The 55,874-nt window shown below is 43.7% G+C and overlaps 1 protein-coding gene across 3 annotated transcripts; it reads left to right on the top strand.

Annotated features, from left to right (window-relative positions):
- The first annotated feature begins 12,241 nt into the window (after window positions 1-12,241).
- On the top strand, window positions 12,242-51,712 carry LOC104683777 (agouti signaling protein). 3 transcript variants are annotated; one of them, XM_010390739.4, is made up of 6 exons: window positions 12,242-12,788; window positions 16,585-16,629; window positions 39,741-39,821; window positions 44,267-44,463; window positions 47,013-47,074; window positions 48,044-49,023. In XM_010390739.4, exons 4-6 carry the CDS (start codon window positions 44,289-44,291, stop codon window positions 48,218-48,220), a joined length of 414 nt encoding a protein of 137 aa, XP_010389041.1. In that variant the 5' UTR covers window positions 12,242-12,788; window positions 16,585-16,629; window positions 39,741-39,821; window positions 44,267-44,288; the 3' UTR covers window positions 48,221-49,023. The 3 variants fall into 3 exon arrangements, with proteins under 3 accessions (XP_010389041.1, XP_039419613.1, XP_039419612.1); XM_039563679.1 differs by lacking the exons at window positions 12,242-12,788; window positions 16,585-16,629; window positions 39,741-39,821 and adding an exon at window positions 24,086-24,288 and having other exon boundaries at window positions 48,044-48,192; window positions 48,935-51,712; XM_039563678.1 differs by lacking the exons at window positions 12,242-12,788; window positions 16,585-16,629; window positions 39,741-39,821 and adding an exon at window positions 24,525-24,616 and having other exon boundaries at window positions 48,044-48,192; window positions 48,935-51,712.
- Window positions 51,713-55,874: the final 4,162 nt, after the last annotated feature.

Here is a 55,874-nt window from a genome sequence, read left to right as displayed (position 1 = left end):
TCACTGTTAACACCTGACACATCTATGATTTTACAGCATAAACCATGGAGAAGAAAACGCAGCACCCCATGCATTTGCCCCTGATTGCGATGACAACACCAAATTTTGGCCACCAGGTACTCGATGGACTGTCTCCTTCCTTTCTCCACAAGTAGCAGCTGCTAAAGCACTGGGACTGTTAAGTTAGGATGTTGGTTAGCTCGGCAGACTAACGCTACTTCCCTTGCTTTAGCCGGATTATTAACAGATGTTGGTTCAGTAAGGCACGCTACACTGCAAAATAGAGCTGCTGTTGATCTTTTTGTTATTAGCACATGGACATGGATGTGAGGATTTCAATGGAATGTCTTGTATGAATTTGTCTGATCATTCAAAATCTATTCATGCCCACATTAACAAATTACAAACAAGTGTGTCCAAATTCCATGAAGAATCAGAATCTGATTGGCTCAATAGTTTGTTTGGCAATTGGCAAATTGTGGGATGGGTCAAAAATCTGCTCAAAATTGGATGCCTGATCCTACTGGTTATTTTTTGCATCCTGCTCATTGTGCCGTGTTTATTGTCTTTTTTGCAAAGGGCCCTGCAAAAGTCAATAAACGCTGCCTTTGTAATACAAAAAAAGGGGGGACCTGAGGAGATTGACAGCTGGACTGACAATCTCCCAGAATCAGACCTGAAACCAGTCAGAATTTACCTGTGAGAATATTACAGTAAAATTTTGCAATTTTAGTGAAACCCACAGAGAAGGACAAGAAAGTAATCAATGAGAAAAGATGTTCTGGACACGAGGGGAGGATGTTCTTGTTATGGGACATTGAGAGTGTACAAGGAAGAGCTCGTGGATAATATGTAGCAACTATACTTTTGCTTGTATAGCTGATTGTTTACTGCCTGAATGGTCACTGTTTGTTAGACAGCCTTGTCATTGTTAGCTAAGCAGCCAATCTTAAATTAGGCCACAGGCACTGTGAAGAGGTATAAGAATAGAAGTAGAGAAAATAAAAAATCTTCTACCTTTCTCGATGATGGATTACAACTAGTGTGTGCTTTTATGTCCACCTCAACAACAGCCTCAGCTGAGTCCCTGCAGCAATACCAAAATACACAACTGCAGTCCCAAGGGCAGCCTCTTTGAAACAATCCAACATGGGGAAGTATCTCCAGATATTTTCAGACTCTTGCTGTCTTTGCTCTTCCTTTGGAAGCTGAAAAGAGTTGGTTTCACGCAGTCTGAGCGAAGTCAAAGACAACTTCCCTCCAAAAATAGTTAATATTTCAAATATTTTCCAGACAAAATGTATTGCACTGAACCACACGCCCAGAGCAAGTCAGAGGCGTGACTGCCCGTGGAAATCATGACCAGTGCGTGGACCCTTTAGGGAAGGAAATGTTACTGACTGGACCAGGTCATAAGAACAAATGCTGGCTTTTGTGTAGATCATCTCAAAATCCCATCTCTGGGTCTTTTAAAAATTCCAGAGCCCAGCTTTTATCTTTCTCTTCCCACCCTTAAGTCCACACAAAGACACACCAGCTTGAATCCCATGCCAGAGCTCAGGTGTTCTTTGGTGCCTGTTTTGCTCTGGACACTTCCACCTCCTTCCAAGCATCATTCAGGGATTTATCTCCGGTGAGCACCTACTGCACCTTTCCCCAGCTCTGTGAGATTTCCCCTAGTACTGCTCATTCCCTGGAGGTCTAAGCAAAGTTGATTCAAGAGATCAGTCTTCCTCTCTGACATCCATCATGACAAGTTTCAGTTATCCTTCCTGATTTCCAACTTTATCACACTTGCCTTGAGGTAGAGAACACACAGAGCAAGCAGAAGCAAAGCCAGGGCAGCCCTTGGAAAAGTTGTCCTGCTTGGATATGTCCCAGTGGCATGAGTTTAGCACAAAGGAGCTGTCAGAGGACACCTGAGGCTCAGGAGGAGGTGCCAGGTCCCCGTGGCTCCACTGGCAGCTCCACGGCTTCACCCTGAGCAGGGCTGAGCAAAGGAGGATTTACTCCTCTTATTTCCTCTAAGGGTCTTGGTATCTTGGTATCTTTGGTATCTTCTTGATACCAAAGTAATGAACCATAGCAACTTCAAAGGCACGAAGGCTGGGAAAGTATGAGTGCAAATTAAATTCCATAATCAGAGTAACTGTGACCAGAACAAACTGAAAACATATTTGAATCAGTTTCCTGGACTATTTAACAAACAGCTCCATCTAGAGAGAGGAGTGAAAGAGAGAAATGCAAAACAAACCCACTGATGTAGAAACATACACTTAACAGTTCAGCTCCTGGTCTATTTTGTTGATAATTTTTAAAGCTCTTTGAAGTATTTTTCAGCCTGCACTGCATAGAGATCTTCCTTAGGTCTGTGCTGACAGCCTCACTGGATGGCATTTCTGGCCTTCTTCTTTCTTGTTTTTCTTTTCCATTTCAAATAAGGGTTTTGTGTCTGAAGAATATCTGTTCTTGCCAGGTCAATACACTTAAGCTGGAACAGGAATTTGCAAGCCTCTTTCTCTCCCTGCATAAAGGCTACACTAGCAAAGCACACCAAGGCCTGTATGTCAGTGATGCTCCTTCATCCAGCTGAACACTGAAAACAAATTTGAGTATTGGTCTACGGTCTTTTAATTCATGTTTTACAACAGACAGAGGGAAAGGCCACAAAAATCATTATTTCCAGCAAAAGCAGAGACAAACAGAATCACAAAATCATAGAATCACAGAATGGTTTGGGTTGGAAGGGACCTTAAAGCCCATCCAGTGTCACCCCTGCCATGGGCAGGGACACCTTCCACTGTCCCAGGTTGCTCCAAGCCACGTCCAGCCTGGCCTTGGACACTTCCAGGGATCCAGGGGCAGCCACAGCTTCTCTGGGCACCCTGTGCCAGGGGCTCACACCCTCATAGGGAGGATTTCATATTCTCCACTGCAGATGCTTTTAAATAGCCAAAGCTGGCAGGATCAGAAGGGACCTTACCTGGCCACTCACTCTTGATTTGACCTGCTGGTGACCAGATCAGGGTAATATTATGTCTCAGTTTGAAAGACAGGTGTCTGCCAAGGAAGGCAGGAGTCTCCCTTGAAATGAAAAAAAAAAAAGCAACCCCTCTTCCCTCTGAATTATTATCATTTTGAAATCACGGGGCTTTTAGGCAAAGATATGGGAAATAGGAAAAACAGTTCTTTACTATTATATATGTATATGTGTATAACCAGCCAAACAAACAACAATAACTATGGCAGTAACAGCAAACAATCACAAACCCAGCCCCAGCCTTCTCGGCTGTCGGGCCCTTTCCCCTCGGGTGCAGTTCCGCTCGCAGCCGGCAGGGGCGCTGGCGGCTCCCAGTGAGCAGGGCAGGTGCGATGGTTCCCCCGCGGCTGCAGGAGGCGCTCCGGAGCGAGCTCGGGGAGCACGCGGCACTGGTGCCCTGGGATCCCGGGAAGGGATGGGACAAAGGCTCCACAAACCCCTGGGCAGCCGATCCCGGACTCTCGGGAACAGCAGGCTGGAATGGCAGGGACGAGCACAAATCCCAGGCAGCAGACAGGATGTATCAAACTCCAGAGCTGCGGTGGGAACCCCCGGAGGCCTCGGCAGGCAGGGAGAGCAGGGCTACAGAGTAGCAAAGGCTCAAAGCAATGGCGGGGGCAGGGCAGCCACAGCCCGGCTCCCAGCAGGGCAGGGAAAGGCGGGCTTGGGAATCCCGGGGTTTCTCCAGTAGAAGGAAGGCAGCCAAAAAAGCAGAAGTCTTCAGCACTGATGAATTCCTTCCAGCCTCTCTCTCTATCCAAACACTGGTAACTCACAGCTCGCAAGCCCAGGTGAAAGAGAGTAGCCAGCTGGACCCCTCGCTCTGTGGCCAGGTCTTTTGTTTTTCTTAAGCACCCAGTAATTTGTCCCCCTGGCAACATGTAGGGGGAAAATTCTCTAAGAGAAAACAGAAGGAGACCTCCTAAAACCCCAACATATTATTATGTTTTATTAATTTGATTGGATTAATTTCAGGTAGCCACACTCAGATAACTAACAGAGACTCAGGTTTGTGAAAGAGAAATCAGGAAGTCGATGTATGTGGGTAATGGAAGAGCAGAGAATACTGACTGCCACAACATCCTTGTGTCCAAGTGAGGACGTGAGAGCACAGAAGTGGGGCTGGGCCCCATGTGCCCTTTATGGTGACTCAGGATTTGCCTCAGTTCATTGGCCATCCTTGGGAAAACCTACACCCACATGGAGCAAGCAACACAACCCACACAAAACACTGCAACATTGCACGAAACCGAGCCCTTAAGGTAGGAGAAACGAGAGGGGAAAAAAGTGTCACTTATTAAAAGAACAACAATAAAGCATTGATCTCTGCAAAAAAACAAAGTAGGAGAACAAAGAACATTCTTAACATAGGAATCGCTTCTCGAGGACTCGCCAGACTTTTGCCTTAAACGTTCCCTCAGCCCCAAAGACTATCATTTCAAACTGACAATTTCAAGGAGATGCCGCCTGCCATCTCAAAGCCAACCGAAAGAAAAACTTTATGGAACATCTGGAGGGGAATGTGACCTTCCCACTGCAGGATTTCAAACACTGGAATCTATCCATCCTAGATCTAAGAGGATATCAAGGCCAGATGCTGCTATGCATAGTTAGGCTTAAGTGGTGATAGTGATTTCCTTCCATTGCCCTTTTCAAGCGCTCAGATCTTTAATCAGCCTTGATAAATGAAGCCTTTCAAAACCTGATCCAAACATGAATGAGGATTTTAAAAAATGGGGCAAATCTTACTCTGAATCCTAGAAAACCTGAAGGATCAAGAAATTGCATGGTAATTACATGCTTGTTAAATGTGTTCCAACAAACCCACTATCCTGTCACTGGAGACTCAGCCTTTGAAGTTTATCTGCAATTCACTCACTATGTACACTGTCAGACACTCAAAGTCTGAGTTACTACAAGTTTCACAGTTTTCTTAGAAAGCCCATAAGCACAGATGCCCCCCCACACAATGGATCAATTACTAGATCCATTATTGTTCTAGAGAACCAAATAAAATAGTGCAACTTCTTATTGCTCAGTATCTGCCTAACAGAAAATTCCTCCTAGTCTTGTTCATTGTTGCTTCATTAGTGAACACACATTTACTTAGGCTTCCCGAAATATTTGCTGACAAAAAAAAACTTTGTGTATCTGTTAAATTGCTTGATCACCCACTGCAAGTAGTGTTGGAAGCTCCCAATTTTCTTTGAGGAAAAGATATTCTAAATGCACCATTTTCTGTCTTTGGACAGCAAAAGTGGGATCCTTCCACTAGACCAGGTTGCTCCAAGCCTCATCCCTTGCACGCTGCCAAGGATGGGGCAGCCACTGCTTCTCTGGGCACCAGAAAAAGAACTCTATGACGTAAGTTGTATTCCTAAGAAGTCATATATTTTTTAGCCCTTTTTCACTTTTTTTGCTCTTTAGCAAACACTTTGAATACAATATAATGCTAAACATAATTGCTATAACTGCAAAAGTCATGAAATATGTGTACTCTCTGAGTAGGAAGAGACAACTGAAATTACCTGAGTGACTGGCACAGGTAAGTCACGGCGCAGTATAAAAATGCCACAGCATTTTCTAGGCATGTAACAGACAGAGCATTGCAGCCAAGAACACCAAGTTTGTGCTTTAAAGCCGCACTTAGGGAAAAACGAAACTTCTGGTGAAAATACCAGGTGCAGTGGAACTTCTGCTGAGTAATGTGTTTTTTCCAGGTCTGTGGGGCTGCACACAACCTATTCTTCCACCACAGGTTGAGTTCAGGTGGAAGATAAGGAAAAGATGTTGAAGAAATTGGGTGATTTCCATGGATTTCCCAGAGCTGGCAGTCCCCTCAGTGCAGTAGCCATGCTCCCATCTGCCCCCCCTGCAGCCAGGGAGATGCTGAGCCTGTGCCTGCGGTGGCCGGTGAACACACATTACAAGGGACAGAGAGTTTTCAGTAAGACAAGTCCCTAGTACCACAAGAACCACTTCATGTTAGGGTGACCAGAAAGGCTTCTCCTGGGATGCATTGTTCTGTTATGTTAATCTACCCCAGTTTGGATTCCCCGGTTGGCTGTCAGCCTCTACCCCTCATCACTCCCCCAGAGTTCTCCATGGGTCCCCATTCCCTGGTCCTGCCTTTTCCCCACCCCTGGATAAAACTGTGGGGTTCGGGATCATGTTGGTATTTGCCTCTGCAACCTTTGACAGTGTAGAAGCAATAAATGCTCCTGGCAGAACGCACTCAAATGCCCTTCTCGACTCCTTGCTACCAACTATAACACTGAACCCACCCGTGCTTCTGTGGGTGCACGCGGGACCCCACGGAGCTGAGCAGGGACAGTATTATGTGCCATTCATCGACGGCAAGATTATGATGTTGTGTGTTGCTTGGGAATGTGTTTGTGGTGGAGCACTGGCAAGAACAGAACATCCCAGGCACCCGCAGCTCAGCAGGAGCCAGAGCAGTGTCATGGCTCAGATGCCCAAAACCAGGCAGAGCCTTGCCCACGCCAACTCTGCTCAAACCTCCTACTCCCTCCATATTGCTCCTAGATCTCTGTGCAGGATTTCTGGACAGCAATACAGACAGCCTGTCCTAAACAAGAAGAGGCCAGTAGCTTTAATCCATCCACTCAGCAAAACTGAGAAAACCTCCCTTCAATGAAATCTATCATATTGTACTAGTTTGAAAACAAACCAGTGGGAGACACCAAGTCAGAATAACAATTTAATGGAGAAATTAAAGAAAAGGAAAAAATAAAAGAAAACACTGGTTCAAACTGACAGAGTCAGGATACAACCTGACTCCCTGTTAGACAGAGTGGTGGTAGCAGTCCAGCAGAATGGTGGCTGCAGTCCTCTGAAGCGGTGATCCTGTAGAAAAAAGGGTCTGCTCTTCCTCAGAAGGTCCAGTGGTGGCTATGTAGCTCCTGTCCTCTGGAAATGCAGTGGAAAGGTTGTCTCTGGTGTTCAGAATCTCAGATTATATCCAGGATGGGATGCTTGGTTCCTCCCTCTGGGTGGAGCATCTCACAATGGGGTCATGAGTCATGAGGCCAAGTGTTGATTGGGCTCATTAACAGTAGATAGTCCGGAGGGAGTTATCTCTGAGTCATTCGGCAGGACAATGATGGGCCATTAACAGAAAGATAGTCTGGGGGGAGGAGGCAAGGAAACACAAGGAAACATCAACAGTTCATGAGGATGGTAATAGAATACACTGCAACCCAGGACACATATTAATTGTAGCATTTCTGTCCATTCACAGAAAGGGAAACAATATGCTCCACAGCTGAGTAAAATGTCTCAGCCTCAGGTGAGGCTTTTGTTCTTCCCAGTTCCCAAATAAAGCACTAAGGGAGGACCTGCCACCAGCTATATAAGCATCATCTTAGCAATAATTAACATTTTTTCCATGGGAACAAAAGAAACCAAGCATCCATTTCTTGTATCTAAAACTTCCATTAAATGAAATTTGACTTTACAGATGACACTGGTTATAAATAAGACTAACAACCCTAGAAATTACATGGAAGTTTGGAATAGCACATCCTACTCATGGAGCACTTCTGGGAACACATCTTTTACTCAGGAGGCAAAGAGGAACATGTTTAGCTAAAGCCAGACAATGCATTTCCTGGAAGACCTCCTCTGGTGCTTGGAAGAGTTGGATGGCAAATAGGAGAGATAAATGTGGAAACACTTCACAGAGGTGTTCTGTGCCCGCTCTTTCTGGGAGACACATCTGTCTGAGGTCCTGCAGAGGTAAAGGGTGATCCCTTCTGCATGTCAGCACCATCGGGTGATGCAGAAATAGCCAAGTTTCTCGTGCTCTGCAAGCACCACCATGATCATTTCTGGACCCCCCAGCTCCATGGCCACACTGGAGTAGGGCTTCCCCAAATGTGGCTCTTCTGCTTCTGTCTTCACTGTCCCACCAGTTCCACCCCTACACAGGGGTGGGAGACAGGCAGGACAGGGTTGTCACAGGCACCCCCAGTCCAGCCCCATTTCCAGGCAGGGCTGGAGCAGACATGGGGGGACTCCCAGGGACACTGGAAGGATGGGGACCCCTCAGCACCCTGACACCACAGGGGTTTAAAAATGATGTGACAGGAGATTTGTGTAAAAAAAAAAAGAGGAAGGTTTCTTGACCACTTTTGCTAAATACCAGAAGGGCACGTCATGGACTAGAATGGGATATTTTAATTTTGAGATAAAATTGATGTAAGCAGGAGTGGAGAGTTTAAAAAAAAGCTCTTTACTCCCTGGATAAAGCAAAGAAGAACATGTTAAGTGAAGAGAGAGGAGCTGTGAGCACCAAGTCTTTGCTGCACTGGGAGCAGAGTGCTCCAAAGTGCAGATCAGTCCTGGCACCCCACCCTGCCTGTAGCACTCACACCATTACTCAACTCCTTTGCAACACTTCAGACATTGTCACTGTCCAAGATGCAGCTACTTTGTCTGGCTGGCAGTGTTGTGGTCCCATTCAGCTGCAACCATCTCTGATGGACAAATAGCAATAGTGTCTGCTAGTTGACATGATTCATTTAGGGAAAAGATTAAAACTGTGGGTCCCTGATTTATACTCTAACTTTCCACATGCTCATCTAAATTCTGTGACTTTGTTATGCTGATGGAAACAATCCATGTTCCTTTGTCTTATAACAGATTTTGGAATAAAGCAGTTATTAATCTGCCCTCTGGTCTGATGCTGCTGCAAGCATTTTCCAGATTTTTCCAAATATGCAATGCCTTGGACAGCCATATGTCCCCAGAGCAGGTCTGTGCCTTGCACACACATTAACTCCTGGCAGTGGGCTGCCAGGACTTTGTGACAGTGACTCCTGGGGCTTTGCTACATCCAAAAACAAATCACTGAACATGTTTAGTGACAAGGCACCAACATTTTTCTCTGCAATATGCTGCCTTCACTGGGCACAAAATTGTTCTGATAGATGTTTTGTTCTTAATGCAATCACTCTAATTAGAAAGGAAATCAGGCAAAGATGGTAAATACTTCAAGAAGAACTGATCAAAAAAGATAGGCAATATTGGTTATTTCCATAATTCCAGATTCCCATCCATTAAGATTTTGCCACTTAGTTCTGAAGTAAGCACAAACATAAGAGCCTTCTTGCACATCTTGATGGGGCTGTGGAGTTAACTAGGCCATCCTGAGAAAAGACATATTTTTCCTTGATTCAAAGTTAGTATTTTGTTGCAAAGTTGGTCCTTTGCGCCCATTTGCACAGGCTTCCCAAACTACTCCAGGTAGACAGAACCATGAGCCAGGATCTACAGATGGTTTAAAATGACCAACCAAACTGCACTTGGAACTGTTGACTTCAATCACTTCAAGATTAGGTTCTCAGTATGAGATATATTTACTCAGTGCTGAATTTTATTACTTCTAGGCTGACAGAAAAATTACATAATAAAATTGCATTGCTTGAAAGGGGATGGTAGAAAAAGATACAATATATAATATTATATAATTTTTTATTATCTTCTACTGCATCTTCAGTCAGAATTGTAACACTTTTAGGAAAAAGCAAAAGATGTTTTTCTTAAAATATCTTCAGTGACAAAAATATGTAATTACTTTTCTCAGGTAAATTTTCAATTACTATGCACCTGAAGAGGCATGTTTGGTGAATATACGACCAAATTCCCTGGGGGAGATTCCCTGCGTGATCACTGTCATAGGAAGATGAAATAATCCAAAGTTTTGGAAGGAAGGCTCCAGCTCATTCTGGCAAGGTTTGCTAACCATATATCAGGCCAGGCTCAGCCTGACGCAAATGAAAGAAATTGGAGCAACTGAAAAAATCCACTGAAAATACTGAAAAAGAAATTAAATTATACGGTTTCCCCTTAAAAATTGAAATAAAGATTTTCTGTGTTACATCTCAAAATGAATTAGCCTTTAAATTGTAAAGGATTAACTGTTCTTGGCTTTCTATTTTGACTGTATTCAGCAAAAATCATTACAAAACAGTTTCATAACCAGATAATATATCACCTACTGTGTAGGTTACTGGATGGCCGGACGTAGACGGAGAGATCTCTATAGGCAGGTCTTGGGACACAGTCGGTTTATTGTAAAGGCGTGGGTATAGGGGCACTGCTCAGAGCTGCCAGACTCAGCTCTGAGCAGGCCCAAGAGAGTAAGCAGGTGAGAGAGAGAGAGAGGGTGTAAGAGCAAGAGTGGAAGAAGTAGTAAGGAAGGGATGGAATAGAAGTGTCTGAAGTCCTGGTTACAATACAATAAATCATCTTCTGTACTGAATATTCTAATTGTCACTAACCAATCTAATACAAGATACAGATCCTATAGCATTTACATACAGCCTATAAGAGTTCTTATATTACCATAGAGTGTTACATCTTAACTTCTAAAAACTACTCTTTGGACCCCTTCTGCTGAGCTAGTAGGGTCTGCTCTGACCCTTGGACCGCTTGCAAGCAGAGGGTATTGTTCCATCAAGAGGGGATTATCTTCAGTGGCCATACCATTGTTTTCCAGTTGTTCAGTAACTAAGACCTGGTATTTCAAAAGTGGCTTTCATTTCGATGTTGCCTGTAGTTTTCATATTCCCAAAATCTTTTGTCAGGCAATCATATTTACAATGCTTTTCTGTTTCATCTTCCCCAACACTACTGAAAGCCCCACTCCCGGCTATAGACCATTCATCCAAGGCCCTGCATTGCCCCAAAACTTGTGAAAAAAGCCCTTGAGATTTCTTCTCACTAAAATAATGCTTGACATTATTTCACCATCTTTTCTATGGTTCCCATCTTTTATCTGCTTCAAGTGGTTCTGTGTTCTTATTGCCATCTTGGGAAAACGGGAATGAGTTGATTGCTTACATGTGCAGCTGGAGTTCCAATCCTCAGCGCTGACCAACGTGCTCTCCCAGCCTGTGTGTGGTACAGCTGGGGCTGGGAAAAGCTCTCCCTGTGCAATGCTTTCAGCCCAGCTCTGCTATCATGCCACTAGCAAAAATAAAAATCCGTAAGTGCTGTGTGCAGTAAAAAGAACAACGTTTTTAAGGCTGCACAAGGCTTATTCATGGTTAGTAATTGCTTAATAAAAATTTCCATTCAAGTAAATAGCCTTAGACTTGAGAAAGGCAGAGCTGAGAAAGGAAAATTCAAAAGAACCTATCCCAGGCCCTGGGAGCAGAGGTGATGGTCAAGTAGGTCTTGCAGGAGCAGGGCTCGCTTCACCAAAGTGCCCTGTCCAGGCATCAGGGAAGCAGGAATCGGTTTGGATGCTGTAGCTCCAGACTTCTTCCTCTCCCCTTGTCCTAATGTTGTCCCTTGAGTGTCACCAATACAAGGCCCATTTGGTGACTGTGAAGAATGGCCTCTCCTCCCAGTCCTGGACTCACAGAATGGAGAGTGATGACCAAAGGCAAGACAGAGGTAGAGAAGACTTCCTCTGGTTCTATCTGCACCTTTCTTTTCTGTGAGTGTGGTTCGTACAAGTGGAATATTGCATCATTAGAGCCCCTCTCCTATACGGAAACACTGAGAGAATTGGGATTGTTCAAACTAGAGAAGAGAAGGCTCTGGGGAGATTTTATTGCAGGCTTCCAGTGCCTGAAGGGGCTCTGAGGGGAGATTTTATTGCAGGCTTCCAGTGCCTGAAGAGGCTCTGAGAGAGCTGGAGAGGGATTTTGGACAAGGGCCTGGAGTGACAGAACAAGGGGGAATGGCTTCCCACTGGCAGAGGGATATTGGTTACATGGGACATTGGGAAGAAATCCTTCTCTGCAAGGATGGGAGGCCCTGGCACAGGGTGCCCAGAGAAGCTGTGGCTGCCCCTGGATCCCTGGCAGTGTCCAAGGCCAGGGTGGATGGGGCTTGGAGAAACATGATCTAGTGGAAGGTGTCCCTGCCCATGGCAGGGGGTGGAACTGGAAAGGTCTCTTCCAACCCAGTCCACTCTATCACTTTGCAATTCATGGAAGGAAGGTGCCAAACCAATAGACTTCCTTTTGTCATGGGGCTTTGCTTTCAACATGTGATAGCTGCCAGCACCAAAGGCACAAAACAAGTAACACAACCCACAAACCAGAACTAAGTCAGAAGTTTCTTGTTTCCCCAGGAGTGCCCGTGGGTGGGTCTCCTGGGCCCTAATAACCTGATGTGCAAATCTCTATTGCATAACTAAAGGATGGGATGAACCGACAGCAGTATTCCCAGTTGCCATCAGATCAGAGAGGGAAGAAAGAAATACAACTCTTCCAAAGTACAGCCCCTGCCAACATGTTTTGGATATCCAGTATAAGCAAGACTGCTCACATCCCTCCTTCACTTCATGTCTGGTTTATAAAAACAGGAGTCCAGACCAGGATGTTCAAAGTGCAGCCAGAGGAAGGCCTACGAGAAAGTTAATGTGCTAAATGCACTTGGAGGTTCATTTCTAATGCAGCTAAACAAGATGTACTGAGCACATCCCCTGGGCTGACACTGCAGTTCTAGGAGCCCTCACGCTCTCACAGCTCTTCCCTTCCCTCCTTTGCTCTGGTGGCTCCTTTTCAGGAAAAATAAATCTAGATAAAGGCCTTAAAAGCTGTCACCTAAGAAGCTCTAGATAAATCAAAGGATTTGGTAGGATTAGTTTCACCTGACTTGCAGTGGAATTTCTTGCTGTGAGAAAAGCCAGAACTGCCAGTCAATGTACAGCACCTTTATGACATTCCAGTCTGGCTGGAAGTAGAGTTTCCTCAGCTACATTTCCGGGGTGAGTAAATTCTTTGTGATGTAAATGGATGTTTTGCTTTTATTCATAAGTTATTAATGATTTTATATTTTTCATTATTGTTTTAAATTACAACAAAGTATTTTCAGAAGATGCAGCTCCAGTGAGAACTCTAGATGTGATATGGATTCTTTAGAAAGCTAAAACAAAAATACAGGGGCCAGAATAATCTATAGTTTAAATATTCTGCTTATATGTAGGCATAAATAGATACATATATTTTATGTTTAAAATAGCAGCAGAGTTTGGTTGAAACTTGAAGGTTATAACTACTCTCCAATTTTTGTGAAATAAAAACTAAATATATTAAAAAAGGAGAAAAGGGGTTTTTTTTAAATTGAAAATATTAATTTCTGCAAATCTCCTTTATGGGCAAGTGTCTTGGGGTGACCTTATGATGTGTATCCCATATCGCTGCCTATGCCCAGAAATTAATTTCTGTGCCTTTCTATACCTCTAAACTGAGCCTAAGAGGGGGAAGGAAAAACTGAGCACAACTTTTTCAAAGCAGTTTGCAGCTTGTTCAAGGTCACACACACATAGCAATTTGTTTCCCAGCTGCGGCAGGGGAGGGAGGAAGCACCCAGCTTGCTGTTTTCCCAAGGACAGGTTTTTTGGCCAGTTGTTCAGCTGCTTTTTCTCCGGAGAGAGAGTTGAATTATTTTATCCTTCCCTGGAATTTCGGACTTTCTCCCTTTTCCACTGGACTGCTACAATATTAGAACACATCAGGAGGACCTTCCACCGAGCGCAGAGGGCCTGGCCCTGCGCCAAGCCCCAGCTCCGAGGAGACCAACAGGAGGACTCTAACAGTTTCCCAGGTTTTTTCTCCACAGTGAGAGATTTTATTATTTAGCATTATTTCCCTTTTCCCGTGTGTTTGTTAAAGAAATAGTTTTATCTCCTTCACTTTCCTTCGAGGAAAATTTATTTTTTCCCGAACCTGGTGGGGGAGGGGCGGTTGTGCCTTCTCTCCGAGGATATATTTCTAAATTTGGCCAAACCGGAACAGCAAGATAGTGTTTTCTTTCTGCTTTTTAAATTATAAGTTTGCCTTTAGAAATTGGACAGCTTAAGTTTATAAACATCTTTTCATATGAAACATACTTCTTACAGAGTTTTGTCACGCACCAGCCTCAAATAAATTCCTTATATTATAGGGGAGAATAAGTAGTTTCTTCACTGTGGAGAGTTTAGTAGTCTGTTTAAGGAGAGATTTCATTGAAAGCTAAGTTGGGTTGTTTTAAATCACTTACAAAATGTTTTTGCTATTGTACCAGCAATTCTTATTTATTAATGTGGTACATCATCATATATTTTCAGATTTATACCAGATGTTTTTAGGACCTTCACAGAATTCTGAAACCTGTAAACACAGTGACAGCATTAACAAGGACCAGATGTCCATTGCTTTTCTGGTATAGAAAATAAGAAAGTGGAGGTTTTGAATATCTGAAGAATTCAGTGCTTCGGTCTCGAAATCAGCTGCTGGGTTTCACGCCCACGCAGTTAGTGGCACAAATGCTAAACAAGTTTTGCACTTTCAGATTAATTCTAGCAAGTTTTTCTTTCGCTCCATTTGGGGAAGGAGGATGGCAAGCTCAGATTTTTTTTCTTTTTTTTGGTAGAGCAATTAGACCACTGATCTTTGTTTCCAGTATCTTAATATTTAAATGGTAGGAAAGTAAAACCCAACATAATTTTTAAAATGAAAAATGTATTGCAATGCTGGTTTTGTAGTGGATTTTTCCCCCTGCATTTCAAACTGCATTGCAACAAAAAAAGTAGTGATTTATCTCAAAACATACAGCAGTACTACTGAGAAATGTCTGAGGCTGAAAAAATGGCAACCCTTACTGAATATTATGGGGTCCTTAAAATCCTTTTCTGTGATTAGTTAGATTATGGCTGTAGCAGAACAATTAAATTTGATTTAGGACATTCCAAGATTCCAACAGTGTAGCCTGTTTTAATGTTCAGATACATCCCTCACAGCACAGTAACTCACTAAGAGATGAAAAATGTTATGAACATAACATGAATTAACAAACCTATGAATGCTGGGTGTAAATTGGCTATTTAATTAAAATGTTGGTTTGCTTTTAATGAGGTGGTCATGACAACCATTAGAGCCTGTAACTTAAAGTGCAAAGAATGTAAGAATTTAATGTAAAATGCTGAAGCACCTAGGAAAGGTCATTTTCTATCTGTAGAATACACATACATGTTGGAGTGAAAGTTCCTCTGGACTCAGGCCCAGGGGTTGAATTAAAACTTTTGGATAAGCTGAGGTACATGAAGTCACACCAAAGTGAAATAGAAAGATAGATTTTTAAACTTTTAGTAGAAATATATGCTAAGTGCCTTAAACATTGAAAAGCTGCAGCAGAGACCTTAAACACAGTTCTTGCTGCAGCAGTGTTACCTTTTCACAGAATTCTTTACTTTAGACAAAATAGAGATAGAATTATACTGTTCACTTTTTTTAGATGGAGTGTTCACATAAACAATAAGAGCTGATAGAAACTGTATATGCAGATCTGTGTAATACCTGTGTAACACTTGTGTAAGGCTTACGACTGTTAGACCAGGATGGGTTAAGAAAAACTGGAATTGTGTTTTAATCTTATTGGTCAATTAACAAATCTAATCCACACTTCTGTAAGTTTAGAAAAAAGAAGAAGCAGTGGTTTTCTGCTTGCTGTTTGCCTGCTGCTGCTTCTGTTGCTGCTTGGCCTTATCATGTACCCCCTTCGAACTCTGCCTTCAGAAAGCTATGAGACTATGAAATAAAGAACTTAGCAGAAAAGCAGCCTCCTCTGCTCTTTCACCCTCATCTGAAAAGGAAGGATATCCCATCAAAAGCTCAACACATACATAGTGAAGATATTTGACATTTTGAGACGTAGTGATGCACCAGGTTCTGCAGTGATCAGAAATACAGCAGGTACTTCACAGAGTAATGGAAATTCCTTCCCTAAAATCATTTACAGTTTAAAGTCCTGAAAACATTACTGACAATAAAAAGTACATCTGCCACCTTTCAGCTCACGTTACCATTGTCCCTCTCTTCCCTTTATTGTTCCTAATGCTCCACTCTTGCTGCCTTTATTCTTCAGCCAAGTGAACTTAGTTTAACTAAGAACACATCCTCTAAAGTTTTTCCTTTTTTTTTAATGGAAGCAGGATCAGGTCAGACAAGTTTAGAACACAAATTTGAAACATTCAGCCTTCTGCTAAAACTCTTCCTGATTAAGTATGAAAGTGTAAAAGAAGGTTAGCATTAACTGTTCACAGGCAGTTGCCATTATTAAATTGCATAATGAAAGGCATTTTTGGATAAAGCTTTTCAGTAAATACTTTGCCTATAATTGTTCCAATGCAAAAGCTCCGACATTTTCAGTATTCCCATCATCAATATACTCCCTCTATTTCTCTTCTCAGGGATTTAAAGTATTTAAATTGCAAAACAAAATCCTATCCATATTGGCCACAAGGTTCTAAAAATGAGGGCGATGGGTAAAGAAATAAAGTCAAATCTGGCTGCAATACTTCATATCATCATTAGAGCGAAAGAAAACTAACATTATGAATTTCCAAGCAATGAAAAGGAATGAGAGAAGATCGGGAAAGAGTAACCAGAATATCAAGAGGGAGTGGGAGGTTGGGGGGTTTTATGTTGCATAAACCCAGCAGTAAATCCCGTGCCAACCTGTAGCTGCGTGGATTTCAGTCCTTTTGACTGCTTCCAGTGAAACAGCATCCTTTGATTTCACAGACTTTCAGAGCAACCATTTGGACACCAGACTTCTCGAGCCTAAAGGTAAGACATTCTCCTGAGCTATAGCATTATTACACCAAAATGCAATGCAACAACTCAGAATATTTTACTCAAAAGCATAAATCAGGTTGGTTTCACTTTCACTCCATGCATCACTTCTCCCACTGCCAGCACTGGGGTTTCTCTGAATGGTCTCCAAACATGCCTGTCTTCTCCATTATTTATCACAGAAAAAAAAATAATTTTATAGCAGTGCAGCCCTGCAGAACCAGTAGCAGGGGATGTGCCACTGAAATAATAAAGGTCTTAAACTGCTTTCCACTGACCTTTGCAAAGACAGATGTGCATAACCTGGTATTTCTGGGATATTTGTTACATCTACTCCCATTCAAAAGCAAGAACTAATCAGATATAACCTGTTTAACCAAGCTGGCTGCTTTCAGGAGGGATCAGGAGCTCAGATCAGAATCTGAGAATCAGAGACCTCACTGAGTGCTGGTAGCCCTTCTGCAAAGAAACTCTCATGACTCATTGTATTGTTCAAATCTCATCTTGTATGATGCTTCAGACATATCATTCCTATGTTTTTGCTTGTTGTTATCCATTTTCACACATATGGATAAGAATTTTCTTGATAGTGATAATTTGCTCCCTTTTTAAAACATCTGGTGTAAAATCTGCGGACTTCTATTCTGATGTTCCTTGTACTGAAATGCCTTTGCTCTTTGGCAGCTATTTCACATTTGCCTTCCCAAGTTTCTAATGAATGTCTGATTTGACATGGCACTGACTTAAATTGATTCCAGGCACTTAAACTTATTCTCAGGGCACTGAGTCCTCCTTGGTCAGTCATTCTTGTTGAAGATGGAGGCGAAGAATGGCTGATGGCGCGGTGGGGTCTCAGTGCCCTCTTCTGGAGGACCATGATTGTGAGATCGATCAAATCCCAGTTGACCCTGAGATTGTGCAGGATCTGCTGCCCCAGATGGATCCCTAAAAATCGGTGGGGCCTGATGGGATTTGTCCAAAAATCTTCAAAGAGCTGTTAATGTCATTGCAGAGCCTCTCTCAATTTTTGAGTGATTTTGGGAATCCAGAGAGGTCCCAGCCAACTGGAAATAGGCAAATGTTGTCCTGATTTTCAAGAAGGGCAAGAAGGTGGACCCTGGGAACTACAGGCCTGTCAGTGTCCCTTCAGTGCCCACTAAAATTGTGGAAAAAGGTTATTCTAGGAAGTATTGAAAAACAGCTGGAGGACAATGCAGTCATTGGGTCACAGCCAGCATGGCTTCATGAGGGGAAAGTCCTGCTTGTCCCAGCTGATTTACTTCTATGGGAGTATGGAACAACACCTGGTCAGTCTAGGAAAGCCAGTAGATGTAATTCTTTTGGACTTCAGCAAAGCTTTCCATATTGTTTCTCACAGGATGTCCATCCCACCTGTGGATAAAGACATCAGGGGATGGGTGAGCAACTGGCTCGTGGGGTGGGCACAAAGGGTGACAGTGACCGGGGTGGCATCAGACTGGCACGGGTCACTAGTGGGGTTCCACAGGGCTCAATCCTCATCCCTGTGCTCTTCAACATCTTCATAAATGAACTGGATGCAGGACTGGAAGGGAAACTGAGCAAGTTCACAGATGATGCAAAACTAGGAGGAGCTGTTGACTCCCTTAAAGAGAAGAGAGGCCCTGCAGGGGGACCACAACAAATGAGAGAAGAGGGCCATCACCAACCGTGTGAAGCTCAACAAGGGGAAGTGCCAGATTCTGCACCTGGCACGGGGTAACCCTGGGTGTATGGACAGACTGGGAAATGGGATGCTGGAAAGCAGCTGCAGGAAGAGGTCCTGGTCGATGGCAAGTTGGATGTGAGTCAGCAGTGCCCTGACAGCCAGGAGAGACATCCCTGTCCTGGGGGACATCAGGCCCAGCATCTCCAGCCAGGCAAAGGAGGGGATTGTCCTGCTCTGCTCTGCAGAGGCCTCACCTCCAGTCCTGGGGACAGTTTGGGCACCACAATGTAAAAAAAGACATTAAGCCCTTAGGGAGCATCCAAAGGAGGCCACAAGGATGGGGAAGGGTCTGGAGGAGCCATAGGAGGAGCAGCTGAGGGCACTTGGTCTGTTCAGCTGGAGAAGAAGAGCCTGAGGGGAGACCTCATTGGGGTCTTCAACACCCTCCCAAGGAGCAGCAGAGGGGCAGCTCTGATCTCTGCTCTGTGACCAGTGACAGGACCCAGGGAACAGCTGGAGCTGTGCCAGGGGAGGGTCAGGCTGGGTATCAGGGAAAGAAAGGTTCTTCCCCCAGAGGGTGCTGGGCACTGCCCAGGCTCCCCAGGGAATGGGCACGGCCCCGAGGCTGCCAGAGCTCCAGGAGCGTTTGGACAGCGCTGCCAGGGATGCCCAGGGTGGGGTTGTTGGGGTGTCTGTGCAGGGCCAGGAGTGGGACTGGGTGAGCCCTGTGGCTCCCTCCCAGGTCAGGATATTCTGTGATTGTGTTCTATGGTTCTGTACACACGTATTTTAAGTAGAGGACTGCATTGCACCTGGGTCTGGAGCACAGTGCTCTATGTGTGTATACACAGGTTTTATCTTTCTCTAGACACCTTGCATAAAATAAGATAATAATTCCTGCCCTGCTTATTTTCTTCTACCATGTGATCCCTGCCTTAGACTGAACTGTTTCAGAGATGTGTTTGATCTCCATTACAGTGGTTGGGTTTCTTGAAAGCCACCAGGACAAATTAATCTCTTAAATTTCCCACATTTCTTGTTGCTTTTGTCCTGCCTTGACTAGCAAGTTTTGACAAGTAAATTATAAGATTAATAGCCCTTCTCATATGGGACTGATTGAGAAAATGAGAAGCAGCTTCAAAGCACAAAAGACTTACTGTCTCAAGAAACATAGGTGATCTTCGGCAGTGCTGAACCCAATTATCCATATCTTCTTTGGACAATGTTTTAAGCTAATTACCCAGAGTTTACACCAATCTGGATATGAATTTCATCTTGTTCCAATCAACTAGAACTTTTGTTCTTTGGCTTTGCTTATATCAACTGCAGTGAATTTCACATCTAAGTTAATGCTGGGTTTGTTTTATTTACATCGCAGCAGACTCATTAGATGACCAGTACAAGATGCTTCATAACTTGATATTGCATATTATTCATGCTGTCATTTAATATTAGAAGATGAAAGAAAGTTATTATCAAGTACAGAGGTTTTAGAGCTTGTTCTTCCAGGAGAAGCAGCCTGGATTTAAAAAACCAAACCAAACCAAATCTCAAAGTGTGAAAATGCTGAAATTTGATTTTGCTCCGTCAGGGTTTCCCATCCTTGCACTGTTCTGCTGCCCAAAAACTCATATTCTTTTTCCTCTTAGGAGTGAGCAGCACAACCATGTGAAATCTCTAAGAGGCCCTTCAGATGGTCCTTCCATTAAATACTTTTAGATCACCTGATGATATTGGCATGTCACAGAAGCAGAGAATTTTCTGCCTACTGAAACCTGTGGCAGACTTGTAAACAACAGCAATTTTAATTTCACTTTCTTATTTATATATTAGAAAAAAAAACACCTTTTAAGCCAAGATGGGAAAGTTTTCAGAATAACAATGTTTTCCCAATAAAAGCATTAGCAACTGAGATTAAAGTTAATAAATTATTAATAAATTAAGATTCTTGCACTGTACTACAAATGCAGCAAACCAAGGAAGGCTCAGCTGCTTTTTGTCACAGGAACATGGCTCCAAAAATCAAAGAGACGTTGCTGTGAGAAGTCAGATCTCATATACCCATGCATCGTGGTTTGACACTGGTCAAACGCCAGGCACCCACAAAAGTCACTCGCTCACCCTCCCCTGCCACAGCTGGGCAGAGGAGAGAAAAGATTTAATGAAGGCTTCATGAATTAAGGACCAGGAGAAGACACTGCAAGGGCAAAACAGACTCAACTTAGAGGTACAAAGTGAATTTATTACTAACAAAATCAGAGGAGAAATAAAATAAACCCTTAAAAACCACCTTTTCTTCCCCCAGCCCCTCCCTCCTTCCCACCGACAGGGCAGGGAGACAGGGCGTGGGGGTTTCGGTCAGTTTGTCACCCAGCGTTTTCTTCCACTGCTCACGGAGAGGAGCCCCTCCCCTGCTGCACCGTGGGGTCCCTGCCACGGGAGAGTTCTCTGTGAATTTCTCCAGCGTCGGTCCACTCTCACGAGCAGCAGTCCTGCCAAACCTGCTGCACTGTCAGTCCCTCCCATGGGCACACAGTCCTCCCAAAACTGCTGCAGTCCTCCAAGGCCAGGCTGCTCCAGCCTGGAAGCAGGGCCCTCTCTCTCCACCAGGACTCCCACTGGATCCCAGCCTCCTGCAGGCATCCACCTGCTCTGGCACGGGCACCTCCCCCAGGGGCTGCGGGTGGATCTCTGCATCCCCCGGGGATCCCCAGGGGCTGCGGGTGGATCTCTGCATCCCCCATGGATGCCCAGGGGCTGCAGGGGCACAGCTGCTCCACCATGGTCTCACCATGGCCTGCAGAGGGGAATCTCAGCTCTGGCTCCTGGAGCACCTCCTCCCCCTCCTCCTCCTTCTCCACTGACCTTGGTGTTGCCATGTTGTTTCTCTCACATGTTCTCACCTTCTCCTCTTCTCCTCTTCTCTGGGTAGAAAAGACTGTGCCCCCACTTTGTTTTGATTTACTTCTTAAATGTGTTAGCGCGGAGGCGATACCAACCTCTCTCATTGGGCTCAGCTTTGGCCAGTGCCAGGTCCACCTTCAGAGCCATCAGGGATTGGCTCTGTTGGATATGGTGGAAGCTTCCAGCAGCTTCTGACAGAAGCCACCTCCGTGGCCCCCCCGCTACCAAAAACCAGGCTGTGCCAAACCAACACACCATGAAAGACTTCAAATCCTTTTATGAGACAGTACCAGGCCATTAAAACACGTGATCTGTAACAATCCACAGACTGTTCAAAGGACTTTGCAGATGATGGGTGCACGCTCACCCTGGTGTGAATGCAAACAGACCCCATGTGCACCCAGATCCTTGTGGGGACTCTTTTTGTCCCATCCCATTCCTAATGCCACTAATTGCGTCTGCAGGGAGATGCTCAAGGGGAAGGTGCAGGGAGGAGGTGGCACGAAGAACAAAGGAGGTGGTCAGAAAACAAAGAGGGATAAAGGGCATGGTGAGGGAGCCACAAGAAATTATGAGAAGATGGAGAGGTTGACAAAATGGGGAGAATTGAGAAAGATCAAAAAGCATGGATATTAGGGAAAAATGAGGTGAATAAAGGAAAGACAGATAAAGACCAGTGGATGAAGGAGAGTCTGAAAACATATCAGAGAGGAAAGGAAACTGCTGGCTGGAAAAATTGGGGAAAACAAATACCATAGAGGAAAATATTCATGTACAAAAGAGAAGGAAGAAAAGCCAAGATGTGCTAGCTATGGAATAAGTGGAATAAGAAAAGGCAAAATATGTTGATTTTGTTGTAAATGCAAAAGAACAGAAAATAAAAAGAGCCAAACGGGGAGAAGAATGAAACACTGACTGAGATAAAGCCAAAAAAGAGGGCCAAATGTGCTCACACACCAAATTTTTACAAGTCTGGTACACTGAATGGAAACCAGGCTTTCTGCATCACATCTGACAACTCAAAACACACTCCACCATGACAGTGGAGTTTCTTTACAAAGCAGCACAGAACAAATCCCGGGGATTTATTTATCTTTTAAATGAGAAAATTAACTGCATCCCATAAATGTTTGCAATATAATGACATGTAAATTCAGGGCCTTAAGACTGGAAGGAAAGCTAAGAACAGAATTTGACCCTAATTTTAATAACAGCAGTGTCTGAAACATAGTGGGTTTGTAATGGGAAATTTAGACTAAGCTTTTATTTTAAGTAGGATTTTAAAAATCATAGAATTTTCAACTTGAACTTTGAAATTGCACTTCCAAAAGAGAGGCTGCTAATGCTGTAAATTCCCCTGCAGACATCAGCACATAAAGTTTTGTAATTGAAATGCTTTCAGATGAAGGATTTGGTTGCTGTTGAAGTTTTTCATCTTATAAATGCCAGTTTTAGAAACTAACATCCCAACCCTCTGAAATTCAGCCAGTTCTACCACTGTGCCTCATTTTAAACCCATCACCCAATAAAAGTGAAGCAGAGAACGAGGGAAAGAATCTCTCAAGAGCCTCAGAAATTCCATATGTTCATGCAAGTCTGTGTCCCCCCTCCTGTTCCAGGTGTCTTCCCACAGCTCCTCTGAGAAGCTGCTCTGAGCACCACTCAGGTATTTTTCCTCATCAACTTCCTCTCCACCTGGTCCCTCAAACGTTGCTTCCCAAGCACTCACAGAAGTCCCATTTTGTCCCCCACATTTCTGGTGGCCGGACACATCTTTCCTTCACGCAGGAACTCCGTTGGTGGGTAATCCCTAAGTGTCCCAGGATCCCAGCCAACATTCTGGATGCTTTTTGGAAAAAACACAGGCTCAGCACTGTCTCCTTTAGCAGATGTTCTGCAGTCTAAAACTCTGCAACATCGCAAACTGCTAGTGCCTTCAATCAGAAGTAGTAAAAAAGAAAATAAACAACTTTAGATACTTACAAAATTTTCCAGTCTGGGGGTTGCAAGGGGTGGTTCCTGCCCCAAGGCAGCAATTCCCATGTCCTCATGGGTTTTTTGCAAATTTTTCAAGTCTTGTAAAGTCAGCTCGTGTTCCTTACTATCATTTTCTCACCTAAACTACCACAGTTTGGGATGCTGACTGAGTGAAACAAAAAAAAAATAATAAAAAGACCTCCCAAAGAGGCATTTTTCCAACCCCAGAATAGTCCTGATGAGATCCTCAGCACTAAAAATACAGCCTTGTTAATAAGACAGAGAAATGCAATGGGACTGCAGTTTTATTTCATATTAGAGCTTCAACCCCTCAGGCAACTTCTATTATACAGCCACTCTTGAGGCTGTTGAATCAAATTTGATCATTCAGCTTCTGAAAAATCCACTGCTGCTTTGTCATTCCTTCCTGTGTGAAGCTTTTGGTGCCCCAGGCTGCAAACATGAGCAGTCAGCAGCTAAAGAGCTCTCAACCATTCCTCATTTCTATCTATTGCCTTGCACAGAACTTATCCAAGTAGGCATAAAAACCCCAAAACTTCAACCCTCATGGCACTCATAACATGCACATGGCTGCAAAATGGCCAACAAAAAGTATTAGTATACATGAAGATGTGTAATGAAACCCTTGGAATTATAAAGGGACGTGTTTGATATGTTTTGAATAATTACATCCACATTTGGGTAAACTCGTCTGGTCTTTGTACATGCCTTATCAAGCTTAAGAAGAAAAATCTTTCCTCCATGCTGCTTTGACTTTTAGAGACTCCACAGAACTATCTCATTAGAATGGAGTTAATCAATGAAAAACTCCCAGTTTTCCTGCTTTGGGAATGGCTGAGGAGCTGCTCGTGCAGATGCCCAGCGTTCCCAGTGATCTTCCCAGGGAAGGAGCCTGCCGGACAGGGAGTCCTGCACCAAGGAGCCCAAAACAAGCACCAAGGAGCCCAAGTGGAGCACAGCGGATGGGGTTTATCAGCAGGTCTTTTCCTTCCCCTCCTATCTGTCCTTTTCTACCTGAGTGACAGGAAAATCTCAGCTGGAATTGCCTCTGTCTGAAGACCCAGGTCAGTCCTCGTGGGTTTCAAATGGGAGGAAAAAGGAGGGGCTGAGGCTCAACGTTCTACTGGTTTTTTTTTTTTTCCATGAGACAGCAAAGAGAGAAGGAGAGTGGGGAAAAAAGGGAGGCTGAGGTGGGGAGGGGAACTGAGAAAAAGCAGAGATTGAAGTAGAATAGACCGGCCATCCTCACAGGGACTTGGCCGACGCCGCTGCCGTGCGCCCGGGATAAGGCGGGGAGCGCCGCGGTGCCGAGGCCGCTGCCCTGCGGGACACGGGGAGCAGCGCCCGGCTGCGCGCCAGGGCCTGGGAGCGGCACAGCACCTTTCTGCTGCGGTAGGAGCAAACCCCTGAAACCCTTCTGCAGGGCATTCCCTTGCGCTCTCTGTCCCGGGCCGAACCGCTCCCGTGTTCCTGCTGCGCCGGGGAGATTTGCCTCCCCTTACCTCAGATCAGTCCTGCAGATCTCCCTCGCGGGTCTGGCAAGCAGTGAAGTTTTAAAACTCTCTTGTTATTTTACCATTTTGCTCTTCTGCATTTATTTGCTCCGCTTTTCTGTTCGACTCCAAATCTTTCTTTTCCAGGCACTGCCTGTGGTTTAGGTTGTTTGGATTCTGTTCGGTGCTTCTGCCTCTTCAGGTTTTTTTCTTGCAAATTTTGCTTTTTTTGTTTCGTCTACTTGTAAGTCTTTTTTCCTGAAATTATTTTAGATGTTATATTATCTGTGTCCACTCTTTTATTACATGATTTTAACATTAACAACGTACCTTTCCTAAGCCGTATTTTTACACTGTTCCAATTGATTAGTGACATTTTTTTATTCCCCTAAGTGCAGTAAATAAAATTATGATACAATGTTGAAATAAATATTTTCCTGACGCTTTCAGAAAGACAAGGGATTAGATTTTATCTATTTTAGGAATGATACTATTTCTCTTTTAACATCAGACTGTAATTATTTTTCTAACTTGCCCTGTCAGTTTTCTCTGTAGCACCTCATAAAAACTAATCCTACACTACACATATCCCGTTCTCCAGTCCTCTATTAGTATTCTTAATATTCTTTCATTTTGTGCGAGTTCAGCAAGCAACGGTTGCTTTACACAGTTAACAAGATACACAAAATGCAGAGATCATTTCTGATTGCTGTTTGCAGCACCAGAATTTTTCTTTCAACATCAATTTCTGCAGCAAATCTATCAATTTCATAGTTCCTGCAATCACTGGAAAATGAACAAATTTATGGGTCATTTTATTACAGTTGTTATTTTCCAAAAAGGATTAATTTCTTTCTGTTGTCCAGATTTTTGTCTATTTTTCCCTGCTTTATTTCTCCATCTATACTTTACAGCTCTCTTTCTGCTGCTTTTCAGCCACACTGCGAAGGCAGAGGAGAGCTCACTGTGTTCTAAAGTGCCTTTGCTGCTGTGCCTGGAAATTTCAGAGTTTCTGGGCATCTTCTTAATGTGAGAAACTCTGCCCGAGCCAGGGAAGGTCTTGCAGAGGCATCACTGCTCTGCTCCCTGCCTGCCCCTTTGGAATCCTGGGCACTTCATTTGGATAGTCTGAAGTCTCTCATTTTAGACAGTTTAACCAATATCTATCCAAAAAAGGTCTTTTGATGCTTATTAGTGCTTGAGAGGGGATTTTTGTCGTTTGGTTTTGTGGTGGTTTGGAGCCTTTTTTGTTGGTGGTTTTAGTCAGGTTTGGTTTTTCTTTGGTTATTTGTTCTGGTTTGGGGCTTTCTTCCCCCCAAGAACATCACGTGTTTGCTTTACAGATATCAGAGTTTCACTTCCTGATCCATCTCCCACTTCACAGAATAATTATTTTTTTCCCCACTGAGGCAGGCTCAGAAAGCTTTCACAGCATTCCAGTCCAAATGCAAAAATACACAAGTGGTAACAGATAGAGTATTTTCCCTAGTTATCTCCCCTTTTTCTTGTACCTAAAAAACCCCAATTCACTGAAAACTGAAGGATTTTGCCAGCTTAAATATGGATTTTTTTTCTTTAGCACTCCCTTCAATCTGTTACACACAGACACAGAAGGAGAGATACACACATGAATTAGCCCCCAGTATTTTGCAGACTAAACACCTACTAAAACCCTCGACTAAATAATTAACACCTTGTTAATTAAGAGTGCATGCTCATGGAGGATGTTTGCATAGAAGAAATATTAACTTTCTTATTTTTAACATATGACCAACCTTCCTTTTAAAAAGCAAATTTAATGGAAAAAAACCCTGAACCTGAGTGGAATAGTCTTATTTTTTTTCTTTCAAATCACACAATTTCAAATTTCTTTCCTTGGGTGGTTAAACTTTAATATACTTAGTGCAAATTAAATAAAATTTCAGTGATTAGGAAAGAGAAGGCAGCACTCCCTGCAGGGAACACTCACTACACCTTTTCCATTTGCTTCTCTCTGCATTTTGAAATGCTCACACCATTAAAAAAACAACCTAGGATAATGAGAAAGGCATTACATTACAGATAGTATTGAATTAAGCATTTCAAATCCATTCAACATTATAATTTTATCTGTTTAGCAAAATATAAAATATGGGGTTTGTCCTGACAGTAGAAATATCCCAGTTAAAAATGCCTGGGTGTGCACACCAGCATCTTCCTATCTCCCAGCAGAGCAAAACATTAAATTAATTTTGCCATGAACTTCTCAAAAATGCCCATAACTGAGGCATTTCCTGCACCAGTGAAAAGAAGCCCTAGAAGGCTGCTCGGAGCAGCTGCAGGTCCCAGGTCCAGCTGCTCATGGCAGCAGGGATGTTCTTTTGGGGGAACACTCTGGGAAGGCACAGCTGACAGAGACATCCATGGTTTTTGTGGGTGGGAATGTACTTGGTTAAAAGCAAAATTAAGAAAGTGGCCCATTCCCAGTGGGGAACCATCCAGTGGCCCATAGTGAATCATCAGATGTACAGATATATAATATGTTCCTACATATTATATATATATATATATATATATATATATATAAATAATATCTACTTATAGATTATTTAAGATTCACTCTGAGCTTTTAATCATTTATATGTTGAATTTCAAAGCTTGTTCTTTCAGTATATTCCTTAGATTTTGAAATGGGCTGCTTCAATAGGTCTGACTCAATACCTGACACTCTGGATGTAACTTATTTTCCATGATCTAAAGTGGTTTCAGAGATATCAAAATGTAAGATAAAGAAAAATTTAATTAAAAATATTTTTTTTTAATGAAAAATAAAATTTTTTAGAAGTTAAAGAAAAAAACCACTTTGACATAAATAAGTAGAGAGGTAGGTCAAGTTGGTGGGAAAACCATAGTGGTAGTGCCATAACTGTAAAAGCAACATCTTTGTCTCCACGACTGTTTGTCTCCAAAATTCCAGAGCTGAAGTGAACATCCACACTCCTGGCACAGCTTCAGAGACTGGTAAGATCCTAAATAAAACTGAAGTTCTAGTCATTAGCTAGCCCATAACAAAGACAATGATGTAATTTCCAGCAATTTTCGCTTAGAAGCTGTATTTCTTAGAAAAATCAAGTTTCTGTAGTAGAAAAGCCAAAGACAGAAATTCTAAAGTATGGTTGTTACTGAACCAGAACAGTCCAAATCCTGGAAATGTTTTGGACCTGTCTTCTACTTCTGGCAGCTTCATCTCATCAGAGCTTTGTCATCTTGCTTGAAAACCCATTTTTCACCCCATTCTCATTCTAATCCTGCCAAGCACACTCAGGAACTGAGACACTCTCCATTCTTCCTTTGGAATTCCAGGAACTGAGCTTTGGGGGCTCTTTTTAGACCACTGAAACCCAGGCATGGTGCCCTACATGTGGCTCCTCCTCTCAAGTACTTTCACCCTGAGTAAAGCTGTGATAACTTCAGTGTCAGAAAGAGAAAACGTGTGGGTAACATGGGCTCACCAGGCGAACCAGACAGACTTCTGTCTGGCCATGGCATCGGCAGCAGATCCATTTCGCACATGTCTAATTGGCGTGCCATGGATCTCACTCGAGGACACATTTCAAAAATGGGTGACAGATATAGGGAAAATCAATGAGGAAGTGGAGCAACAAATGCAAAACAAAAGAAACTGGGGCGAGTGCTTAAGTTGTTGGTCTAGTTATTGGCACTCCTTGCAGCAAACCCGTATTATTGCCAATTTAACAAAAAATGCAACCTTGCCTCTTCAAGAGCTACAGCTTTATGGGTCCCTTCTTCCCAGTACTCTTGTTAACGTAACACCATGGACCAACTGTTCCAATGTGGTGCCTCCAATGCAATATGCCAACGGGTCTGGGGTTTTCTCCTATGGAGATCCTTGGGAGGACTACCAGGCACGACAAGGCATGGTCTCCTTTCCATGGAAACAGAACGTATCAGGACACTCCATCCAGGCTGGAACGTGCCGGCCATGCTGGGAGGAGCTGAGTCTATTGACACAACTGGAGGAAAGATTTCACCTCCTGAAGTGTTTTTGATATGCAGAGATAGAGCATGGAATGGGATTCCGCGTAGTCCAATTGGGGATCCTTGCTACCTGGGAAAGCTAACTATGTTTGCCCCTTCTATACAAGCATGGAAAAACATTACAGCATCAGAAAGTTGGAAAAATAGGATGTGAAATAGATACCAGCATAGTGTTTCCACGTTTGATAAAGATTGTAATGATAAGGTAAACAGTATGAGTTTGAGTGCATTTATACCATTGGCTATTTTTAACCCAGGGGGTGCTGCAGCTCATGGCTATAACAATCTGAAAAAGTTGGCCTGTTGGTCAGAAAAGGAATTTAATAGGACTTCCCATATATTAATGAGCTTTTAACTGATGTAGAGAGCATTAGGCATGCTGTACTACAAAATCGAGCTGTGACTGATTTTTTATTGCTAGCTCACGGCCATGGTTGCGAAGAGTTTGAAGGTATGTGTTGTATGAACAGTATATCAGACCATTCCCAGAGTATCCATCGACAGCTCTCAGAACTGCAAGATGCTTTTCAGAAGATACAGATCCATACAGACAGCTTCTCTGAGTGGCTGTCCTCGCTTGGTCTGACAGGGTGGTTAGGAAACCTGGTTCAAGAAGGATTACGTCTGCTAGGTACACTAGTAATTGTAGCAATAATAATTTGTTGTGGTTTTGGGTGCATACGGAAAGCTTTAGAGAAAGTTGTTCATCGAGCTTGGCTTATGCAAGAAGAAAAAGGAGGAATTGTAGAGAAATGGCTGAGTGAACAGGGACACGTCTACGTGCACAATCCAGGCTATATTAGTGAACTGTCCTTGACTAGGGAAAAAAGAGAAGAGCAATGCTGATGTGGCAAGCCGACAGGATGTTGGGGAGGGGGATGCTGACCATAGAAAGAGAAAGATTTATGTTAGTTAGTTGTGTGCATATTAATCTGTAACCAATCACTCGCTATTAAAGGCCGCGTGAACAGTAGCTGTAACCCAATAGTATGGAGCTTGCTTATGCGTGCTTGGGGAATTAGGGTATAACTATGGGTCTGACAGTAGAATAAATGGAGTTCCATCATATCTCTGTGAGAAGCGTGGTTCATCCCGGCAGATCTCTGGCTATTCACAGCCACACTGATCTCAAACATATATTCCCCCTCCTATTGAAGTTGCTCCAATTTTCCCCTTTGAGAGCTCCATTAGCACTTTTGACAGCAATGTAACACTGTGAGCTCATTTCCACCACAATCCCAAACCCTTTTGCACTCCTGCTTCCCAGAACAGCATTTCTCATCCCAAATGCACAACATACATTCTTTTCCTTAGGTGTTTGTCCATCATTACTTCATTCTTAGAATGTTTGTTGTTCTCCTATGGGCAGCTAGTCCATTAATTTATGTCACTTCCAGACATTTGTCTTCATCCTTACTTCCCACTTCTACACATGGATTTCCCTCCTTCCCTGGAAAAGCTGTGCCTCACAGTGCTTTGTAGAGACAGTCCAGATCTCCCACTGATCTTGCACAGATACCCAAGACTGCTCCAATGTCTTCCTTCCATATGGGACATGACATCTGAGTCCCTGATCCCAGGATTTTCCACATACAGACAAGAGCAACGCAAATAGTCTTATTTTCTATTTCCTCATTTCTGGGGGGGGCACATGAGTACAACAGATAAACTTTGCAGCTACTCCATGCAAATCCAATGGTTCCAAGTGTTCTTACTTGTCTGTGCCACAGTCAGGATAACACAGCCTTGCCAGGATGTGGAAGGAATGTCCAGAAAGCTCTTTTTCTCCCCATCCACAGCCAGGAAGGTCTTCCCCCCCCCCGCCACTCAGCACTCTCAGCCGGGACAGGCCAACATGTGTCACCAATATGCAAGTGGCGTTCTCAAGAAGAAATTGCGTTTACAAACCAATGTTAATATGCCAGACCCTCTCACTAAGGATGCCAAGGACACAGGCAGGAAAAAGAATGAGATATTTAGAAACTCCGTTACACATGGAACACAAAGACTTTCATCATTCTCTTAAATTTAACCCCTTAGTCATAGCCCCTTCAAGTTTCCCTTCAGCATGTCTGTCTGCCATTAGCTAAGCAGGAATTCCTCCCTTCTCCATGGCATCCAACGGAAGCAGGGAGCCCCTGGGGGGCACCTTCCAGCTCTCCCCCAGCAACCTGATCCTGGGGTACAGCTGTGCTGTATCAGAGCCAGCCCCATCACCTGGAACAGGGAAAAGACACTCAGGGCCCCAACAAGTCCAGGATACAACATCCTGGATTGATCACCGCAAGCAGCACAGCTGCACCCCATCTCCTGGGCATGTACAACTCAGTGGGAACCTCTGCCGCCACCACAGCTCCTGTTCCTCACTCTGCTTCCCACCCTCTGCCAACAGGTATCACATGGACCTCAGCACCTCTCCCTGCTCTGCCCTCTGACTGACAAGCAAGTTGCTTTAAATTGATCAGCATAAAAAGCCAGACAGGAAATTAATTTTGTCTTTACCACCAGATATAAACTGACCATTGTTCTTACTTACCACATTAACACCGTGGCCAGAAGGATTGCTGTTGCCCAGAGGATTTCAGAGGCAAATCCACCATCAGCCTCCACCAGTCACAGACCAAATACTCTATTAAAAAAAAAAAAACTTTACCTTTTAGGTGACTTGATTGTAACATAAAAGCCAATTTGTTTCTGAATGTACAAATAGAACAAAGTCCCAAACAACAGAGGCTTCAAAGGGAACACCAACAGGAAATCTCCCACAGCCATGCCTGTAAAGCCTGTATCTAGTCATGCATTGGAAGAGAGGGGAAGGACATGTCAAAAAAGCAATGTCTCTTAGTCAAAGCCACGTGCAAGTTCTTACAAGACAGCAAAAGGATAAGGATTTAAAATAGGGGTTTCTCTAGACAGTGAAAATGGAGCAGCAATAGCTTGACAACTTCCTCTTTCATACAATGTTCAAAGGCACTTCCCTGGTTTCCCTTCTTCACATGCTCACCTTCCTGGAGACAGTTCCATAGAGCTGGAAATCATTATAACTTAGATTTCCCCCAACTGAGCTAGAAAGACTTAAATATGCAAAAAAAATGAGGAACAGGGGAGAGCACTTAAAGAATGCTTTCAAAAAAATACCCTAAATCTCAGTATGAAGGCAAGAGCACATTTTCAAACAATCAAAGAGTCCTGTCCCTCAGCTCCAAACAACCCTAGGACCAGGAAAACATGTCATTTTAATAGACAAAATATTATAAGATGTTGATGGTATTAAAACAGAATGCTAGAATTACTTAAAAACAGGAAACAAAATTATACTCTTTGGAGACAGATTAAATTCCAAGCTGTCCCTTGAAGGAATGCTAAATAGCCATCTTAAATTAGGTGCTAACTGTTAAGCTGGTAAAGCTGGGTAAGAAGCTCCTTTTCAGTAAGACAGGGAGTAGCCAGGTAATTATCACTAACTTAATGACCCTGTGGATAATTAAGTTGTTGTGTGGGCATTGGCTTGACTCAGATCCTAGCAAAATTTTGGAGTGGAAAATAGAGAACTTGATTAAAGATGACTAGAGTGGAGTAAGGAGATTATTTGGCACAGTCAAGGTCACTAAAGGAGCACTACCCCTGCCTCTAATGAAAACTTAGGAAGCTGAACAGGAGAGCTATGTGGATAACCAAAGAACTGGAAGAGAAATCATTTCTATTTAGTAATTCTACAGGTTCAACCTGTTTACCCGAGCTGGGAGATTATTAGGAAGTTGCTTGCTCATCCAAGCACCTCTCAGGAGGGGAAAAAAGAAAGTAAATGCATTTTCCACAGTGAAGAAGAAGGTTTAGAAGGATTCAGTTCCTAGAAATTGAAATAAGACAAATTTACAGCAATGAATTACCAGAGATGTTATCACTTGGTTCAACTAAGCCTGAAGTACTGAAATCCAGGCAGGACCTCCGGCCTGTCCTGGAAGAAATCAGACCATGTGATCCCAATGGTCTTGTTTGCTTTTGCAAGCTGCAGCTTCATTACAACTTTTCTCCCTCCAAGGTATTTAGCAGCACATTGTTAATCCAGACTTGTTCTGGGGATTTCAGGCTACTTTCTCAAGGTTCCTCTAAATTACGGGTTCAGTAGTGTGGAAAAAAGAGGTTCACTTTTGAAAAATTTAAAAAAAGTTTAATAAAAGGGACAATTAGGAGACAATAGCAAAAAGGGTGTTACGGCCGCGTGCTTTGGCAGAGCCAAAGGCACACCTCTACATCCAAAAGATCGGCTTTAAAAATACATCTCTTATTGCACATTCATCACAATCATGAATGATTCATAAAGTCTTTGGAGTTTCTGTGTATCATCCCATCAGCCTTATCTTCTCCTTGGCTCCATTCTGTCTCTGCTCCCTCCACAAATTCTTCTCTCTGGTTTCTGGTGTTCTTCTTCTCTGGTAAGATATTCCAGGAACGTGAAGGCTTTCTCTGCCTATCTTTTCTAAATTGACTACATAAACAATAGACATTCTATATCAGGTATTACATTACAGAACCTAGGTAAAGTTTTTCTAACATTATGTACCATGCGAAAAGCCAGTATCACAATACATTCATAACAGTAGTCACTTCTAAAGCCTTTGCAAACACAGTAATCAGTACAATAGCTCTGGTACAGGCCACATCCCTGAAACCATTTGCAAGAGCCGCATCATTCATCCCCATCCCTGCAAACAGGCTTTAGAATTACTGATTCCCTGGGCCTTTTCCACCTGGGTAGAACACAGCTCGCACCAGAGTTACTTCTTTAGATGTTAGTCTTTCTCTTATTGATCTATTTCTAGTTTGGAGATTCACTCCATCCTCAGTTGTGGCATGACATCTGTATGAAAAGTGAGACAAGGATCCAACCCTTGATGGTGCTTTGTATCCACCATCACACTGGATAGTTCCTGGGAGGGTGCGGTTTTGTCTGGTTTGGGGGCTCTTTTTGCATCTGAGTTAGTTTTGCATATGAGAAGTGTCAGGGCAGACTGACTGACAGACATCTAATTCATTCCTAATTCTCCCTGACTTTGGAGACTGAATAATTATCTCCAGGCAAGGATTGTAGTGCTTTCCTACCCTGCACATGGCAAAGGTTTCCCTTACATCTCATCTGAACCTTTTCTCCTGTAATTCAAACCTCTGCTTGTTCTGTCCATCCTGAACAAAGAATGGAGCACCTGAGCAGGGATGGCTCCAAGTGGGCAGTAGGAGAGAGGAGAACAAGCAGAGTCATTTATCCTGAGTTGTAGAGGCTGTGATGGACAAGTTTTACTTCTAAGAGGACTCTTCCTTTTCAGTCTTACCACAGTTATCTCTGAAAGCCAGTGAGTCTTGGCTCCTCGCTGCCATAAAGTGTGATTCCCACCTTTTTTTACCTGGAATTTGAGCTATGATGGCACATAGAGAGAGAGAACTCAGCTGAAGATCCTCCAGAAGGAAATTTGTTTTCTTCATTTTCAGCCTATCCAAGCTCAAGTGGTTTTGGTCTGAACAGTCTGACATATGCCTAATTACAGGGGGCTTGATAAACCAGTGTAGCTGTGAGAGAAAAATACACACAGGGTGGTTCGAAAGAGTCTGTGCTGAGCTGTCCCCCCCTCACATACACACAGAGAATTAAAAACGGTTGCATTTGTATTTATTTACACAATAATGTATACAGCATCTGTAAATCAGCAGTTTTAAATATATGCAAGCCCAATTATGCCTGACACTGCATATTCCTGCACATGGCAAATCTTTTTTATATTGTCTGACCTTCCTAACTGCTCTGTAGGCATCAAGGAGCCCCACACAGTTGGAGGTCATAGGAAGGATTGATGCAAAAAAAGGGAACTTTTGCCAGGTGGGGTATAAGGAAGCTGGGTGTAAAGCGCAGGATCACTGCAGATGTTGCTGGATCACCTTTTATCTCAGGCAATTATTATTCTTTGCTGGCATTTATTCTGACTTACACACATTTTTGCTCCACATGGGTGACCAAAACTGGACATGGTTCTCTAAATGAAGGCCAGTATGTGCATAGAATATTAAATGCAGTTACAAAATACTTCTCTAGACACACCCTGGAATTCAATTTCCTTTTTATACACTGCTGCATCATGTTCTCGCTCTTGGTTATGCTGTGAACAATACAGCCAGTTCATCTATAATTCGAAATCCAGAAGTCATTACCTTCAGAAATGGTTTTTTGCTCTCAAGCTTAAGTGTTTGAATGTGGCCTCTGCACTGTTGCATCTCATCAAGTTTCACTGCTTCATTCTTCAGGATTATCCAGCTGGAGATGCTGAGGACAAGGTAGGGAAGCAATAAAAGTGCAAAGGAAAAAGAACTAAATACATGGCAGGCAAGAGAAAATTGCCTAGAGGGAATTCTGTCAAAAGTAACAAGGCACAGTGGATGGTTGAAAATGAAAGAAAACAGAAAATCGAAATCAAAGGAGCAAGAAGGGTAGATTGAGTTCAGAAAGTTAAAAAAAGGTTAAAATTGCACAGAAACAGCATATTGCATCAAACACTACAGAATTCTCTCTGGTGCACTTCTCTCTGTACAACAAACACAATTCATTTTAGTGAACTGATTGTGGGGTTGGTACAGAGGAACTAGAGAAGAGACAGTGCCTCTTGGACCAGGCCCCTGTTACTTGAGAATGACAAAAATATACACAAAAGACCAGACAGAGTCTGGGAGAAAGAAACAAAGGAATGAGAATGAGCTGAGAGAAGCCCTCCAACACCACTTGCCTGTTTGACTTTGGTCAATAGTATTTTACAGGCTTCAATTTAAAGGGAAAAAGAAGCAGAAATCTGGATGTAATGCACTGGCATCCCATAGCAATCCTAATCCCAGAAATTCATGTCCTTTTTTTTTCTGCTTGAAAACAAGTGCAGATGAAACCATTTTATACAGATGAAAAAGGATTTAAACCCATTTTATTAAAAGGGAAAGCTGAGTTCTTTCAGCCACCTGGCCACAGCAGGGAGGAATTTGGTGTGCTGCCATCCCACCATGCTCCGAGCGAGGGTCTCGCACAGGCAGCAGAAATGTCCCTCTCTGGCAGCATCTGGGCACGTGGATGAAATCCCTGACTGGAAGGAGTGTAAGCACCAAGCTTCACTTGCAGCTCTTCCTCCAGGGTCATTCCTGGGAAGCCTAAGGGAAATTATATAGGCTGGAGGAAAACATTAGCTGGTAGTTTTAAGTAGAGGCATTAGAGGAAAACTGTAAAAAGAGCTTCAACTGTTACACTTAAAAGAAAAAAGACTTGGACCTGATTTTGTTTGAAAGTCTGAAAAAAATTGTTTTTCAGCTACAGACATGGCTGTCTCCATAGACAGCACATGGATCAGTTCTAACCACACCTAGTTTATATTTAGACCCAAGCACCACAACTGAGTGCTTTGTATTTTTTTTTAAAACGAGCCAAAATGCAAAGGCAGGACCTGAAATAATGAATGAAATGTGAGACTGGAACACTCTTGGAACCTGCTTTCCACAACCATGGGCAGTTTTTTATGAGCAAATCAGAAAAGAGAAGTTAGAATGAATGATGCCCAGAAATAAGTACACAAATGGGACAATCCAATAGTGACATTTATCCTGTCTCTTGAATAACAAAAAATAGATATATGGAGGGGTGGAATCAATAATCATTGACTCATAACTAAGGGATCATGTTCAGAACAAACACAACAGCTCTTGTGGCTTGTGTAAAAGCATTTGTGCAATGATTACTGTAGTTACGTGTAAAGGTTAATCTGAATTCCTGATTCAATGTCAAAACCCAGTGGGATTAGCACTGTACTACTCATGGCTTCCAGAACAGCCAAGTTTGGCAGAGCTGGAGTGCTGGGGTAATTATAATGATTTACCAAAATATGAATATCGATCTAATATCGATATCCAACTGAAACGGACAAAAACTCTCTAACAGTTTCAAACATACCTCTTTGTCCGTGGTTCTGGCAGGTGCTGGTCTCTCCCTGGAGTGTCAGAGGATCAAGGAGCCCTCTCTCCCCAAAAGTGTGGGGCAGGCGCCCAAGGGGGGTCCCCAGACCCCTGACCCCACAGCCAGATTGAGCAGGGTCCCACCTGGGGCACCAAAATGATTTACCAAAATATGAATATCGATCTAATATCGATATTCAACTGAGACAGACAAAAACTCTCTAACAGTTTAGAGTTAGAAAGTGCATGTTTTATTTGGCACCGGGCACTGTGTGGGATAGCTCCCTAAGACACAGGGCCCCGATACAAGCAAACATGATACCTTTTATTCCCAAAAATTATGAATATCCAAAATACAAATGAATATTCATGACATTAACACCTCCCATTCTCCGCTTCATATGGAAATGAGCTTACATGTCATTAAGCATGCGTAGTGTGTATCCTGAATGGAGTCGGTGGTCTCAAATTGGGTCAGTGGTCCCAAGAAAGATGAAGTAACTCATCTTCCTCATTTTGACCTTTTTGCTTCTCTGAACTTTAACAATCCTAATTACTTTAGTGACCTGTAAGTTTCTTCTTGCGTGACTTTTGGACAGGTTACCACAAAGGGAGGAAATTGGTAATTGTCCTTGTTCCCTACACCAACTTATCAATGTTTCTACTCCTCATTCTAAGCACAGCTAAGCAAACATGCAAATGACAGATCATCAGTTATTTGGTAATCAGTTACTAACATCTAAAACCCTATTTCAGGTCCAGCTCTCCTAACTATTTTAATTAACTCTCACTGGGCCCAAATTCTTTCCTATTCCACCCATTCCAACACAGCTAGCCTATAACTAAAATCTTTATGTTTCTTCTAAATCTATATTTCAATAACCCCAGTGATCTGCACTAATGAAACACAAACCCTGCAGAGAGGTGTCCATTCAAGCACTGGGGTTGGCAGTGGCCATGACACTTCTCTCTGGGCAGTGCAGTGGTATTTATATATCCTGCATCTCACTGTGCTGCAGAAAAGAGGAAAACTGAGAGTATATTGAGGGTTTCCTACTATGATCAGTAGCAGATGGGGATACATGGGATATCTCCCAAAGGGAAAAGCCACGTGTACTGAATCTGCACTGAAGGTCAAATGGAAGGGAGGGATGTGCACACAGAGACTTCCCTTACTGGGAAATAGCCTTCCCCTCTCCTGGCAAAGTCACTGGAGGTGAAAAGATTAGAAAACAAAACATTTGGAAACTGAGCTTCATGAGCAATCCCAGAGAAACCCTTCACCTCAGCCTGAGGGCAGGCTGTATAAAACAACCTGGTTGGGTCCTCCTCCAGCAACAGGAACTGTGCCACAACTGCCAAGTGGAACTTGAGTAAAATATGAATAGATCCAAATGCTGAGGAAAACATATTCCGTGGTGTAGAATCATAAAACCATAGAATCACAGAATAGTTTGGGTTGAAAGAGACCTTAGAGATGATCCAGGTCCACCCCCTGCCATGGGCAAGGACACCTCCCACTAGACCAGGTTGCTCCAAACCCTGTCCAAACTGGCCTTGGACACTTCTAGGAATGGGGCATCCATGTCCCTGCAAAATTAGTAATTCCTTTCATTTTTATTCATATTTGGATGTGCTCAAGAATTTGCTTTTTACAATTGGATTTGAAGAGCATGAAAATTTAATCCCCAAATGGTCTAAGAACTAAGACCAGAACACGACAGGGGAACAGAAACATGCTGTTTTTTCCCTTCTCATGCTTCCAAGGATCCACCTCAACACATAAAGGGCAGACCCCACCCTAACCCAGCTGGAATTGAGCATGTGTTGAGTGTATTTCTAATCTGCAGAGTCACATTTCTACATTAAGGTCTCACTCAACTTTCCGCTTATTTTAATACTGTGAAAAACAAAGGCAGATGTGCTGGGTGGAGATGGCAAAGAGCTGTCCAGGGGGGCATGGGAAAGGGGATTGAGGAGTTCAGGTATCCACCCAAACACCAAAAGCTCTCTGCAAGGTCTGGCCCTGTCATTTTTCTCTCAGAGGTGTATGGCAGGTCCACGCCAAAAAGGGACACTGAGATTATCAGCCCAGTCCCCCAGCACTGAGTGAAACTGAAATTCAGTGAGATTCAGGTCAGAATCCAAGCAGAGGCACCAGGTTTCTTCTCTGGGGACACTTTGCTTGCATCAATTTCAATTTAAATTATTTTGTTTGAGGAGGAGGAGCAGCTATTTCTTTGGTTTTCCTCATGTGTTTTCACATCTTTACAGCCCTGAAAAGGCATCTATCTTTGTAGTGCATTCTGTGCAGTCAGTCCTGAGCTGTTGTTAGGAAACTTATAAGGCAGAGGAGCCCCTATGGCTGGGCCAGCAGAGCTCTGCCTGGAGCACTGCTGATTCCCATTTGTCTTAGGGGGATCCATTCCTTTCCCTCCACGTGCCCCTTAACACAGCATTTCCCTTTTTGCTGCTATTCCTTTGCTGAAACCTGATGGTTGAGGTGGGATTGCTCTGCAGACTGGATAGGACGGTTCTAGGTGACCATGGAATTCCCTCAGGAGATCCCCAGTCATCCCATTAACTTCCATGTTTCATTTCCCAAATTTTTCAGTCTCTCACCCTCTAAAAATCTCAACACCTTTCAAGGCAGCAGCTTTTTTCCTTGCATTCCCTTTTTTCCCTGTCCTCTCCTATGGTTTAGTGGGCATGGTGGTGTTTGGTCAAAGGCTGGATTTGGTGATCTTGGAGTTCTTTCCCAGCCTTAATGATTCCAGGATCCTTTCCAAAGCAGAAGCTCAGCAGCCCAGTGTAGGTGAAGATTTACTGAGTGCTCTAAAATGGTTTTCTGTATTTTATAGGTCTTTGTTTGCCTACTTTAACATCTCATTCTTCCAAGCAGCTGTTTTCAGCTCTTTATAAAGATGCCGATTTATTTATGAGTCGGTCTGAAGTTGTCAGAAAATCTGTCTAAGAAAATTTCAACTTGTCCCTTTTGGTGTTCATGGCAGACTTTTCGTATTGGGACGTCTCACACTCTTCACTCTGTTGTGGATGAAGATAAATCTCTGAACAGAGTGAAACCAGCTGTGGTAAGAAATCAGTTCTCCTCACAAGTGTTGAATATAGTCGGGTGCTTCCAGACAAACCGAATTTCCATGAAGACTTAATATGACACCACAAAAAAATTGACTAAAACTAGGAAGAAGTTGTTTCCCACCATATGTCATTTTCCAAATTTACAGTCAGGAAAAATGCTTGTGAAAGGCAACAATTGGGGTAAAGATTAAAATTCCTTATTTACATATTGAATATAATAATCCAAAGCAGAGAGGCAATGGTACAGAAAAGGGTACTGTGATCTCTGTTGACAGTCAACAAACTTTCAAAGTGTCTGCCTTTGTTTTGGTTTTAAATAGAATTCTGTCATTCCCTTGACAATCAAGACCACTGCAACATGTTAACAATTTCCTTACACGACTTGCTAAACTGCAGCTAAAGTTCACTGCTTAAATTTCATCGCTGGGCAAGACTAAGTCTCCAAAAATTTAAAAATCGTATTTTAAAGTTCTCCTCACACATTTTAACATTGAGGAAATGGGAACCCTCTCAAGATTCCACTATTAAAGCTATTTACTTCTAAATTGTTAGGGGCTCAAAAGGAAAATAAACTTTTAAATTTAAGTGCTCAGAAAGAAACAGATGTGAAGATAGCTAGAGGTATGGAAAATAGTTCGATTGCTTTCATCAGCCTTTGATGAGTCCCAGAAGGGAAATAATGGGCAAAATGGAAAAGTAAACCTCTCTTTGGTGCCAGAAAGAGAAAACAAACTTAGGGAAGGGTTTTGCTATACGATGCAAAAGAGGAAACCCAAGATTAATCATAGAATCATGGAATATCCTGAGGTTGGAGGGACTCAGAAGGATCATCCAGTCCAACCCCTGGCCCTGTACAGGACACCCCAACAATCCCACCCTGTGCATCCCTGAGAGTGTTATCCAAACACTCCTCGAGCTCTGGCAGCTTTGGGGCCATGAACACCTTTTTGCTTCACTTCTGATTCCACTTTCTTCCTCCTTCCCTCCTCCATGAACTCAGCCGCTCACACCTCACAGATCCTACTGCTCCAGGGAGCGTTGCTTTTCCAGCCAGTGGGTAGAATTTTGCAGATCAAATGCTTATTCACCAACGTGTGCAATTTCCAGGTTCAAACACTCACCCCAGGCCTGTACAATCCCTACCACCCAAGTGCTTGTGGCTAAAAACCCCCACGTGCACCAGGGTTCAAAACGAGCCAGGTTTACATTTCCACCCCATCCATCATTCAGGTGTTGCTGTTTGAAATGAAGAGATGTCAGCTGTAAAATCTTACTGTTTGCTCCAACTAAATCATATCCATTGGCAATTTTGCTGAGATAAAGACAATGAAGTACAATGAAAACAGCATGCTGGGGTGGAAGCTTGTTTAAACAGTACATTGGGGCATGGCAACGTGGTGTCCATCAGGCAGCTTTGTGACAGCCAACACTCCAGGTGGGCAGCACATGCTGACCTGAACAGCACAGGAATCTTAGGAATCTCACAGAGCATATCCTGTAACGAATGTTACTTAATGTTCCTTAAAAATGTTGCTTAAAAAAGCAAAATCTGCAGCATGAACACCACTATGTGCAAAGCAAAACAGCTTCCAGCTCACCAGCTTGCTCTCTTCACTCCAGCTCAGGCAAAAGAAAGAATTAGAGCCCAAATGTCTCCATCCACCTGCCACAGACAAGCCCTGTGTCACAGAAACATGGAATAGATGGGGTTGGAAGTAACCTTTAAAGGTTATTTAGTCCAACTCCCCTGCCATGAGCAGGGACATCTTCATCTAAACCAGGTTACTTAAAAGACCCCTCCAACCTGACCTCAAATGTTTCCTGGGATGGGGCATCAGGGCCTTCCTGGATAACCTGTGCCAGTGTTTTACCACCCTCACTGTAAAAAATTTCTTTCTTCCCTATAAGCCTAGATCTGAAAAATCAGCAAACTTAAATGTTAAGCAGGCTAAGATTTTTAGGCAATATATTATATTTGACCAACTGTATATTTGGAAAACATAGACAAGCTTTTGGGCACACAAGTAATTATTTATTTATTTTATGACTTGTAAACATATACCTCTAGAATATGAACATCACCAGGGATACTCAGGTTGGTAAAACCAGTTACATGAAAAGAAGTTCTAATTGCGACCTGAACATTATGACCTAAATGGTTATTTACACATGTAGGTGTGTGTTAGGGCAGTCTTTAGGAAGCATCAAGAAATCTCAGGGAGGTTTGGACATCTTTTGTGAAAGGAGATGGGAAAAAGCCAGTAAAAGGGCAACTCTTCCGAAGATAAGAAAAAGATCAGGGTAGGGTCCTGACCTAGCAAATATTTTCACATACTCCCATTATAAATGGACAATTGCCATGGGCAAGGGCTGAGCTTCTGTACAAGAGTTTGCAAGATGAGAGTAGGTAGAGAATTAATACACACATGTCACCTTGATTCTTTACTAAACTGCAATAGCTGAAAATTCAAGCCCACAATTTTACCATCACAACAAAAAATTCTCATGGCAGGACTTGTTCCTTTCGGTTACTGGAATTTCTAGACAAAACAAACAAGAGGCACCTTCTCCTCTAGTAGGTGATTCAGGATCAAATCAAAGGCTCATCACGTCTCACATTACAAAATTTGAATCAACTCGTTCAAAAGAGACTCCTACACACAGCCATGGCTCTGACCTAGCCAGGGTCTGAACTTTCACATCTGCTTTGAATGACTCCAGATGTGCAGCATTTCAAGTCCACACACAGCAGCACTTCCTCCCCAGAGGTTAATCCTCCCCTGTAAAACTCCAGGGTCACACACATCCCTTTCAGTTTCAGCTCATTCGGATATATAAACCACAAAGGATCCAGCATATGCTTCCCTGCAAATCCCAATGGAGCCCAAACAGATCCAGGAATGAATCACGGACTCTCAGAATGGTTTGGGTTGGGGGAGACCTTAAAGCCATCCAGTTCCAACATGGGCAGGGACACCTTCCACTAGCCCAGGCTGCTCCAAGTCCCGTCCAACCTGGCCTTGGACACTTCCAGGGATCCAGGGGCAGCCACAGCTTCTCTGGGCACCCTGTACCAGGGCCTCCCCACCCTCTGAGTAAAGAACTTTTAATCTCCAATCTAAATCTCTCTCTTTTAGTTTTAAACCATTCGGCCTTGTCCTATCACTCTCTGTCTGGGTAAAAAGTTGCTCTCCCTCTTTTTGATAACGGCTGAAGGGGTTCTCATGTCTCCCCGGAGCCTTCTCTTCTCCAGACTGAACCCTCCAAGCTCCCAGCCCAGCTCCAGAGCAGAGGTGAACATCCTCATGGCACAGCTACAGCCACCAGTGGAAGCAGCCTCGATGCCCCCAGCACTGATTTGTTACATGAGCATGGCCTGCAGAACAGACAAGTTTAGCATTGATCCCAAGCACTTGGAATTAGAAGCATTAATACTGATCATCTCCCAGGGAAGAGTGGGTCAGTGGGCTTATAAAAGCAAGTGCAGAACAGACTCAGTGTAGCAGCAGTGACCAGATTGAAACCCTCCCAATGCAGAAACTTTTCATCTTTTAAATCCCCAGTAATGAAGTCATTGCAACCAGATGAATGGCCCAAAACATTTGGTTTCACTCACTCTGTTTACTGCTATGAGTAGCTTTTCACTGACACAAAGCCACCCACAAATCTGGAGGCTGGCAGCTCCCATAATTCTGACACTGAAGATAACTGATGCACATGGAAATATAAATCAGCTTTGAAATACAAGAAAGAACAAGAAAAGGAGTCCAGGCTGGTGACACACACTGTGTACCCTGCAGGGACTGTCATCTCAGGTAAATGGCCACGCTCCACAGCTCAGATGCCTCCGTAAGTATCCTAAATCCCAGGCTTCACCACATCTTGGAAGTTATTCAGTGCATAATCCCAAGGCACATAAACACGTTACAGCATTGGGCCTTTTATAACTCACATGAGTCACGTCTGCGATTTATATGGGATTACAGCAGCCACTCGGAGGTGTAATAAGGTATTACTTCATGATTTATTTTTAAGAGAAGAAAATTAACAGGAAACACAATTTGTGGGCAGCTTTAAATTGTCATTATTTTTCTATGTTTTCTAGCACAAGTTTGTAAACAAGACTTTCTGAGAGAAATTTGATGATGTGATTGAGTTTCTGCCCTTGGCCATACAATAACCATTGTAAAGCTCAGATGGGAGGACCCTCACGTCTTAGGGGGAAATAAACCTTCTGAGGAAAGAATCAGGAAAAAGACCATCTCGGGGAGTTCTGTTTGACTTAGCATTTTTCCACTCCTACAACTACAATCTTAGGTATTGCAGTACGAGAAGCAAAGTGCTGGAAATGAAATAATTGTCAGAGATTTGTTGCTAAAGCTGCACAACCTGACAGAAAACCATTGCTGAGATTCATACCCCTGCATCACTTCTACAGGTTTTCACTGACTTTGGTTTTCATGACAATGGAATTTTTCCTCCCCACGATGGAAAGAAAGAACCTCTTCCTCAGCCTCCTGCTCTGCTACAGCCTGTTCAGAGCTGCTGATTCCCACTTGGTCATTGAGGAGAAGACAGAATGTGACCTGTCCAGCAAAATAGACCTCTCAGATCTTCCACCCATCTCCATAGTAGGTGAGTAAAACTTGCCCTTCGGTGCCAAATTAACAAGATTTGCAGGAAACACTGCTGTTGATTATTCTGGATTATTTGGATAACTTTGCTTAACGCCCTTCATAGGGTGCAGAACTGTCACGGCTGCAGCACCCAAGAATGACAATGTGATAAACCTCAATTTAGAGGAAAGAAAAAAAAAAATCAGACAATTTATTTTAGTTTTACAGGTTTTGCTTCCGCTCCTATCACACTATTAGACTTTATATTGAAGAGAAGTGTTTTTCTGCTAATATGGGCTGTCGTGTTTCTGTTGTTTGGTATCATGCCACAACCTTCCCAAAAGCGTCTCCAAGGAGGCCTCTCGGTGCAGCCGGCACATTGCACACAGCCAGGGATCGCCAGCGAAACAGTCCGACGAAGAAGGAGCAAGAAGAGTTTTCACATAAGGGTTTTCAGGAGAGCTTTAATGCATCCGCACTCGTGTAAGGTCTCAGAGAAGTCCCGGGGCAGAGCAATGGGGGGCCCAGGGTAAGGGAACTGATTGAGAAACTCTGAGGGGGTATCAACGGAGCCAACCAGGGGGGCAGAACTGGAGTACCTGAACAGAACAGAACAGAGCATTCTGGGGGAAGCCTTTCAGTCACCATAAGCTGGAAAAGGACCGAGGACTTATCCCACCATAGGACTCCTTTCGTTCCTTGTCCAGCAGGCCCACCGGCCTCCACAACGGGCAATAATCTTCCTTTGAAAATCTTATGCACATGAGAAAAAAAGAACGCAATGTGAGGGTTTTAAGGGTCTGCTCTCATGGTAGAGAAATCAACAGTATTAACAGGAATTAATATAACCTCAGTTTACCTGGTCTTTAAACAGGGGAAGAAAAGAGCACCGCAAGGGAGAGCCAGGGGTCATTTATTTATCTATCCAAGACAGGACCATGGTTACTGGCAGATGACCACCTGTCCTGTTTGGGAAGAACCTCTTTAGGGTGATGCTTAACTCTTTTCTTTGCAAAATTCTTTCCTCATGTCTGCCTTAGCTCTTTCAGTGTAATTTACAGCAACTTCTCCTTTCAAGAAACTCACAGGTGTTTGGAGATCATCAGCTACAGAACATCCATAACTGTGTCAAAATGCTAATAATTAAAAAAATAAAGCTTCTCTTGTTTAGCTCCTTTCTGCAGGCTTTTACAGCTTTAGTTTAAAGCACTCTGGTTCTTACCTTGTTTCCTGTATTTTCTCCATGCTCTTGCCCAGGAGAAATATCTTTAAGGAGAAACAGTTCCCCACACGTGCATTTTCAAAGAAATCTGAACCTCTGAATCCTGACTTAACTCAGTGTTGTTCAACTGGGAGTTTAGCAAAGCTTATGCTGTTCTGCAGCCTCCCAAGCTGTACCATTTCATGGTCCTTAAGATCCTTGATGCCTTCACTCTCACAATTCCAAAAACATTTTTACCCCAATTAAAATCAGAGATATAAAATACAATGCCTTCAACTGATTTCTCCATCTTCTCACAGAATTGAGCCCATGGCAGATGGGCTGAGGTGTGACACATTTCTCCCCACTGCTTCTTGGAGATGCATAACCCTAACTTATAACAATACAAGATAAATAAATGAAACCCCCCAAACCAGCTCAAAATATTTATTCTTCATTCTACAACTCTACAAATCCTAACAATTAGTAAGTATTCAAAAATATATTGATAGAGGATCCTGGAATAGATAAGGAGCCACCGTTCAGCAGTGGGGATATGGATGTTTTCTATCCCAATCATCCATTACATACAGGTTAGTGCTAATTACAAAACTCACACACACAGAATAAAGGTACCAAAAATACCACAACAGGTTGGGGAGCTGGGAAGTGTCTCACACTTTAACAGTCTTGCTGTGTTAGAGCCCAAGACAAGCCCCAGTCATGGAATTTACATTTTAGTTATAAATATCTAAAAATAGATATGGTTACAAATATATTTAGAAAGCAAAGTTACAAGCACATGAATGAAACACCTTTGCAAGTAACATTATGTAAAACGAGCCTGTGGGTGGAGAGGGAGCAAAGCACTGCAGAATGAAAGGTGCAGAATCACAGATGCAGAGTTTATGCTCAGCATAAATCAGCAGTTCTTGCTCGTGGAAAGCAGCCTACACTTGTTAATTCCTTCCAAAATTATGCATGTAGCACCACATTTTAACAGAAAAAATTATGTAATTCTAAAGATTTTTCCTACTTTTGTCCATGTGACTACTGTGCATGAGCACCCCAGTCTTTTTCAGAGACCTTTAATTTTATTTCTCTGAAATAATTCCTTGTTTGCATCTACCAAACAATGTGTAAAAAATCCCTTCTAAAATACAAATACCAGTTGCTCTTCTGCTTTGTACAAGCAGCAGTGACAGAGTTCAGACACTCTGAATTGAGATGAACATCACTGCAAAAAATGCAGCAATGAGGTGGCAGTACAGGTTATCTGCCTCCTCTCACACAAAAATAGGACTATCTCGGTGAAATAACATTCTGTAAAATTGATTTCATATTTTGCTGTGCTATTCTCATTGAAGATTTAACTAGAAGATCCCAGAAAGTCAGCAGGAAAGAGGCAGAGAACAGGAAATCTTCCCAGGTAGGTGGTTGTTCAGAAAACTTTGTTGGATTAGAACAGTTTGCTACTTCTTTGCTACTTCCCTCAGTGCATTCATTTGCAAGGCTTTTGCTGCCATTCCCTGATTTAAATCATTTATGTACAGTTTAAAGCTCTAAATATTGTAAAAATAGATGCAAAACAATAATGGTGGAAAGAAAATTAGAAGTTGTGGCTGCCCCATCCCTGGCAGTGTTCAAGGCCACATTGAATGGGCCTTGGATCAACCTGGGATAGTAGAAGGTGTCCCTGACCATGGCAAGGGGTGGGATGAGGTGGGCTTTAAAATCCCTTCCCATCCAAACAATTCCATAACTCTGAGTTTCAGAAGTGCACAAGGTGCCTGGGCTCCAGAGATCCCTCCTGGCTCCCAGGCACATGCTGAGCAACCCAAAATTTTCCACCTTTCCAAGTCCCCAGCAGAGAAGCTGCACTCCTTGGGGGGATGAGAGGTCTTTCTCCACTCACTCAGCTGTGTGTGCAGTTAAGGATTCCCATGGATGGAGGACCACCGAGCTCACGAGGTGGAGCACTGCCAAGTCACTCCCCTGCTCTCTCAGTGTCAGAGCTCAGCAAACAAGAGCCTGACAGGGAGTTTTCCCTCATCTGAAAAGCTGGGAGATCCAAACAGAACACCTTAATTGGTTTTACTGATAACTTCACCATCTGTGCACATTTTTGCACCCCTTTCTTCGCTGCTGCCACGCTCCTCCCTACAGACCCTTTTCCAGCACTCCATCCAGTCATGGTCAAAATGAAGTTTGTCATTTTTCTCAGAAGCTTGGTCTCAAGCCACCCTTCCCCATTTCCCAGCCCCCCCACACCTCTGCACTGCTAACGCAGCTCCCACTGCCACAGCCACCTCCTCATCCCCCCAGAACCTCCCTCTGTTCACTCCCCGAGCCACCCTCATTTCACCTGTCTATGAATTCTCCTGGTTTTGTCTTCCAGAAAAAGGCTGAACACAAGGCATCTCTGAAGCCAAGGCCCCCGCCTGCTGCTAACTGTGTGCCAACCTTCAAAACCTGCAAGCCACACTTGAATTCCTGCTGTCACTACTGTGCTTTGTGCAAGTGCCGCATCTTCCAGACGATCTGCAGGTGCCTGATGTTAAACCCCAAGTGCTAAGCCAAGTCGGAAACATGAAAAGGATTCTGTCTCTCATTTGCTTCTCAAGTGGATATTCCAAATTGCCCCATGTGTATAGCAATCAAAATAGAGAGCTCTGAAGCTGGGATTTGCCCCTTTTAAAATTTAATGGACAGTCTTTATTATGGGGTTAATGTTATCACAAGCAGGATGTTATTTCAGGGAGCAAACAACCAGAGAGATTGGCACTGATTAGGTATTTTTAGCAAAAGAGCTGTGTTTTATGATGAATTCTGGATTTCTGCGGGTTTGGGGGTTTATTTGAAGGGTCATATTAATGCTAGCCTGCAGAATTGTCTAACCAGCACCACAAAACCTGCCCCAATGGCACCCAAATGGCCACTGAAACAGGACTGGTTAGGCCAGTGAGGGACTAGAGCTTGGCTTTGCCCACAGGGACATCATCAGCCTCCAGCACAGCCAAAGTATCAGGCTGGAAATGCAGAGTTTGGGGTTAACTCCATTTTCACATATTCAACAAAAATCAGGACAAGAATTTATGTAGGTTATTCCACCTGAAAAGATGGACCCAATGCTATAAGGCCATTTTTCAGTCATTCTCAGCTGTGCATCCACCTTCAGGGGTTTCAGTCATTACCAGACAGTAACTCCCAGGGCTCTGACATACATATATACTTGAACCCTAAATGTATCTGTGCCTTGTAATATAAAAATCAGATTTTTTTTCCCCAGCCATGTCCATAGGAATCAGCTCCTCAGCCCTTCTTCTCCTGCTGCCAAGGACACTGCGTGTATAGAGCTCAAAAGCAGGAAGACATATCTGAGACTTTGAGGAAGAAAGGAAAGATCAGCAAAAGATGAATTTATATCCCACATGTGCATCTTGAAGCAAACCATTCCAAGCAATCAACCCCTTTCTTTGCCCTTTCTTGTTCTTCTCCCAGAACCAACTCCAAGGGTGAATTCAGGCAGGAATGTCCATGTGCTGCAGCAACCAGGGGAAAAAAATACATCACATGCTGTATCAAGCCTTTAAGGCTCAGAAAGAGATGGGTGAAGCTCAAGGCAACAGAAGATTTTTTTTCTCTTGTTCTTGAAGTTCTTTGCCTTAAATTTGAGGTATCCAAGAGGGCACAGGAGGAAAACCTTTCTTGGTTAAACTCCCAGAAGAGCAAGGAGGGAGCAGACCCAGGAAGCATCCCTGACATTGAAGACTTTTTATCTGCCAGACTCCAGCTCTTGCTGTTTACCTCCTCTGTTCTGTACCTACAGTGTCTCTCCCCTGCTCCCATACACTCTTTTTACTTCTGTGCTACTTCCTTGGTTTTGGCATTTTTCCTTTATCCAACTGCTATTCCCAGTCACCACAGGAACACTCCAGGGCTAACCCACATGTCCCATGTTCTCTCCACCTGCCTGCACCAGGGTCTCTTCCAGTGCTCTTTAGCTTTCACAATCAGATTTTTTCCTAACCATGAATTTCTAATCCCAATCAGGAATTTTCTAATCCCCTGTGCAGCTCTCATTGAGAAGACAGTTGTTTCCTGATTTATTTCTAAACACAGCTGAGGGCTACAAAAATCTTCCAGGCAGGAAAAGACGATACAGATGACTCCAAAGGGGCTCAAGCCACATGAAGGGGTGTTTTTAATTCTAAAAATCAGTCTAAAGCCCAGGATTCAAAACTAAGGTCATATATTGACAATAATTTTTGTTCATACTAGATATATATATATAGATAGATGTCAGATTAATCTAATGAAGAGCCCTAATGACAACAGAATGTCATTGTGTTCCTTTTATATGGTACATCAATTGAGATGTCTGATACAAGTTTGAATTCTTGTAAATACACGTAAGTGTGTCTTTTAACCAGATATCTTGGCTCAGGAATCTGTAAGCCACTCAGTCATTATGGAAAAGGAGATGAGAAGGAAGAACAATACATCACAATGGATTTCAGAATGTGGCCCCTTCTTTTACTAGGTAAAGATTTAGGTTCCATCAAATTGTTTCAAAATTCTCATAACTATAACAAACTGTTGTTGATTGATACTAAAAACATATCAATAATCACAGTACTTCTTATATGGAAACAAGATCATTTTCATACCAGGAAGTCCAACTGGTCAGAAAAATCATATTTTACCAGGGCCAAGAGGAGTGGGAGCAGAGGGAAGGGAAGGAAGGAGAGTCAGAAATCCAACAAACAGCTGCTCTCGACTGCAGCTCCCACTCCAGCTTTGCAGAACCTCGGAATGGCTGAGGTCAGCAGGGACCTCTGGAAGCCATCCATCTGGACCTGCTTGCCCAGGACCACGTCTGGGCAGCTTTTGAACATCTCCAAGGGGGGAAACTCTACCACCTCCCTGGGCAACCTGTCCTGGTGCTCGGTCACCCTCACTCACCATTAAAACCAGAAAAGAGAAGTTTCCTAATGTTTGACTCTCTCCAGTATGTCCCTGTCTCTCTTGCACTGGGGAGCCCCAAGCTGGGCCCAGCAGTCCAGTGATGAGCTCCCCAGTGCTGAGCAAGGAGGGATCCCCTCCTCGACCTGCTGGTGACAATGGTCCCATCATGGCCCAGGGCACAGTTCACCTTCTGGTGACCCTTGGTCATCTTGGTGCTCACCAAATGCTTCAGGGCCTTTCCTGTCTCCCAGCTGGGTGTTCCCCAGAGTATCCTGGGGTTGTTCCTCCCCAGGGACAGGACTTTGTGCTCCTCCTTGTTGAGCTGTCCAGCCTGGCTCGGTCCCTCTGGACAGCAGCTCATCCCTCTGGCACATCAGCCACTGCTCCCAGGCCTGTGTGTCCGGACACCTCTGAGGGCTCACTCTGCCCCATCATCCACATCATTAATGGAGATGTAGCACAACATGGGGCTCTCAGACAAGGATATCAAAGTGCCAAGACCCACCCAAGGACCTAAACACATGGCAGCTGACCCAGCCAAGGACAGGATGGCACCTGTAGGCAACAAAGGAAAAGGAAAAAAGCTGCTAATGACAGTAAGGGGACTTTATAATATAGTGTCTATCTGTAGTGTATTTTTAAATTTGATTTATTAGTAAGTCTTATTTGTAACTGGAATTGATTAGAAAGAGGCTTTGCTTTCCTTGCTGTTCATCTATCACACCAAAGAATATATATAATCAAGTACTGAAATTGTTATTAGCCTTAGTGACTTGACTTTTCTGGGTAAAGATCACATTGCATGAGGTATTGACACAGGATACAGAAATCAGTAAAATATGTATACCAAATATTTGCTTCAATGTATTTAATTTGAGCAGTTATTTATACTGAGGGGACGTTTGTAAGCATTGGAGTCCCCCCGGGGTCCCATTTGAAATGTTATCAGCACACAGACGATAAAATATGCACATGACAAAGAGAGAGTATTTAATTTTTATCTGTCACACACCAAAATGTCTCCACTGAAAACTTATTGGAATTCAAGTGTAGAGACAGCGCCAGGAATGCTCTGTGACAGAGTCATTGTGCCCGAGGAGACTAACGGAAATTTTACCCCAATTACAGGTCAGTAGGATGAAACACAGATAAATCACTGTTAGCTTTTCCAAATATCGCCTGTCTTGTGTAAATTTAAAACAGATACTGTATTTTCCTGACTTGATTGCTTATTGTCACACCCAAAGCCCATAAAATCCAAGTTTATCCTGACGGATAAAACAAATGGTAGAATTAACACCTAGACGACTATACCAAACTACCTCCAAACATGTTATAGTTTTCCAAGCTAATCACTCAAATTCTCTGGAGGACCCCAAAAGGAAACCAAACAAACCCTTTAGGAATTTCTGAGAGAAGGAAAGATTTGATGGAAAGTAAAATGACTTTTTCCAAGTTCTCTAGAAGAGTCAGCAGTATCTGTGATGCTCTTTTGGCTGAGGGTGGTGAAAGACGAGGCCCTTTGAGACGAGGACAGTGTTAAACATGTGATGAAATGACTTACTGGAGCAGCAGCAGGAGATTTGTATAACCAAACCGAGGGGCCCAGGAAGAACTTGTGCATGATGTGTCCAGCTGTGACTCAGTGGGAGCTCTATTTTACAGAGTACAAATTACATCCATCCCAGTGCTACAGCAAAGAGGCCTCTCAGAGCACTGTGGGACACACTCCTCATGAGGCACTGCAGCCTCCAGCTCACTCCCTGGGTGGGTGTAGACATGAAATGGCACTCAAGGCCAATGCAAAAAAAAAAAAAAACATTAAATCAAAACATATTTCAACAGAGCGTTTTAAGATGAATTAGACCATTCTATGGCCAGAAGTGGCTCTAGAAACATGCTAAACAGACCAATTCAGCACTCGTCCACATCCAGTGACCTATTTAATTCCAAGACACGGCTCTGAGTTGCACACTCAGGCCCGGAAAAGAAAATAATTAACAATGGACTCTCCTAATGAAGGCAGGAACAATTTTTTTCTGTCTATTCCCAAGCTCTAACCTGCTGCCTTCCTGGACAGTGCTCCCCACACAGTAATCTCCAGAACCCAGCAGGAAACACATGGGATGGCCTGCTGTGGTTACTGCACTCCAAAATCCCAGTTACCCCTGTAATACCTGCAACAGATTTGCCACAGGCACCTCATTTCCAAAACCAAGAGTATCGCTGTCCCGGGCTCTGCCGCTGCTGCGATCTCTCCAAAGCGTCTCCAGAGCGAAGCCGCTCGGCGGGATCAGCCGCGCACCCCCACACGCGGGCGCGCACAAACGCGGGCAGCTTCAGCACATGGGCAAAGAGGCAAAGAGGCAGGAAGGAGCTGGGCACAGATTGCCACAGGAGCAGCTCGTTGCTTCCACACCGTGAAGGATTCCAGGGGCAGAAACCGGGAACAACGGAGAGCCCAGGTTTAAGTGCGGGGGCGGGCGAGCGCCGGGAGCCAGCGCTGTGAGGGCCCGGGGGCGGCGCGGGCGGGACCGGGAATGGGGACCCGTGGGGAGCTCTGGGGGAGCGGCGAGGGCAGAGGCCAAGGGGGGAACCTGGAGCGGAGAACTTCCCAGGACATGAAACGGGTGAGGTAGCGAGGGGTGGAGCGGCCAACAGCCAGCCCGGAACGCAGAGCTGGGGTAGATTACCAGGACAGAACAAAGCGTTCTGGGAGAGGCTTCTCTTCTCACCCTGACCCGACAGAAGCCTCTGGTACGAGGGACTGTCCTACCGAGCACCCGCTCTGTCCCTTGTCCCACAGGCCGACTGGCCACCACACAAGAATGCTCAGCAAGCACCTGCTCATTCCCAGTCTGAAATATAATCTTACATTTTTGTAGTACATTTAATAGTTGGAAAGAAATAATTGCTCCCTGGGCCAGATGCAAACTTGAAGCACCACATGCTTTTCTAACTGTGGGGATGAGAAAGCCACCAGTCACTTTTGACAAACTCCGGCCAAAGGCAATGAGTGAAGTCCCCCAGCCTTATAAAGGCAACATTTGGCAGGTCACAATGCAGTCATAAAACCACAACTGGGGACATCACAGGTGGGCACACAACACAGGCAGTGCTGAATCTTGGCACTCTCTGAACAATTCTTTCCTCTATCTGTACAACCTCCCCTGTTTCAGCTTTCATTTTGCTGGTGTCCAGATTCCAACAGGTATTTTTCAAAGGCATCAGCAGCTCCTGGGATAGCACAAAGAACAGGAATACACACAACAGTCCCACAGTGCATTTCCCTGCTCTTAAAATCACAGAATGATTTGGGTTGGAAGGGACCTTAAAGCCCACCTTGTCCCACCCCCTGCCATGGGCAGCGACACCTTCCACTAGCCCAGGCTGCTCCAAGCCCTGGCCAACCTGGCCTTGGACACTTCCAGGGATCCAGGGACAGCCACAGCTTCTCTGGGCACTCTGTGCCAGGGCCTCCCCACCCTCAGCATAAAATCAAAAATCTTCTATCTAATTTAAATCTACATTCTTTGAGTTTACAACCACCACCCCTTCTCCTGCCACAACAGGCCCTGCTAAAAAGTCGGACCCCATCTTTCGTATAGGCCTCCTTCAAGTATTAAAAGGCCATAATCAGGTCCCCCTGGAGCCTTCTCTTCTCCAGGCTGAACACCCCCAGCTCTCCCAGCCTGCCTCCAGAGCAGAGAGGCTCCTGCCCTTGGAGCATCTTTGTGGCCTCCTCTGGACTCTCTCCAACAGTTCCATGTCCTTGTCCCGTTGTGGCCCCCAGAGCTGGAGGCAGCCCTGCAGGTGGGGTGTGCTGAGAGGGGAGGATAGAGGCAGCGTCCCCTCACCTCCCCGCTGCCCACGCTGTGGGCTGAGCCTGGCACACAGGGGGATTCTGGGCTGCCCAGTGCATGTGGCCACTCACAATGATAGCTCTTAGACCTGTAAGATGGAGTTTCACAGCTAGAAAGGGGTTGGGTGGGATATTCTTCCCCTTCACCAGCAAATTACCCCTGATCTGGGGACAAAGACACCCCAATGTCAGTCTGGCATGATGGGCTAGTTTAAGTTTTTCTTGTCCTTCAGAATGAGAGTAAGTATTTTCTGCCTCTCGCACAGTCACCTCAAGGAGGGCTGGAAGAGGGAAATGAAATCCTGCCCCTTTCCCAACTTCCACAAGAGTCCCAGTGCCCAGTGCTGTCTCGCCACACCAGGAGCACCCATGCAAGGCTGGCACATGTGACATGGGACCTGTAGGACACCATTCCCAGCTGGAGGAGCAGCACCAGGCCAGGGACACGTGGGGCTGCCTGAAAGCACAGTCACCCACTCTCAAAGTGCCCCTCCGAAATCCGTGGGGCCTGCAGATTACCTTCTGAGGTAATACAAAGATTTTATTGTCAAACTTCTCACATGATATGCAGATGGCAAACATATGGTCAAGTCCCTCTCCCAGAAGAAGAAGGAGGCTTTAGTCATTTGTGAAAAAAAGGGTTTTTTCAGTGAAATGAGAAACTATTTCAATTGCTGCATGGCATATGCACACATCTTTCCATCCAGGAAACCCTTTGAGATTAAACCCTGCCTGAAATATGGGAGCCCTAAAATGACTCTAATATTAGTGTCATAACACAATTCACATGTGGCTTTCGTTTAATACAGATAAAGGCAGGAAAAGACTAAATTGCAGAGTCCCTAGTGATCCACTGCAGATCCCTCTGATCTGTGGACACCATCCATTGACTTTAATATACTCTAATATGCTTTAATAACACCTTCATCACTCACTCTCTACATTTTAGCTGATCTATTAGATTTACCTAACAGTGTTCTTGTGGTACTCTCACTATTTTGGGCAGTTTCCTCAGCTAAAATGTCATTTGGGATCTCATATGGGCTCCCCTTCACTCTGCACAGCTCTCTCCAATAGATGAACAACAGTATTATGTGATTACAACAGTAACAGCCAGAAATCAATCACAAGAATACACAGCTTCACTCTTCCTTGTGTTCCATAACAAATAAGAGTAGCACTTAAAAAAAAAAAAAAATATATATATATATGCATAGATTCATTAAAAAATGGTCTTTCACTTGTTGGTGAAGGACATCAAATCTTAGAGTCTTCTAAAATGGAAATAGGAGCATTCAAAGTAATTCTATGGCCAGGGATCCCTCCCACTCTGAAAAGACTGACATATCTGTCAGAAATATCTGACAGAGCCAGACCACTTTAAACACAAAGGTTTTAG

The sequence above is a fragment of the Corvus cornix genome, chromosome 20 (genome assembly GCF_000738735.6).
Source record: "Corvus cornix cornix isolate S_Up_H32 chromosome 20, ASM73873v5, whole genome shotgun sequence".
Lineage (NCBI taxonomy): Eukaryota > Metazoa > Chordata > Aves > Passeriformes > Corvidae > Corvus > Corvus cornix.
Note: the sequence above shows the minus strand (reverse complement) of the source record. Positions and strands in the feature narration are given on the sequence as shown.

Bases quoted from the DNA above. Each gene is read 5' to 3' on its own strand.
- LOC104683777 (XM_039563679.1), top strand. From the start codon at position 44,289: ATGACAATGGAATTTTTCCTCCCCACGATGGAAAGAAAGAACCTCTTC. The intron at 44,464-47,012 runs GTGAGTAAAACT...TTCTCATTGAAG, and splicing joins TCCACCCATCTCCATAGTAG to ATTTAACTAGAAGATCCCAG. The intron at 48,193-48,934 runs GTGCCTGATGTT...TTTTTTCCCCAG, and splicing joins ATCTTCCAGACGATCTGCAG to CCATGTCCATAGGAATCAGC.